Source organism: Capricornis sumatraensis, chromosome 15 (genome assembly GCF_032405125.1).
Source record: "Capricornis sumatraensis isolate serow.1 chromosome 15, serow.2, whole genome shotgun sequence".
Classification (NCBI taxonomy): domain Eukaryota; kingdom Metazoa; phylum Chordata; class Mammalia; order Artiodactyla; family Bovidae; genus Capricornis; species Capricornis sumatraensis.
Genome location: NC_091083.1, coordinates 28,877,234 through 28,949,322, shown reverse-complemented (window position 1 = coordinate 28,949,322; position 72,089 = coordinate 28,877,234). Strand labels below are relative to the sequence as shown.

At 38.3% G+C, this 72,089-nt stretch overlaps 2 protein-coding genes across 2 annotated transcripts; one reads left to right on the top strand and one right to left on the bottom strand.

Moving 5' to 3' along the window:
- Positions 1-6,726: 6,726 nt before the first annotated feature.
- THNSL1 (threonine synthase like 1) lies at positions 6,727-8,958 on the bottom strand. The gene has a single exon (XM_068987855.1). It carries the CDS (start codon positions 8,956-8,958, stop codon positions 6,727-6,729), a length of 2,232 nt encoding a protein of 743 aa, XP_068843956.1.
- Positions 8,959-17,174: 8,216 nt separating this feature from the next.
- On the top strand, positions 17,175-49,068 carry ENKUR (enkurin, TRPC channel interacting protein). Its single transcript, XM_068987785.1, has 5 exons — positions 17,175-17,260; positions 25,987-26,132; positions 33,968-34,191; positions 39,480-39,626; positions 48,821-49,068. The coding sequence occupies exons 1-5, from the start codon at positions 17,175-17,177 to the stop codon at positions 48,995-48,997; spliced, it is 780 nt and encodes a 259-aa protein (XP_068843886.1). The 3' UTR covers positions 48,998-49,068.
- Positions 49,069-72,089: the final 23,021 nt, after the last annotated feature.

The following is a 72,089-nucleotide window of genomic DNA, read 5'->3' as shown; positions in this document are numbered from 1 at the left end:
CATACACACAGGAATATTACGGGAAGAGAAGATAGTGTTTCTCAATACCATTGGCTCTTAGGATTACTGCAACAAGCTTCTAGGAATTAGAAGGTGAGAAGACCCAAGAATATGCTTGAATAGCAACAAGCTTTTAGGAATTAGCAGGTGAGAAGACCCAAGAATATGCTTGAATAGCAATAAAGGGTTTCTAAACTGCCTTTCAAAGAGGATGAGTTTGGTTAGTTTCCATGTTTTTGTTTTGCTAGTAAGGTTTGTCCATGAGGTCGCAGAGTTGGATACAACTGAGCAACTTTCACTCACTTCTCTTTGCCAGAGCTGAGCTGCTTAGGACAGCACAGGAGACCTCTGCCAGAAGGTGTCCCTCTCTGTCCTTCCCCACAGTGTGCTTGTGGTGTGGGGGTTTGTGAGAAAACTGTAGTCATGTTCCAAAAGAAAAGTGCAACACATACTTCAGTTCAGTTCAGTTCAGTCGCTCAGTTGTGTCTGACTCTTTGCAACCCCATGAATCGCAGCACGCCAGGCCTCCCTGTCCATCAGCAACTCTCGGAGTTCACTGACTCACATCCATCGAGTCAGTGATGCCATCCAGCCATCTCATCCTCTGTCGTCCCCTTCTCCTCCTGCCACCAATCCCTTCCAGCATCAGTCTTTTCCAATGAGTTAACTCTTCGCATGAGGTGGCCAAAGTACTGGAGTTTCAGCTTCAGCAACACATACTTAGAGAACATCAATTTGAATGGGAACCAAATATCTAACCAAATATCTTAGCTTTCTCAGGGTACACCATGTTTCTGTCTGGTCCTGATGATTGTATTTACTGTATGCTCTGGTAGTAAGTTGAATTACTTACCTTAGTTCCCCATAAGCTTCTCAGGGATTGAGACTCTGAATTTTTTGCTTTGTAACAAATCTGAAAAAAGTGCATATTCACCCAAAGTGTGTGATCTTGCAGAGTAATGATCCAAAGATCAAAGTTGGCAGTATATATTAGCACTGTTCAGAGAAGAATCACCTTGAGTCAAACAGGGAAGAATATTGTTTACTCAAGAGGTATTCTATGTTGTTGAACAAATCAGATAATTGTGAGTGAAATATCCCTGAAAACTATCCTTCTCTCTGTGGTTTGACTTCATATTTGCCAAATGAACTACAGTCTCCTAGATATCTTCATGTAAGGGATGAAGAATCTTGGGTAGAAAAGACCAAATCTGTGGTCACCGGAAAAACGTATCAACAATTATAAATCAAAAAATGTACATTTTAGTTTATATTAACTCATATGTGTGATTAGCAGAAAATAAAATCTCTAAATCTGTGCAACTTTGTGTACATGAACAAAACTTAATTTCTGGACCTCTCCCTCTGGAGACCACATCTAGGCACTCTCTCCCTTTCTGAGGCCTTGGGAAAAATCAAACAATTTGTAATCATTTTACAAATTACAAAGCTCCTACATGTGATTTTTCCCTCTTTGACAAGAATGACCTGCATATTTCAAAGGATATTTTAGCTTTGTTTTCTCCCTAAAATTTTGTTTCATTTCAGTATGACTTTTTTTTTTGGTATCACTTTTCGCCAGTAGAAATTTTATGCTCTTGACCCAATTTAAACTAATATTTTCTTTCTTTCTGCTGCCAGTAAAATAGTTATACTATTAATAGTTAACTTTTAGTTAACTTTTCTCAAGAGAAAGATGTTCAGTATTTCTTCACAGTAGGCTACAACACTGAAGGAAGAGGGGGTACCTTTTGACCTGATGACTCTTTTTCTGGAAAATATACAGAATACTGTGAATAAATATGCTATTCAGATCTTTTAAGATTAAGTTACATGACTTTAATAGAGAAGAACCCTACACAGATGTGAAATTTACAAGAAATGATGTATTTCCTGGTAATGACCCATGTTGATTTGGCAGTTAAGTATTATGTCAGTCAGTTCCGTCAGTCAGTTGTGTCTGACTCTTTGCGACTCCATGAACCGCAGCACGCCAGGCCTCCCTGTCCATCACCAACTCTCGGAGTTCACTGACTCACGTCCATAGTCAGTGATGCCATCCAGCCATCTCATCCTCTGTTGTCCCCTTCTCCTCCCGCCCTCAATCTTTCCCAGCATCAGGGTCTTTTCAAATGAGTCAGTTCTTCACATTAGGTGGCCAAAGTATTGGAGTTTCAGCTTCAACATCAGTCCTTCCAATGAACACCCAGGACTGATCTCCTTTAGGATGGACTGGCTGGATCTCCTTGCAGTCCAAGGGACACTCAAGTCTTCTCCAGCACCACAGTTCAAAAGCATCAATTCTTCAGCACTCAGCTTTCTTTATAGTCCCACTCTCACAACCATACATGACTACTGGAAAAACCATAGCCTTGACTAGATGGACCTTTGTTGACAAAGTAATGTCTCCGCTTTTTAATATGCTGTCTAGGTTGGTCATAGCTTTCCTTCCAAGGAGTAAGCGTCTTTTAATTTCATGGCTGCAATCACCATCTGCAGTGATTTTGGAGCCCCCAAAAATAAAGTCAGCCACTGTTTCCCCATCTATTTCCCATGAAGTGATGGGACTGGATGCCATGATCTTAGTTTTCTGAATGTTGAGCTTTAAGCCAAATTTTTCACTCTCCTCTTCCACTTTCATCAAGAGGCTCTTTAATTCTTCTTCACTTTCTGCTATAAGGGTGGTGTCATCTGCACATCTGAGGTTCTTGATATTTCTCCTGGCAATCTTGATTCCAGCTTGTGCTTCTTCCAGCCCAGAGTTTTTCGTGACATACTCTGCATATAAGTTAATAAGGAGGGTGACAATATACAGCCTTGACATACTCCTTTTCCTAATATTATGTCAGCCAATTATATTTAAAATCTCAAAAAGATTGGAGAGAGTTCCAGAAAAAAAGGTAGCATCAAGAGCAAGTAAAATTATTTTCTGAAAACTTCAGCTATTTGATTTGAGCCTTAGAAATAAAATTCAAAACAAATAACTTCAGGGCTCCATCACCAAATTTAAGAATTGATTTAAGATAGCCCCTTGTGGATTTAAGTAATTTAAAATTACAAACCCTCCTAATATTTGTAAGTGAAACTAAACCTGCCATTAGCAACCCTGCATTGTATAGGCCATTACAATCCCAATAAAGTCTATGATAATAACTGAACAAGTAGCGCCACAGCTGAACATGGAACCTCAGCTCAAGACAATTGTTACCACCACTGAAATAAAGAAAGACCCAAGAACTTATACAGCAATAAAGAGTTTAGATAGAAAAATAGCTGAACTGAGAAATACACCTTCTGTAGGAAGCAAACAACTTTTTGATACAGGCCTCTGGTCTAAATCTTGCCAACTGAGCAAGAGAACTGCTGTACATGATGTTGGTTTGATTTCCTGTGTTTCATAGGTCCCTTCTCCATGACACTGACAATTTGCTTGGCTTTGCTTTCTTTGAACCAGAGGAGCTTATTCTACCTCTGATTTTAAAGGCTATTTGTTTTTAAAGTTTCAAAGAGTGGCTGGAGTACACAGACAGGGCCCACACCAATAACTATTTCATACACAGGCTTTAATCATCAGGCTTTAATCATCTTTCTGCACAAAACTCTATTATTTATGTTCCCATGAGTTTGAGGCTTATGTGAAAACAGCTACTTTTCTTTCTTAATGCTTTAAGTAGTTTGACTTAGAACATGTTTTAAATGATTTAATGGATTGAGAGAAACAGTATTTGCCATGATTGTTTTGGGAAGTGAATTGCTATTAAAATCTAACAAAAACTTCTAACAGAACAATTTATTACCTTCTAAACTCTATTTTGATGAAAAACTATTTTACTATTTTCATTGATATCCAATTAAAAATCTCATCTTTTTTCTAAAAAATCTTACAAATTCACCATATTTTTGACACTGTAAAATAATTTCAAAGATTGGAGAAGGAAGAAATTACAACCATTGCTCAAGAACTGATAATTTTTCATATTATAAACAAACCACACATTTTAATACAACTAAGATATGAAATATATTTTTATATACCATTAGAAAGAATCACAGATGTTTAGAAGTTCATTTTCACTAGCTTTCAATACAAATTTTATGAAACAGTATACCTACTGGATACAAGTACAGATAAATATTAGACCATTTAAATGTCCACTAACATAAATGGATAAATTGTGGCATTCATTCTATAGAATATTATACAGTAATTAAAATTAATGAACTCTGCCTTCTGTCTGTCATCTGCATGGTTAAAATTTTAAATTATTGAATAAAACAAAGTCATGGAAAAATATGTATAGTATGATTCCATTTACATAAAATTTAAAAAGAGGCAAAACTGCACATATAAATAAGGAAATGATAAAGAGAAAATTTAGGATAGTGGTTACTTCTAAGGGAGAGAAGCGAATGTAATCAAACAGGAGCCACAACAGGTGTCAAACACGAGGCATGTTCTACTCTGAAAGCAAAGCGGAGAGCAGCACGTGTGTTTCTGTTTTATTATTCCTCCCCGAACAGTACCCGTACTTTACACATTCTGGAGAACATGAGAGGCAAGAAAGTGGAGACCACACACGTAGACAACTGTTTTCGAAGCGGCTTGGTCTTGAATGGAACATAAATAAGAGTAGACGGTGGGGGAATGTGGATGTTGACTTGTTCTGCTCTTATACTTTTCAAGATGTGAAAAGAGAGCATCTGAATGGTATAGAAAGGCAGGTCCCGTCAGAAGGGAGAAGCTGAAGCAGCACTAGAGGAGAGAGCAGATGAAGCAAGTGACAGGAGTATTCCGACAGGAACAGAAGCCGAGGCACACCTGGAGTATCACCCAATCCGATCCAGGGGGAGCAGGTGAGGAGAAAACAGTACAGCAGATTTAGACACTTGGTGACACCAAGCCATGTCTTCACTGATGGCTTATTTCCTCTTGACTGAGGCAAGGTCATTAGCTGAGAGGGAAGGGCTAGACTTGGTATTGAGAAAAAGTGAAAGCATGAAATAAGAGAACAAACAAACTGGAGATAAAGGAATGTGCTCTCTTGAACAACTCACTGTACCTATTTCCCTTGTCGACCTAGAATGTACTTCCCCTTCCTTTTCACCTAGAAAATCTTGCCATCCTTCAGGACTCCCAGCAGCTTCTGTGTCTTCTGTGACACCTTTTCTAATTGGGCCATGGTAATCCGACAGCTCTTGACCGTATCCTTTACTTTTTACTTACTCATGAACTGTCTTGCAGTAACTCTTCTGTGTTGAACCTGATTCAATTTTACACGTTGTCTCCTTCACTATAGTCTCGTGGGCATAACTCATGTCTTTTAAAAACAAACAAAACTGTCCCTCCCACTTTCAGAAAAATAGTGCATTCTCATACACACAGGAAAATTTACATGTATTTTCTAAACATACTGGTTACTGAAACACTTATCCTTAAAAGCAAATGATAAAATAACTAAGACATACATGAGTAAGTGAACTTTGAATCCTCCATTATTTTCTGTTTCTTGGTTTTCAAATTTTGGTTTTAGAATGTACTTTTTAGAAGCTGGAGATCCAAAGTTACCATAGTTTAATTTTTTAAATTTTTAAACAAATCATTTCTGCTCATTAAACTTTTACAATTTTTTTCTTGACAACCTGCAATATGTTTCTTTATGGAGGGAGTTCTCCCAGAAAATGAAGCAGAGTATTATCACCAAAGACAAATTATGTTAGGAATGCCATCTTGTGGTTGAGAGTAGTCCATTACACTAACAGGTCCTTTCAGTGACAAATCTTTTAATTCAGAAATAAAACATCCAAGAAATTCACAAATGTAAACCATGATTATAATGCATTGTTACTACAAAGAAGGAAACACTAAATATGTGAATCAATTGCATGTGGTTTTAGCTGCCCAAAAAGACAATGTTCACTGAGAAAAGAGACAATAGACAAATTATATAGGAATGAAGTCCAAATAATACAAGAAAACTACTATAACTATAACCATACTTAAGACTATTCAAATACTCTGAATTTTGGAAAGCTTTTCTCTTGAAACAGATGTGATTTTATTTCTGTATCTACTACTAGGTAGTTCTGTTGATGTTCACATCCTAGATTTAAATCTTGTGTCTTGATTTTCAAACTACATCACCTTAACTATACACATCCCAAGGGAAGTGAAGGCTGGAACACGTATCTAATCCGGATGGTATAGGATCCACTTAATTAATTATAGTCCAAAATGGAATTTGAAGAGAGTCAAAAATGCCAGCCGTTTCTTAATAGACGAGCTTACTACTTCTAAAAAAGTTAACCATTAGGGTGTAAATTATCTTTCTAGTCAATAAACAACTAATAATGGTTACAGATATACTATGTAACAACTATGCTGAAATATTTTAAGTGTCAGATAGAGTACCAGACATTTTGGTCCATTTAAAAGTGGGGATGAGGGAAGAGAAACCAATATATCCCGCATGGGTACAGAACACAGCCCAAAGGTCCATGCATTATGCTACTTTCTGTCACTTCTAGATTAAGGATCCAAGAAGCATGTGTAGGGACAATGGACAGACCTAGAGATGAGGCTATTGAAATTCCAAAAGATAACAGATCTATATACAGACAGACATATTTGCATAAAAAACAAAATGTTACTTGTACTCAAAATCAACTTTTGTGATTTATTACTGCATGCTTTTCACCAGAATTTTTTTTCTTTTACTCAGAAAGCTTTCATATGAATTGATTTTGTGCAAGTTTTTCCACGTAATTCTTCAGGACATTCACGTCAGCTGCACATACCTGGTGCTCCATCTTCTCTTGCTGTTTTGTTCTCTCTAATAAAGCCTCATGCGGTGGAGGTAAGGCATTGTATGAACTTAGTAAGTAAACTTGACTTGATGAAGTCTGGTTGATTTCTCTGATCTTTAAAGCCTGCATGATAGCAGGTGCAAACTTGGAGTAATGAGCTGTAGAGGATACAATCACTGGGCAAGTTTTGTCTTGCATTCTGTCTGCAACTACTTTCGCAACAGCAGTATGTGGGTCCAAAATGTACCCCGAAGTGTTGTAGGTGGAGTGAATAGCTGCCAGGCACTCTCCCTCGGAGCACCAGTCAGCCACGAAATCCTGCTGAAGTTTCTCAACTAGGATCTTCTCTATCTGGAAGTGATGCTCCTCTTCTAATTGATTAAACAGTCTTCTCATTAACTGTCCATCTTTATTAGCCATCAGGTGTAAATGTCGTTCCAGGTTTGAAGATTTGAGGATATCGATTGCTGGTGAAAAGGTCTTTGCTAGTTTTCTTTCCCTTATATCATAATGTCCTGTTTTTATAAAATCAGTCAAAACATGGTTCTGATTAGAAGCACAGATAAATTTTCGAATAGGGACTCCCATGGTTTTGGCATACACTGCTGCTAAAATGTTACCAAAGTTTCCTGTGGGAATACACACATCAACTGGGCTTCCAAAAGAAATAAATCCTTGGCTAACGAGATCAAGGTATGCAGAAGCATGATAAACTACTTGGGGAAGCAATCGGCCCCAGTTTATGGAGTTAGCTGAACTTAAGACGGTTCCGTATTCCACAGCAAGAAAGCCAGTAAAATCAGAATCTTGAAAAATTCTTTTTATAGATGTCTGGCAGAAATCAAAATCTGACTTGACACCTACTGCCCATCCATTTTCATTCTGACTGCCAATTATTTGTGCTTTTTGAAAATCACTGACTCCGTCTTCAGGAAAAAATGTGGCCACGGCTATTCTCTGCTTGTCATTCTTATTAAGACGACTAAAGCCATTTAAGACTGCACTTCCAGTGTCTCCTGAGGTGGCTACAAGTATCATAAAATTGCAACTTGGTGGAATACAGTGTGCAAAAAGATGGGGCATGAGCTGTAAAGACAGATCTTTAAATGATCCTGTTGGTCCATGAAACAACTCCAGGATGAACTGGTTGCCTGACAGGTGCCTGACAGGGGCGATTTTTGAGCAGGCAAAGTTTTCCCCATAAGCAGTTTCAATCATCTCTCCCAGCCTGGCAGCAGGTATGTCAGCAGGATGTATACATTTTTCCAGAAGTATCTGTGCTCTTTCTATGTATGTTGCTCCTACCAGGCTTTTCCACTCCCCACAGTTTAACTTTGGAAACTCCTTCTCAGGAACAAAAAGTCCACCGTCAGAAGCTAACCCCTCAATCACAGCTTCACTAAAGAATTTTGTTGGAACTTTCTGTTCACAGTCTTTAGGCCGAATGTGTCTTGTGGAAATGAATGTTTCTGAATCCACATCTTGGTATCTTTTAACTGCGCTCAGCACTTTGTTGGCTACCTCCTCCGGGGAAGCCCCACTTTCACAAAAAACACGAGTATCGTACCACTTCTTATAGTACTGTCTTCTAAATTTAAGTAAGTCTTTCATAGAAGTTCCAGAATTCTGACCTACAATCCTATCTGTTTTCATTAATTTTAGACGACTGACTATATCTAGTAGAGGCACATCCAGATAAACAATTATTCCATTTTTCTTTAGATGCCACATGCTAGCATCATGCATTGGGTTGGACCCAGTAAGGGAAATCACACTTCCAGATGCAGAGAAGTTTAACACGGCTTTTCCTTCCTCTTCTAAAAATTGCTCATTACCAACATCCTGCAATTTTTCAGACACACTCATATTCCAGGTTTTTTCAAGGATATCATCATCCACATCGATGACACAACAACCCAGTTTCTGGCCTATTATTCTGCCTACTGTTGTTTTCCCAGCACCGGGAGGTCCCATCAGGATAATATTTTTGTCTCCAACAAGAGAGTAGATGGAATGCCATGATTTCCTTAATTCCGCAAGTGCAAAGGTTCTTGAAAGAAATAGCTGTGGATGTTTATCTGTTTTCACATGGATGCGAGACAAGCATTTCTGAGTTATCTGTTTCAGATGCTGACATCGCTTAAAGTGGAGCATTCTCTTTTCACTTTGCTGCCCAAGCCAACAGAAAAACTGGCTTTGGCCCTTTTCAAAACATAAAGACAAAGAAAGACATTTGGTTACTAATTTCAGTGGGCTTAACATACCAATAGGATTAAGTAGAATCATGCCCACAGTACATAAACTTAAAATTCTTCTGAATTTTATATGGCATTAAAAAAGTATCCAAACCTAAATTCTCATATATTATATATTATCTTTTTAGTAATCTTTTCAAGTCTCAAGACAGTGAGTAATCAAAACTTTAACAATTTGTAACTATGAGCAAAAGAAACTTTATTTCGAGAATGTTGTATCATAGATATTTTAAGAAAGATACTAAATCAAATTACTATTTCTTTTCCTATAATGAAAATTGTCTCATGGTTTGTAACCCAAGTAAATAAGGATTACTTGGAGTTGGGATGCTATATACTTGCAATTCAAAAAGCTGAATAGTCTCTATATTTCTCATTAGTTATATGAACATGTTGATAGACTATCATGTTACTCATAAATTTCTTAGTCAAAGAATTCACAACAAGAAACCAGAATAAAATATCTGCTTATTCAATGCTAAAGAATTTTCCAAACCATAGATCAAAGGTATGACCTTTTCTTTCTTACATGCTTTTTACATGCATACTGTTAAAAATCATGCTTACGTTTTTCACTAGCTTTAAAAAAAGTTAGTGAAAGATATAACATTATGTAAATGTTTAAGAAAAATGGATAATTGACAGCAAACTCAAAGGCTACAGATCTATAACTTTCTCTGACTCGGACCATCACTTTCATTTCTAACTATAAACATCACCACTGGAGACACAACTCAAATCCAAGACTCCAGAGTGACAGCAAAAAAACCCTCAGAAATGTTTCCATTGATAAGAGGACAAACTCATGCTGCCATCTGGAGAAGCTCTGTAATTCCCCCTACTGATCAGACCCCTGTCTTTGGAAATACACTCACCATTAAAACACCAGATGTGTGCCAGACAGGTGAGACGTTTAGTCATATGTAAAGTAGAATTTAATAACTGCTACGATATTTATTTAAAGTGATTAGAGTAACTTTACAGGCATGTAGTGAGACTTTTCATATATTCTGTGGTACAACCAATAGGCAACTATTAAAATGTTAGATGGTGTGTTTAGACATGTTCTGAAAACTTTCCGTTATTTACTACTCCGATCATCCATGCTACTCCAGCTGTGTTCTCTGATAAAACACTTAAACCATTTTCAGCTTACACTGAATTTAACTTACAAGTTAACTTAGAACTGCTGGGAGAAGGGATGCATTTCCTTATTTGGCTTTTCAGCTGGTATATGCTTAACTCCCACTGAATTGCAAACGGAAAACACACAGGAACCAATGTGAGGTGAAGAGTTTGTGGATGCTGAGGCAAACTCAGTCTTTGCAAAAAGTGGAGTCTATAAAGGAAAAAATTTGAAGTTAATCATAACTGTATACCGTATCATAAAATTCCATATATAGTCTATTGTTAAAATGTCCAATTGGAATTTTTTAAGTACAGAAAAATAAACTGACCATGGTTCCCTAAAGCTATTATTGAAAGATTAAGATACTATTTTCCAATATGTGTATCTTACGATAAGATTTTACTAAACAGTACTGAATTTCTGCCATCAAGCAATATACAAGATACTATAACAAAATGATAAATGTAAGTTTACACAATGACACTTAAAATTTTAATGATTTAACTGTACATTCAGTGATCAGATGGAAAGAAATCAGTGGACTGAAAAGTATGAAATAAGTATCTGAATTATTCTTTTAGATTGTTTATCCATCTGAATCATGATTTGGATGTAATATCGACTATAAAAAGTACAAATAAAGTATCTGCCACACATGAGTACCTCTTGGCTATTTAAATGATTTATAATAAATTCAAAGCATATAGCATGGTGATAGGCACATAAGAATATTCATTTATATAATAATATTAACCACTGTCACTCAGTGATAAAAGACTAAAAACATATAAATTGAATCAGAATATCTAGACGCAAAACTAGGCTTTTTTTTTTCCCATAGTTTGGTTTGTTTATAAACCTTCAGAGAAAATAAGGGGCTAGTGTTAGTCTGTGTTAAGTCACTCAGTTGTGTCTGGCTTTTTGCAACTCTATGGACTGTAGCCCACCAGGCTCCTCTGTCCATGGAATTCTTCAGGGAAGAATATTAGAGTGGGTAGCCGTTCCCTTCTCCAGGGGAATTTCCTGACCCAGGGATTGAACCCAGGTCTCTTGCATTGGAGGTGGATTCTTTACCATCTGAGCCACCAGGGAAGCCCTTGTTTATAAACCTTCAGAGAAAACAAGGGGCACTCATCAATGTTGCTGCTGCTAAGTCACTTTAGTCGTGTCCAGCTCTGTGTGACCCCATAGATGGCAGCCCACCAGGCTCCCCCGTCCCTGGGATTCTCCAGGCAAGAACACTGGAGTGGGTTGCCATTTCCTCCTCCAATGCATGAAAGTGAAAAGTGAAAGTGAAGTCGCTCAGTCGTGTCCAGCTCTTCGAGACCCCCTGGACCGCAGCCTACCAGGCTCCTCTGTCCATGGAATTTTCCAGGCAAGAGTACTGGAATGGGGTGCCATCACCTTGGGCACAGGTTAATCCTTTCCCTGAAGTAAACAAAGGGTCAGAGAACTGTACACTTGAACCCCATCAGCAATTTCTTTTATTAAACTACTTTTATTCTGGTCCTATTCTTTAACACTAATTATTTTGAGGACACGATATTAAGCAGCCTGCTTAACCTCCTATTCAGATAGCTTTTACTTATAATACCACAGAGTATCATCATTTTTAGTTCCCAATGCAGAAATTTCTGATATCTGTATTGGTAATAATTGTGTATTACCTGAGTAGCTGGTTTGTTTTTATAGACACTAAACTTTTTACCTGATCTTTTCCATTTTAGGTTGGTTGCTACAATGCTTAACGCCGACTCCATTAAAAGCAAAAGACTAACAAGCGTTAATGCATGTTAACTTCACCTTATCCTTTGTAACCTTACTCTTCTTTGTTTTATACGAATTCAAAGTAGAAAATTGTGACAGTTCAATTTATCAATTCAGTATCAATATTATTTCACCATAAAAATCTTCCTGACACTAGCTTATAAAGTGCTCTAACATGTAACAAATATTATCATTTTAAAGAAAATTAAAGAAGTTACATACTAAATTTTGTTTTGCAACATTCAGCCACAAACTAATTTTAGGGTTTCAACATCCACTGTAGGCCAACCAAACAGCAAGAGAACATGGAATAATGCCCATGGCATATAACTTTTATCTGGAAACTGAATTTTTACTTAAGAGGTAATAGAGTCAGTTCTCATTATTCATGGTAGTTAAGTCTATGAAGTCACCATGAATACGAATTAGTGAACACTGAACCACTGCTTCTGGGGAAACACTGTTCCTAGGTTCTTGTGAGCCTCTGGTTGCAATATTTTTGCCAACTGATCAATACATAATGTTTTATGTGTGTTTCTGCCTAAAGGCATCTTATTTAATATATACATAATGATTCATTACCGCTGAACTCAGACTTTAACACATGCCTGAAGAAAACTTATCTAACGCACACATTTTTTCTGTAAGGCACATGGTGGCCTCACTGCCTTAGGAACACAAGGAAGCACTTCAGCCCTCTGCTTGGGGGCCATTTTAAACAAAACCAGCTACCGGAAGCACAAAAATGCAAAAAATGTGGCCCTTAGTAGGAGCTGAAACAAGAAGGCAGAGCATCACCTTACTTGACCCCAACTTGAAACATGCATGTCTCATGACTGAAATTTTTCACCACTGTGCATGTGGCCATGAGTGACTGCAGAAGTGTTGTAAGCATTAGTTTGGGGTTATAAATACATTTTAGCAAGTAGAATTCACAAATAGAGAACTTGTGAAAAGTGAGGACCGACTGCAAATCATGTTCCTTTATGATTCAAAGCCATATTATAAGGTGTTTTTCATTTACTTATTTTTTAATATGTTTTTCAGTAAAGGGGGTCATGAATAGGCAATTTTTCTTCAGCCAAAGAACAGAACTATTTCAAATTACAATGAGAGTCAATCACATAAGAGTCAAGAAACAAAACCAGTACTTAAAGACCAAATCTCTTGACCTTGAAGTACTCAGGTTTTACTGAATCATTGATGTTTGCAAATAATTGGTGTAGAGCCAAGTTCTACACAGAATTATTTTAGTAAACTCTCTAATTCCTCAGGGGATGGAAGATGTATACCACTCCATTACACATTAATAATTTTTAAACAGGTTTTCTTACTGGTCGCTTATAGTGTAGTTTTTTGATCCACTAGTTCCAGTAGATACTTCCTGGACATAAAAGACCTTGTCAGAGACAAATGAAAAGGTAGTGACGTGTCAGTGTCACAATAAGAACTTTAAAAAACAGAAACAGAATGTCCACATGTCCATATTAAATACTGTGTGACCTCGAGGTATTAATTTTAACAATTTTACTATGGCAAGCTGATCAAAACTGAATATAGACTTCAAGGGAAAGAAAGTACAGAAACCACTTTTAACACATTTTTAAATTATTTTCTAAGAATGCTAACAAAGTTACATTTTTAAACCAGAAATACATATTACCTTTTACCAAGTATTGACAGTGATATTTTCCTATGCTTATCCTAGATGATTACTAATCGAAATTATAAGTGCATCAATTTTTACTTCCAAAATAGTCCAGAAAATTCCAATTCCATTATAAAATTACCTAGTTTTCAATACTTCTGGTAAACTTTCAAAATCTATTTAGTGAAAATGATTTAGCATTTGTCACCCATTTAAAATATTTGCTTTCACTATAAGAACTGGCTACAGTTCAATGAACTTTCGAAAATATTTGTGCAATGATTATACTTGTCATCCTGTCATCCTGTTTTAATACAATTTCTATTTAAATTTCTAAGAATGACTAAACCTAGTCCACTATTTTATGAAGAAAGATATTCTAAGGTTTTAAATTATTCTTAAAAATTGCTGCATTTTTACAGCAATGTTGTTTTCCCATAAGTAATAAGAAAAAATGCAAATATAGTAGGATATAAACTAACCAGCACAAGGTTAGAAGGTTTGCTTTTAATATGTAAAAATCCTCTAAACAAGCCCTCCAGTTACTTAGCTGACTGAAACAGCACAGTGGAGGGCCCACACTTCAGCACCACGTGGTAATCACAGGGCAAATCAAAGCATTTTTCAAATTCACCACTCTTCTTTGCCTTTATCTTAGAATCAAAGCCAACTAAGCCTTTTCTGTTGTTAGTTTTTTGCTATTAAATATTCTCTTAAAGGTCTTGAATATCTAATTCAAATGATTAAGTACTCTTTGTAATTCTATAACTTAGAAAAATATTGTGAAGACTATGTCTTTAGAAAGGGTTTATTTTCCTCCCAGTTGTCCTATTTCTACTCCCACCTCTGACCATTTTACTCATCTAAGTAGACTGAAAAAATCCTTAGTAAAAAAAAAAACAAACAACTAATTTGTATGCACAACCATTCATATAAGGTGTCTATGCAAACTATAACCCCCAGGCCAAATGTAGCTCACCCTTGTTTTTGTAAATTACCTTTCACAGGGAAAAAAACTTTGTTCATTCATTTCTTTTTTCCCCATTTCTTAAGTATTGTCTTTGGTTGTTTTGCAGCTATAATGGTAGTTTCAAAAGAATACATCTGGCCTGCCAAGCCCTAAAATATTTATTATCTAGCCGTTTACAGAAAAGGTTCACTACCTCTGATGGCACACCAACACTAATTCTCTGTGGACATACTGAACATAGCATTTCCTTGAACAGAACTGCCATTTTGAGTGAATTATAAAAATCAGGAACGTATTCTTTGTAAACATGCTTTCAGAAGCCAAGAATTACAGACCAATACCTAAAGGGGAAAAAAGTTCCTTTCCAAATGATTTAACGACTTCCCTAAGACTGTATACTAAATACACTACAGTGAGACTTTAAATTCTGTTCAGTATTTTTTAAACCATAATAAATATACTGACATCAGTGAAATTACTGTATTCAGTAACAACAGAAAGTCAAGACTAGCTGAGGCCAGTGGGTACTTACTACCTAGAGAAATCATACTTTGCCCTTATTGACTCTTTCAGGAACTGATAAAGAGTCCTTAAGTGTTCCTTCTAATTAGAAATGTTATAAACTTTGGCCAACGACTGTCCATTTGGCTAACTATTATCATTTCAAGTCCTCGGTTCAAATCTTAGCACATATAGAGAACAGAATTATTCTCTACACAAGCTAAGCAAAAATTACCAAAACCATGAAATACTCAAAGTGGAAAGGAAAAGGGCAAAGTGGCATATACATACAAATATTTTGGAAACAGAAAATCTGATGTGAAGAACAGAACCATCAACCCCAAGGCGCCATTCATCTGAAATAAAAATGTTTGTTAAACGCCTGGGATTAAAAAAATAGAAACCTGACCGACTGGATAAGAAAGCACTAAGTTTATTCTTATCTACTGAAATTCACCAAGAGCCCAAGATGAGAAACACCTACACATTCGGCAAACTTTGTTGTAAGTAAGAACTGGATTTATTTAGTGAGAAACAAAACTCCACAGACAGAGCACGGACCATCTCAGAAGGCAGAGCCAATAAACTTTTAAGTCAACCAAGCTACCATGCTGCTTTGTCCCCACCACCGGGCACCCTGGCAGTGACAGGCCTAAACCTGGCCTCTTATCGTCAAGCATCCTTATTCCCTTTGGGCAGACTGGCTTCTGTAAGGTTGGTCAGAACCATATTGCCAAAATGTCTTTCAGAGCCTCTGGATGGCAAAGGCTGCTAAATGAGAGTCTTACAGCAGTCAATATGGGAATCAATGGGTTCACGGAAGACCACACGGATCAAACGGAATAAAACCGCTCCCAAGACTATTTTCAAAAAGGGACGCCAGGAAAAAAAAAAAAGGGAGGAGCACAAAATTCAAAGGCCCGTTTAAAAGGGTTCTCCTGGTTTAGGCTGCTTGCTTAGAAAACAAAGTCAACCCCTAAGAGGAGGGGCCCGATAAAGAGGTAAACGGGGAGAAGCAGCGAGGCGCGAGAGTAAGGGAGACAGGTCGCCGAGGGGAGCGGTCCTGAGAGCTCGCACCGGTGGCCGCACGGCTGAGCGCGGGACGCAAGCGGCCGGGAAGGCGGGAGCGGACAGATTGCTGGGATCACCGCCCAGCAGCGCACAGGGGAAGACACGGACCGGAAAAGGGCATGCGATGGGAACGGACTGATTCTACAGTTTCCCTTTCTCCTCAAATAACTCACCAAGGAAATCACACTGAGAAGACGGGGGGAAAAGAAAGGAAATGGGAAAGAGCTTCCGGAGCCGCCAGCGCTGCCTCGGGACACAGTCCCGCACCTCAGACTCCGGCCCCTGATGGCCCACAGCCCAGGTCCCAGGCCTCGTGAAGTCCACCTCGCCCCAACCCGCGCAGCGGCCTCTGCGCCTGCGCAGGGGCTGGCCTCCGCGTTCGCGCGCCACGCCCACCGCCCAGCTGCCCAGTACCTGGTAAGCGACTTGTCCTGCGCCTCACCTACTCGATCCTAGGCCCCTCCCTCCCTCGTCCTGTTCGTCACGTCGGACGTGCGTCAGCGTGGCCTCAGTAGCTCGCCCCGCCCCAGAGGGTTCACGCCTGTGGACGAGAGAATTGTGTGACGCCTGCACAGCGGCAGTTTCCCGTCAGTCTGTGGTAGAATTTATCTTTTTTTCCCAAATACACAGAGGAAAGAGCAACATTTTTTAAGGGGACGCCATTTTCCACCCCTTTACTCCCAAAGGTACATATAAACTGTGGTTTTCACGTTGAGCTTCTCTGACAGAAAAGGAGCCCTTGCGAAAGGAAAGTTTGGAAAACTAGATTGCAACGCCGCCATCCTCGTTGCCTAGTTACTGTTTCCACGGCAGTCGTGCCGTCAACAACGCTAAGCGAGCCCAGAGTCGTAGAAGGGGTGTTTACTTTCTTGCCAAGAGAGGACTCGAAGAGGTCGCGGGGGAATTGCGTGAAAGAAACGTTCGTTCCCTGAGAAGGCAAGAGGGTAGGAGAGGAAAGGACAAGCTGTGAAGAAAGGGATGGAGATATTGCTATAGTGAGAAAAAAGCTAAGTAGTTTTCAGTACTCATATGGTGGCCATGGATCCAACGGGCCCTTCTGAGAGCATTTATAACCTCATACCCAGTGACTGGAAGGAGCCTCCACAGCCTCCTAGGTATGTGGGTAAGCAACGATTATCACTTGAAACAAGAATGGAGAAGAATTGTTCCATTTCAGGATTAAGTAAGCATCGTATGACTTTCAAAACGAGATTACATTATTTTTATCTCAGTGAAGTAGTCTTGGGTGAGAGCTTCTTAAAGAAGTTGCGAAATATAAGTATTTAGCTGCTCATAATTCAGAGAGAGGGTGGTCCAGTGCTGTGAGAGGGCCATTTTCTTATGTCAGCCTCTTGTTCAAACGTGTGTAATTGTTTGTAATTTAATTGTATATGTGTGATGTGGTATGCAGCATAGCCTGAAATATCTTAGAGTTGAAAAAAGAGAAGTCACAATTTTATTATCCTGCGTTAGGATACTTGATATCTTGTTTCAGGAATTCACTGTTTTGTTTCTGACTACACCACTGCTTTCTCTAAAGAAAGATAATACCCATTTCCCCCCAAGAGTATTGTCAAATATAAATTTCTATTTGTTTCTGAGCCTCTCTCTTTTTTTTTTTGATTGATAAAACAAATGCACAAGATAGTGCCTAAGGTCTTCTTTTGAAGAAGAATGGATTGGCAGAGACCCCAAAATATGTGATAGAGTTAAGATTTTTATATAGGTGTTAGGACCCTTTTAGTTCCCCAAATTTTCAAAAAGGTACCACACAGTAAACGTGTCAGTTACTCACCTGGAGACAAAAGAAGGTAAAGAATAGGGAAAATCTCATTCCTTCTAGGATTTTGCAGCTTTACCTTTTTCCTTTCTCTTGTTCCAAGTCAAAACTACACTGAAAGAGCACTGGGCTAAAAACGAAACATTAGGCTGTGAAACTGATTGGTTTTGTGATCTCGAATACATTATTAAAATTTGTTTTCTGATCTGTAAAACAAATTACATGAACTGGATAATCTTTAAGGTCTTTCAGATCTTAATTGTCAATTTTCTTTTTTAGCAATTACTTGGAGTGCCTAACATCTTCAACAAGTAGACAGATCCTTCATTTTTAAGCCTGAGTATCTTTTTTTAACCAGACCAATACCTATTTTGTTTTCCATTAACTTCTCAAAATCTAGTAGAGATTGGAAATGGGAATTCAAAGTATGATTTGGTACAGTTTCAGAGTTTATGAGAAGTGTTCAAGTTAACTATTGCTGAATGGAGTTTTAATCGAAAATTCCTGTGTATTGTACAAGATAAAAGCTCCTCAAAGCTCCTCTGTAACCCACTGGCAGATTATATTTTTCATAGAATCCTGAATTTGAATGTTAAGATAGTTTATTAAATAGGTGTTTTGTTTATTGGTAAATTTAAAAAGCTTTACTGTGTCTAGGTGGCTTTTTCAAGAACTTTTATAGGAAAAATCTTTACTTAGTTGGCAAATGTATAATATCACCCTTGGGTAATGTTGCAGTGACAGCTCAAACTCCTTGGTTTACTCTGAAGAAATAAGTAGGAAAAACTAACTTATGGTGAAAAGAATAGAAGGCATCCAAATGTGATGCCAAAGAACTCTTTGTGTTAGGGTAAAGTCAACCTACACTGCCAGCAACAACCAAGAAGAGTTTTTAATTTGACAAGATGTGCTTGCAAGACACTAATTTATAAAAAACAGAGCATAATAAAACTTTTAACCAATTCTCTCCCTCCACTGTAACACAAATTGCCCTCACAGTAACACAATCACCCTTACCCAATCCACTTAGTAGTAGTAAGAATTCTTGCTAAGAAAGAAATATATTAAGCTATGACTCTTTGCATCACTGAGTTATATACCCACTTTCAAGAAAGTTCACTGCAGCTCTTTGCAAGTCTTGAAGATGATTGTTCAGCTTTCACAAAGAGGCAGATTCCTTGGGGAAACCACAATTGATGGTACCTGATCTCGCTTACCTCAGAGATTCCAGTCTCCTTGGGGAACTGAAAGATAAACATTAAAGTGTTGGTTAACAATAAAACCATACATCGTTGAAAACCCTAATGAGAGATGCAGATGCTAAATGAGAATTTAGAAAATGGATATATGAAATCAAAGTGGGATGAAGGACACCCTCTTCCAGTTAAACTGTGAGCTATGAGCAATCTAAAGTTCTACACGATTAAGAAGTGCTGTAATAATATTGGCCTGAAATTTTAAAACAAACAAGCATATAGCAGTAGTTAATCAGATGTTCATCTAGTCGAGTAGGATAAAAAAAAAACAACAACTCAATGAAACATCATCAGATTGTACCAACTTTTGGTCAATTTCAAATAAATTGCCATGGAAATGTTTATCTAAAGACTTAATATGACCAAATATATCATGACTGTTGGCAAGAAAGTAAGTATGGTATGTTTACTGAATATGACAACTTTAGTTTTAGAAAAATCTATAGCCCACATCTAATAAAAACTAAAAAGTAGCACCAGTTGTCTGAGTCACCCCTAGATCTTTACAATAAAACCATCTAGAAAATGGAATAAAATGCAACTGTTGAAAGTGTAATGGAAACAAGCTCAGTGTTCATCAATAGCTGAATGGATAAAGAAGATGTGTGTATATGTATATACACACATATACATGCAATGGATTGCTACTCATTTATAAAAAAGCATGGAATTTTGCCATTTGCAGCAACATGTATGGATTTGGAGAGCATTATTCTTAAGTCAGAGAAAGACAAATACTGTGACGTCACTTAAATGTAGAGTCTAAAAAATACAACAAACTAGTGAAAACAAAAAAGAAGCAGGTTCACAGATAAAAAGAACAAACTAGTGGTTACCAGTGGGGGGTTGGGGGGGAGGGAGAAGGGGAATACAAGGGTGAGGCAAAAGGGTTGTTATGGAATTATATGAAATGTGGGTGAAACTCATGATTTGAAAATTGTAAAGCACTATAGCATTGAAAAAACCTTTCATTCAAAAAAAAAGTGTAAGCTTTACATATATTAATTGTGAAAAGAAATCACATTATCAAGTTAAAATCAAGTTACAATTCATACATAGAGATATAAAATTTTTTGGAAAATTGAGGTTAAGGGAATCTATTAATAGATCTTTATTGTGTTATTGAGATATAATTGACATATACCATTATATTAGTTTCATCATTTAAAAATTTGTAATTTGGAAAAATAAAGTTATATAGAATAAAATATCTTGTTTTCTATGACATGGTAAGCTTTCAGTTCACATACAAAATAGTGGGAATGAATAACAAGATGCAATGTTTAAAAAGGTGAGTATACACACTCCTTTGTACCTCAAAAAAGGTGATTAGTCAAGAGATCATATATGCTAATTCCAGTTTCCATGGGAATTTGAAGGCACAGGTTTGGATTGAACATTATTTCTTGAAGGTATCTAATGTGCTTATTCATTTTGGACTGTAATTAATTCCTAGCCATTGAGTTCAAGATTGAGGAAGGTCTTCTAAAAGCAAGAAAAAATTTAATGTTTCTCCACACAAACTTATCTACATAGTAAGATGAGAATACAAGTTACTAAAAGTGGTTTAGCTGAATTTCTGCTTCCAGTCAAGAATGGAATTTACCCTCTCACCTTAAGTAACTAAAACACCAGGAAAGTATATGTAAAACAATGGTTTTTTAGACACTGAACAATAGGCAGCACAGAACAGTCATCCCTAAGTGAAGGGAAACAAGGCCTACAATTGTCCCAATATTCTCCCTGGAGAAAACCTCCAGACAAAAGTTCAGGAAAGAGAAATTAAAACAAAATTCAGCAGTTTCACTGAGTTAAAGTGACAGGATTTAGGATTTGAGGGGGTCAAACCATAGTTCATGACACAGAGTACTGTAGAGGAGAGAAGTGCATAGATAGAAAATTATGGAAGTATACAGGAAGATTTTCCTGATGTCTTTGGTTGTCAGTCCACATGTATGATGAAACTACCGAGGCCAGAGAAATAACCAACAGAAAGCAGCAGAGCCAGATAAAGTTTATGTTCCCACCAACCAGAGTGAATCTCCTAAGATACAGGAGATTGAGTGGTATATTCAGAAGTAAGACCAACTTAGAACTGGACTAAAAGTTTCTAGTCCCAGAAATATAATGTATATAACCAAGAGAAAAATCAGTCAATACAAACAGACAAACAATATCAGTGAGAGAATTAGTAGACAAGAACATTAAAACCACTATTTAAAATATTTTCATGTGCTCCAAATGCAGATGAAAACATGAGCAAGACATAGAAGGATTAAAAAAAATCTAAGTTGAATACATAAATAATACCATGTCTATGAAAATAATATACTGAATGGGGATAATAGCTAAGACACTGAAGAAAATATTTTTGGATTTAAAGACATACTAATAAAACAACACAAAATGAATATGAGAGGGAAAATAACTGAAAAGGAAAACAGAATCAGTGAGCTGTTGACCACATCAAGCAAGCTAACACAAGTCTAATTAGGATCCCAGAAGGAGAGTAGAGAGATATAGAAGAAATATTTGAATAGTGGTCAAAATTTTTATAAAATGAATGAGATCTTTAAGTCCACATATCAAAGAATCATTATGAACCCCAAGAAGGAAAAGGAAGAGGAGTAAGAAGAGAAGAGGGAAACCATTCCAAGGGCAATTAACATAAAATTTCCTAAAACCAGTAATAAAGAGAAAAATACTAAAAACAGCCAAGGAAAAAAGAAACATTGTATATAGAGGAAGAAGGAAGGTCAGCAAACATTTCATCAGAAAACACAGGAAGCCAATTTAAAAGTCCATAATACACAAGAAAGTGGTATGAGCTGGGAATTTGGATTTACACAATGACATAAAGATTACATAAAATGGTAAATATGGCTTCCCAGACAGCTCAATGGTAAAAGAATCCACCTGCCAGTGCAGGTGTCGCAGGAGACAAGAATTTGATCCCTGGGTCAGGAAAATTCCCTGTAGGAGAAAATGCCAACCCACTCTAGTATTCTTGCCTGGAGAATTCCATGGACAGAGGAGCCTGGTAGGCTACAGCCCATAGGGTCACAAAGAGTCGGACCCAACTGAGCATACACACAGGCACATAGATGGGTAAATGTTAGGTTTTTTCTTCTTTTTAAATTTCTTTACAATATACTTAGCTTTTTAAGGGGAAAATAACCACAATGAATTACAGATTTTATAACACTCATAGAACCCTAGGATAAAGAAGGGGAAGGGGTAGAAGCAAGTATGCTTTTGTGAGGTTCTTATATCCTGTAGTATAATAATACTTGTAGTATAATAATACTTGAAGGTAGACTGTGATGAGGTAAACATATATATTGTAAACCTTAGAACTTCTACAAAATAAAAACAAAAGATAAGACAGCACAAAATAAGGAAGAACCAGCAGTGGGATATGTAGAAAACAATAGCAAGATGGAAATTTTAAATACAAACACATTTTTAAAAATCACATTAAATGTCAATAGTCCAAACAATTACAAAACTGTTAGAAAGGATAAAAATTCTATGTTCTCCATAAGAAAACCCCCTTAAAAAATAAAGACACAAGAAAAAAGTCAAAGAATAGACAAATACTGTATTATCATAAATTAAAGGAATACTGGATTGGTTATATAAATATCAGAGTAGATTTTAGACTATAGAATTTTAAGAGGGCTAAAGAGTATTACTTTCTAATAATGAAGTGATCAGTTTTTCAAGAAGGTATGCTAATTCTAAAGGCTGTGCACCTACTAATAGAGCTTCAAAATACATGAAGCAAAAGCTGACAGAATTAAATAAATCCACAGTTGTAATCAGAAATTTCAACATCTCTCTTTCAATGATTATTAGAACCCTTGAAAATAATATCCAACCTGTTCGTCCTGTCAGTTATAGAACAGTCCAGCCAACAGTGGCAGTGTACACTTCCTTTTCCAGTGTATATAGAACATTTACCAAGATAGACTGTGCTTTGTGCCATAAAACAAGTGTCAGAAAACTTTAAAGGATTGAAAGTTTACAAGCTATATTTTTTTAACCATGATAGAAATTAATTAGAAATCAGAGAGATATCTGGAAAATCCCCAAGTATTTGGAGATCAAGCATAACACATCTAAACAAACTTCTAACACAAACACATCAGAAGGGGATTTAAAAGGTTTTTGAGCTGAGTGAAAATGGAAGCATATCAAAATTTGCACAATGAAGCTATGAAGCAATGCCTAGAGGGAATTTTTGGCTTCTATTAGATAAGTCATTTCAGTCACTCAGTCCTGTCCAACTCTTGGCAACCCGATAGACTCCAGCACACCAGGCTTCCCTGTCCATCACCAACTCCCAGAGCTTGCTCAAACTCACATCCATCAAGTCAGTGATGCCATCCAACCATCTTTTCCTCTGTCATCCCCTTCTCTTCCCACCTTCAATCTTTCTCACCATCAGGGTCTTTTCCAGTGAGACGGTTCTTCGCATCAGGTGGCCACAGTATTGGAGTTTCCGCTTCAGCATCAGTCCTTCCAATGGATATTCAGGACTGATTTCTTTTAGGATGGAGTGACTGAATCTCCATGCAGTCCAAGGGACTCTCAAAAGTCTTCTCCAACACCACAGTTCAAAAGTATCACTCAGCTTTCTTTATAGTCCAACTCTCACATCCATACATGACTACTAGAAAAACCATAACTTTGACTAGACAGACCTTTGTTGGTGAAATAATGTCTCTGCTTTTTTTTTTAATTTATTGATTTTTTTATTGAAGGATAATTGCTTTACAGAATTTTGTTGTTTTCTGTCAAACCTCAACATGAATCAGCCATAGGTATACATATATCCCCTCCCTTTTGAACCTCCCTCCCATCTCACCCCTCTAGATTGATACAGAGCCCCTGTTTGAGTTTCCTGAGCCATACAGCAAATTCCCGTTGGCTATCTATTTTACATATGGTAATGTAAGTTTCCATGTTACATTTTCCATACATCTCACCCTCTCCTCCCCCTCCCCATGTCTATAAGTCTGTTTTCTATGTCTGTTTCTCCATTGCTGCCCTGTAAATAAATTCTTCAGTACCATTTTTCTAGATTCCATATATATGTATTACAGTACACTATTTATCTCTTTCTGACTTACTTCACTTTGTATAATAGGCTCTAGGTTCATTCACCTCATTAGAACTGACTCAAATGCATTCCTTTCTAATATGCTGTCTAGGTTGTTCATAGCTTTTCTTCCAAGGAGCAAGCGTCTTAATTTCATGGCTGCAGTCACCATCTGCAGTGATTTTGGAGCCCCCCCAAAATAAAGTCTCTCACTGTTTCCATTGTTTCCCCATCTGCTTGCTATGAAGTGATGGGACCAGATGCCATGATTTTTTTAATGTTGAGGGTTTTTTTATATATATAAATTTATTTAATTGGAGGTTAATTACTTTACAATATTGTATTGGTTTTGCCATACATCAACATGTATCCGCCACAGGTATACACGTGTTCCCCATCCTGAACCCCTCTCCCTCCTCCCTCCCTGTACCATCCTGCTGGGTTGTCCCAGTGCACCAGCCCCAAGCATCCAGTATCATGCATTGAACCTGGGCTGGCAACACGTTTCATATATGATATTATACGTTTCAGTGCCATTCTCCCAAATCATCCCACCCTCTCCCTCTCCCACAGAGTCCAAAAGACTGTTCTATACATCTGTGTCTCTTTTGTTGTCTCGCATACAAGCCAGCTTTTTTACTCTTTCACTTTCATTAAGAGGCTCTTTAGTTATTCTTCGCTTTCTGCCATCTGCTTATCTGAGATTATTGATATTTCTCCTGGCAGTCTTGATTCCAGCTTGTGCTTCATCCAGCCCAGCATTTTGCATGATGTACTCTGCATATAAGTTAAATAAACAGAGTGACAATATACAACCTTGACATACTCTTTTCCCAATTTGGAACCAGTCTGTTGTTCCATGTCCGGTTCTAACTGTTGCTTCTTGACCTGGATACAGATTTCTCAGGAAACACGTATAAGTATAAATGTTTAAAGTCAAATAGCTAAAATTGTACCTTAAGAAACTTAAAGAGAAAAAAACCCCAAATAATGAGATATAGTAATGATCAGTGCAGAAATCATCGAAATGGCAAATATGAACATTAGAGAAGACTTATAACCAAAAGAAAAAGAACAAAAGAAAGAGAGAGGCGAGACACACTACCAATATCAGAAATGGGAGAGGTTACATCATTATAAATGCTGCTGCTGTGGCTGCTGCTAAGTCGCTTCAGTCATGTCCGACTCTGTATGACCCCATAGACGGCAGCCCACCAGGCTCCCCCGTCCCTGGGATTCTCCAGGCAAGAACACTGGAGTGGGTTGCCATTTCCTTCTCCAATGCATGAAAGTGAAAAGTGAAAGTGAAGTCACTGAGTCGTGTCCTACTCTCAGAGACCCCATGGACTGCAGCCCACCAGGCTCCTCCATCCATGGGATTTTCCAGGCAAGAGTACTGGAATGGGGTGCCATTGCCTTCTCTGTTATAAATGCTACAGATGGTCAAAGAGTAGTAAGTAAATACTATGATCATCTTTATCCTGGCACTGTTTTATTAGAGTAAAACTTTAATCTAGCTTGCCTAAGCCTGATGGACAGGGCTCAGATAATTATGCTTAATGGCTATCTCCATTGAATATAGATATATATTATAGAATATAGAATATAGCTATATGTAAGTTAGAAATGTATATCTTTTTGAAAACTTTATATGGTTTTTATTAAAGATATAAATGCTACAGCTTTTTTTTTTAATTTTAGGTATGTATCAATTTTTAAAGCAACTGTAAAAGATGACATGCAAAAATTTAAAACTGCAATGAAAACTATGGGACCAGCAAAACTTGAAGTACCTTCTCCAAAGAATTTCCTGAAGAAACATTCAAAGGAAAAAATTCTACCACCCAGTAGGTTTTATCACTTTTTAATTTTAAAAGTGTTAACGGGTAATTTAACTAAAATTATCTGTGAATATTAAATGTTCACAGTAATAACAACATTAGCTCATATTAAACAGAATTTTAGAGGCTAGGAGAAAGCAGAAATCAGGAATATAGTACGTCCACTGTAGTATTCCTAGCAGCATTATTTACCCAAGACATGGAAGCAACCTAAGTGCCCATCAGCAGATTAATGGATAAAGAAGTTGTAGTATATGTATACAATGGAATACTGCTGCTGCTGCTGCCAAGTGGCTTCAGTTGTGTCTGACCCTGTGCGACCCCATAGACGGCAGCCCACTCAACCATAAAAAAAGAATGAACTATTGCCATTTGCAGCAACATGGATGGACTCGGAGGGTATTATACTAAGGGAAATAAGTCAGACAAAGATGTAAACTTTTTGATATGACTTATATATGGAATATAAAAGAAAACAAACTGGTAAATAAAACAAAAAAGAAGCAAACAGAGTAAACTAGTGGTTACCAGTGGGGAGAGCGAAAAGAGAACCAATAAAATAGGGGATTAAGAGGTTCAAATTATTATGTATAAAATAAGATACAATGACAAGTGATATAGTCACATTTTATAGTAATTATAAATGGAGTATAACCTTTAAAAATTCTGAATCACTGTAGTGTACACCTGTTACTTATATAATATTACATATCCACTACAATGAAAAAATGTATTTTAAAAAATTCTCAAAAACCCCACTATGTAGAAGAAGAGAGTAGAGAACGCTAAATTTCCTCCCCCGAAGACTTTCCTTTTGAAGGTGCAAGCATCTTGAACTACATCTTGGACTATATGATAAAGCCCCACCTCAAGCACCACCCACCATCTTCAGATCTAGCCGTATGACATCAATAACAAGCAACAATTACAAGAGTTCTAAACCCCAAATGAGCAAAATTGCTTGGCCTCTAAACCTTATCTAGTCTTTTTTCCAGGAAATGAAAATACAACCATTGCTATCAGTTGTCAAAGCAATGACTAGTCTCATTTTAGCTTTGAGTATGGGGCTTTAAATTTCTCAGATCTCGAAGACCATTAGGACAATGAAAGAATTAGATGTAATGGAAAGAGGCTTCCTGAATGAGAATCAGTTTCTTGGGCATGCTACCTGTGCAGCCACACTGGGCCCCATGCTTCAAAGGACCCCACACTTGGTTTAATGCTCTGCTTTTGTAATCTTGAAATTCCTAATAACTTTTTATCAAGGAGTCCCACATTTTCATCTTGTGCTGGGCCTCACAAATGATGTAGTCAGTTGTGGTCATAGAGCATATGGATATTGGGGAAAGGCCATCAGAAAAGTGGAGAATAGATGAGAAAGAATTTGTGACAAGCGGGCATGAAGCAGCTTCTTCCCATCTTGAGTATGTCTTCCCTGCTGGTTTTGGATAATAAAGACAAGAAGGGCAATGAGTCTATGTCTTTTAAAAAGTTAGCCTCTTCCTATCTTCTTGGATCAAAGAACTAACACAGTACGTCAAGCCCAATGAGGGTATCACCTTTTGACAAAAGTGTAACTCCTTCTCCCTATGGCAATGGTTTGTGTCCCACAATCCTCTCATAATCCATATGCCATGATAAAGGATGAGGGCATTATTAGGAAAGATGGAAGAAGCAAGTATGAAAATACAATATTAACGTTTAAATTCAGGTCTTTGAAAGTCTCGTCTTTTCCTCAAGTGTTATTTTGCAATGCACAACCCCTCGAGAATACTGCTGCTGCTGCTGCTAAGTCGCTTCAGTCGTGTCCGACTCTGTGCGACCCCACGGACAGCAGCCCACCAGGCTCCGCCATCCCTAGAATTCTCCAGGCAAGAACACTGGAGTGGGTTGCCATTTCCTTCTCCAATGCATGAAAGTGAAAAGTGAAAGTGAAGTCACTGAGTCATGTCCAACTCTCAGCGACCCCATGGACTGCAGCCAACCAGGCTCCTCCGTCCATGGGATTTTCCAGGCAAGAGTATTGGAGTGGGGTGCCATTGCCGTCTCTGTGAGAATACTGGAAAATCTTAAAATAGAATTTAATTCCTTAAGTGCCTTAGGACCAGCGATATTACTTGGGTCCTTATGAATATTCACCAAAGTTAAGCATATTACATAGAACAACTACCAAACTGTAAACCCTAAGTTTCAAATAAGAAAAAAGAGATGAAGTCTGTCTCTCCTCTTATAAACATTATAAGGTAGTTCAGTTCAGTTCAGTCGCTCAGTCATGTCCAGCTCTTTGCGAGTCCACGAACTGCAGCACGCCAGGCCTCCCTGTCCATCACCAACTCCCGGAGTTCACCCAAACTCATGTCCATTGAGTCAGTGATGCCATCCACCATCTCATCCTCTGTCGTCCCCTTCTCCTCCTGCCTTCAATCTTTTCCAACATCAGGGTCTTTTCAAATGAGTCAGCTCTTTGCATCAGGTGGCCAAAGTATTGGAGTTTCAGCTTCAACATCAGTCCTTCCAATGAACACCCAGGACTGATCTCCTTTAGGATGGACTGGTTGTATCTCCTTGCAGTCCAAGGGACTCTCAAGAGTCTTCTCCAACACCGCAGTTCAAAAGCATCAATTCTTTGGCGCTCAGCTTTCTTTATAGTCCAACTCTCACATCCATACATGACCACTAGTAAAACCATGACTAGCCTTGACTAGACGGACCTTTGTTGACAAAGTAATGTCTCTGCTTTTTAATATGCTATCTAGGTTGGTCATAACTTGCCTTCCAAGGAGTAAGCGTCTTTTAATTTCACGGCTGTGATCATCAACTGCAGTAATTTTGGAGCCCCAGAAAATAAAGTCAGCCATTGTTGCCACTGTTTCCCCATCTATTTCCCATGAAGTGATGGGACCAGATACCATGATCTTAGTTTTCTGAATTTGAGCTTGAAGCCAACTTTTTCACTCTCCCCTTTCACTTTCATCACTTTCATCAAGAGGCTTTTTAGTTCTTCTCACTTTCTGCCATAAGGGTGGTGTCATCTGCATATCTGAGGTTATTGATATTTCTCTCGGTAATCTTGATTCCAGCTTGTGCTTCTTCCAGCCCAGTGTTTCTCATGATGTACTCTGCATATAATTTAAATAAGCAGGGTGACAATATACTGCCTTGAAGTACTCCTTGTCCTATTTAGAACCAGTCTGTTGTTCCATGTCCAGTTCTAACTGTTGCTTCCTGACCTGCAAATAGGTTTCTCAAGAGGCAGGTCAGGTGGTCTGGTATTCCTATCTCTTTCAGAATTTTCCAGTTTATTGTGGTCCACACAGTCAAAGGCTTTGGCATAGTCAATAAAGCAGAAATAGATGTTTTTCTGGAACTTTCTTGCTTTTTCCATGATCCAGCAGATGTTGGCAATTTGATCTCTGGTTCCTTTGCCTTTTCTAAAACTAGCTTGAACATCTGGAAGTTCATGGTTCACATATTGCTGAAGCCTGGCTTGGAAAATTTTGAGCATTACTTTACTAGCATGTGAGATGAGTGTAATTGAGTGGTTGTCTGAGGATTGTTTGGCATTGCCTTTCTTTGAGATTGGAATGAAAACTGACCTTTTCCAGTCCTGTGGCCACTGCTGAGTTTTCCAGATTTGCTGGCATATTGAATGCAGCACTTTCACAGCATCATCTTTCAGGATTTGAAATAGCTCAACTGGAATTCTATCACCTCCACTAGCTTTGTTCTTAGTGATACTTCCTAAAGCCCACTTGACTTCACATTCCAGGATGTCTGGCTCTAGGTGAGTGATCACACCATCGTGGTTATCAGGGTCATGAAGATCTTTTTTGTATAGTTCTTCTGTGTATTCTTGCCACCTCTTCTTAATATCTTCTGCTTCTGTTTGGTCCATACCATTTCTGTCCTTTATTGAGCCCATCTTTGCATGAAATGTTATGAGGTAAAACAAACACAAAAATTCATTGGCCTTAAGAATAAAAAACTTGGGGTTTTGCGAGAGCTTAAAGGTCCATCAAAATAAGATAAAATAAAAGCCCATGCAGTGAAACAACATTTTAGGTAACATAGGCCAAACAGCTACCAGTCTTTGTGCATATGCTGCCATTTTGAACACAGTAACTTGCTAGACACACTGAAAAATACCTACCAGGTTCTCTGAATTCAAGTAATGGAATATCTGCATGACTACAAGACCCTGTTGATATTGCCATTTTGTTATAGCCTAAAGTGAAAAGTGAAAGTCAAAGTCACTCAATCATGTCTGACTCTTTGCCACCCCATGGACTATACAGTCCCTGGAATTCTCCAGGCCAGAAAACTGGAGTGAGTAGCTATTCCCTTCTCCATGGATCTTCCCACCCCAGGGATCGGATCTCCCACATCGAATCTCAGCGGATTCTTTACCAGCTGAGCTACCAGGGAAGCCCAAGAATACTAGAGTGGGTAGCCTATCCGTTCTCCAGCAGCTCTTCCTGACCCAGGATTTGAACCGGAGTCTCCTGCATTGTAGGTGGATTCTTTACCAGCTGAGCTACCAGGGAAGCCTAGAAAGAAACCAGATCATTTGGTTTTCAGATTTGGCAGTTAATTGTGATCGTAGAGAATATAGGTATCGGGGAATAATTTGTGACTAGACATACTCATCCCTTTTTCCAAACCTGCCCCCATTGTCTGCAAAGAGTCAGACATGCCTGAGCGACTAAGCAGAGCCCCATTGCCATCCTCCACTCTCGGGTTGATAGATAAGATGATGCTTAGGTAGGTACACCATTCAGTAAGATGGGGGTAGGCTTTAGGCTTCATGCAGCGCACAACCACAAAGCAATATTTATAATTTACTTACTCAACTAAGAATGAGTGATCAGTCTTCCTAAACTGTTGCTTTATTTTCTGAGAATTCATTTGTGCCTCTTAAATACATTTATAAAGCTATAGTTAAGGAAGTCATCTGCATGCACTTTCAACTCATAATTAAATTTGGCTTCTAAATATTTCTCATGTGAACTTATAAAAGCCTCTGGTTTTGAATTGAAAGAGACACGTGTACCCCAGTGTTCATCGCAGCACAGTTTACAAGAGCCAGGAGATGGAAGCAACCTAGATGTCCATCGGCAGATGAAGGGATAAGAAATTTGTGGTACATATACACAATGGACTATTACTCAGCTATTAAAAAGAATGTATTTGAATCAGTTCTAATGAAGTGGATGAAACTGGAGCCTATTATACAGAGTAAAGTAAGTCAGAAAGAAAAACACCAATACAGTTTATTAACACATATATGGAATTTAGAAAGATGATAACAATGACCCTATATGTGAGACAGCAAAAGAGACACAGATGTAAAGAACAGATTTTTGGACTCTGGGAGAAGGCAAGGGTGGGATGATTTGAGAGAATAGCATTGAAACATGTATATTATCATATGTGAAAAAGATCCCAGTCCAGGTTCAATGCATGAGACAGGGTGCTCAGGGCTAGTGCACTGGGAAGACCCTGAGGGATGGTATGGGGAGGGAGGTGGGAGGGGGGTTCAGGATGGGGAACACATGTACACCCATGGCTGATTCATGTCAGTGTATGGCAAAAACCACTACAGTATTGTAAAGTAATTAGCCTCCAATTAAAACAAATAAATTAATTTTTTTTAAAAAGCCTCTGGTTTTTAGGCAACCTGGTTATACCATCCTTACTTGGGTATGTTTAGTAGATGGGAAATATTTGGGTTGTAACATGTTTGTTCTCTGCTCCAGGCTTTCTAAGAACTCCACAATTCAATTTCTGACCATGTTCACAACATCTCAGTAGTATGTTAAATAGGAAGAAGATAACTATTTTTGTAGGTCAAGAACAAGAAACAATTTTACATATTGTTCAAGCAAATATATACATCGTAGTCTGCATATTACATTTTTTGCATCCCCCACTGTCATGTAAACTCCATGAGAAAGGGGACTTTGTCTCTTTCGTTCACTGCTGTACCCACAGTTCCTAGAGCACTCCCTGGGAACATAGTAAGTATTCAGCAAAAACATATTGCATGAATTAATGACGAATTGACTATTGAAAACTTCCTTTATAATGTTTGTGGGAGGGTATAGAATTATCAGGGGTATATTGGTTTGCTAGGGCTGCTACCCTAACAAGTATGTACGTGCTAAGTTGCTTCAGTCATGTCCGACTCTTTGAGACCCTATGGACTGTAGCCCTCCAGGCGCCTCTGTGCATGGAACTCTCCAGGCAAGAATACTGGAATGGGCTGCCATTTCCTTCTCCAGGGCATCTTCCCGACCCAGATCGAACATGTGTCTCTTACTGTCTCCGGCACTAGCAGGTGGAGTCTTTACCACTAGTGCCACTTGGAAAGCCCCATGGAGTAGCTTAAGTAGAAATTTATTTTGTCACAATTCTGAGAGCTAGCATCCAAGATCAGGGTGTTTCCTGGAATTATGTGAGAGTCCAGTGGTTAGGACTCTGTGCATCCATTGCAGGGATTATGGGTTCAATCCCTGATCAGAGAAACAAATCCCACATGCCTCAAGGTGCAGCCCAAAAACAAACAAACAAAAACACCATCAGGACATTTCCAGGGTTCATTTCTTCTGAGACCTCTCTTCTTGGCTTATAGATAGCTGTCTTCTCCCTGTGTCTTCACATGGTCTTCCTTCTGTGTTTGTGTCCAAATTTCCTCCTTTTATAAGGAGACCATGTGTATTTGATTAGGGCTCACCCTAATGACTTCATTTTAACTTAAGTCCCTCTTTAAAACTATGTCCAACTACAGTACCATTCTGAAGTACTGGGGTTTAGGGCTTCAGCATATGAATATGGGGGTCAGGACACAATTCAGCCCATAACAAGAGATCAATCCATTTCATAGACCTTTAATAATAAAATGTTGTTTTTTTCTTATGATAAAAGTTATATAAAATGATTTAAAAGTTCAAACAGTACAGAAATGAATAAAGACAAAGTACCTAGTAGTTGTGTGTGGGGTTAAGGTTTGAGTAAGGTTTTGTCAAGATAGTTGTTGCCTTTGGTTCTGGGAAATAAAATGTAATTATTTTACATTTTAGCTTTTTGATAAACCACTTCTATGTGGCTATATCAAAACAGGTGAGTCAGAATGGTCAAGTCAAAGAGACTGTGTAAGAACAGCCAGTTTCATCTGCTGCTAATTAAGAGAATGTGGAATAGAGAAATAAGGTAAACTCTGGATAGTAGTTATTTAAGGAAGTGAAATGTAATCAGTGAGGAGTGAATAGGAAACCTCAACAGTATTGGTAATCTTTATTTCTTAAGCCGCATGTTGGATGCACAGCTATTACATGATTTTTATGCCTTGTAATAATAATCAATGATAATCATTGTAATGATAATCTGCAAAAAATTTCACAGATTCTTGGACTTTCAATACATCAAATTTGATTTCTTTACTTTGTGATTTTATAGTAACTTTCCTCTGAAAATGATTATTCATAATATTGAAAGTACTCAGAAAAACATTTTCATGTTTCTTTGAACTTTTTCAATGGGCAAACTGAATATTTGTTGAAATCTTTATAAGCAAATATTTTCATAATAGCTAATAAAAATGTATTAGCTCACATATGATTTAGGGGGTTTATTTTCTTCCCTTAGATTTTTATATTGTTCTTCAACATATTGATTATTTTACATTTAATATTTTTCATTTATGATTACTGATTTTTAAATATTTGAATATATTTTTAATACAACTCTAATATACTAATGGTAAAATATCTGGATGTTATAAATAGTACTGAGTAGACATGTTTATGGTTTAACATTAACAATGGAAATGTTATGTCTAACAGAAAAAAAGTTTGAATGGAATGACCGCAGAAAGCCACCTGTGCCATTGAGGACTGACCATCCAGTCATGGGAATACAGAGTGAAAAAAATTTTATAAATACAAATGCAGCTGATGTCATTATGGGAGTGGCTAAAAAGCCTAAACCAATTTATGTTGACAAAAGAACTGGAGACAAGCATGACCTTGAAACTTCAGGACTGGTTCCAAAGTACATCAATAAAAAGGTAGCCTTATGATATATTAATAAAATCTGATATGTATAAAATAGATAACTAATGAGAACCTACTGTATAGCACAGAGAACTTGACTTGATGCTCTGTGGTGACCTAATGGGAAGGAAATCCCCAAAAGAGGGGATATATGTAAACATAGCTGATTCACTTTGCTGTATGACAGAAACTAACACAAGATTGCAAAGCAACTATACTCCAATAAAAATTTGTTTTAAAATTAAGTAGTATTGTGGATATCAGCACAGTATTATAAAGCAATTACCTTCTAATAAAAAATTATAAAAATAATAGAGAAAGAAAATAGAAAAAATTTTTTTAATTCAAGGTGAAGATTTGCCATAGATTAATCTATCACTCAACTAGCTAGTTAGCTCTTAAGAGTTAGCTTTTAGCAAGCTGACAGCTAATGTACACGAAAAACAATGAACAAATTCACTAAACTTGGTTATTTATAAGACAATTATCATTTGTTTATATCTTTGTCACATATCCCTATCAATTAAGGTGGCAATTTCATGTATATACTTTACTGACTTTGTCTACAGAGACCCAGACTCAGTATTTCACATAGTGCTGCCTATAATTTAAAGTATTAGCAGTATTTCAAGATGATAATGCTTCTTTTTTTTTAATTTTTATTTTTACTTTATTTTACTTTACAATACTGTATTGGCTTTGCCATACATTGACATGAATCCACCACAGGTGTACATATGATCCCAAACATGAACACCCCTCCCACCTCCCTCCCCACAACATCCTTCTGGGTCATCCCCGTGCACCAGCCCCAGGCATGCTATATCCTGCATCGGACAGAGACTGGTGATTCGATTCTTACATGATAGTATACATGTTTCAATGCCATTCTCCCAAATCATCCCACCCTCTCTCTCTCCCTCTGAGTCCAAAAGTCCGCTATACACATCTGTGTCTTTTTGGCTGTCTTGCATACAGGGTCATCATGATAATGCTTCTTCACATTAAAAACCTCTTCAAGGTTATGGTTCAGTAATTTCACCTTTTTCTCCTATTACTGCAATAGTTCATCTTAGCTTCCAAAAGAGAAGATCTTTCATAGGATGACCAGTTGTCCAATTGTCCGGGACTAAGGTTTCCCCAACATGCAGGGTTTCCAGTGCTAAAACCAGAATGGGGAAAATTTTCAAGTAATAAAGTGTTATATAATTGAGTACCGTAATTTTTAAAAAGACCTGATATTCAAATTATTCATAAAGATTCTATTATTACTAATGGTGCTTTCTGACAAACTAATGGTTACCAGCGGGGAGTGGAAAAGTAGAGGGGATTAAGAGGTACAAATTAGTATGGATAAAATAAATAAGCTACTAGGATATATTAAACAAGTAAGCTACAAGGGAAATATAGCCAACATTTTTAACAGCTTTAAATGGTGTTATAATCTATAATCTATGAAAATTTTGAACCACTATGTTGTATACCTAAAACTGATATACTATTGTAAATCACCTTTACTTCAATTAAAAAACAGTGCTCTCACTGAACAAATTATCTAGATTGTCAATTCTCATTCCCCTGAAGTCTGCGTTTGGTCCAAATTTAGTATGGTGAACGTACAGAGAATTTGGAATGAACAACATGTAGTTTAGTAAAGGAAAACTATAGTTGTTTTCCTTAATTTCAATTATTAGTATACTTAAGAATTATAACAAGCATTCTCTAAAAGATATTCATTTTTGGTGAGGTGGAATTGTCGCTAGAAGCACAGTCATTATTGTAAATCTGGAAAGAATAACCTTTCAGAAGATTCTAGGATTTAGTTATTAGTTTACATTATCTTGGGCCTCCGTGGTGGCTCAGATGGTAAAGAATCTGCCCACAGTGTGGGAGACCTGGAGTCGACCCCTGGGTTAGGAAGATCCCCTGGAGGAGGGCAAGGCAACTCACTCCAGTATTCTTGCCTGGGAAATCCCATGGACTGTATAGTCCATGGGGTCGCAAAGAGTCGGACATGACTGAGTCCGACATGACTGAGTCCGACTTTCACTTTCAGTTTCTTTTACTTTACATGATCTTTGTAACAGAATGAGAGAAATGAAGAGGAAAACAACTTTAGAACTGTCCATCCTATCAGTGTAGTATAAATAATTCACAGTACTATTTCAGTTTGAATATATTCACTTGTGTGTGGAGTAAAACAGACCTTGAAAGTATTGAACAACAATCTAGTCTTTTCAGGACCTTCATTTCTATCTGAAAAGGTGATTATCAGATAAGCATATGATTTCACTGGTGAAAATTATAGAAGCATGGGTTTAGCTGTTTAAATGTAGAAGTTTAAAGCTTAAAAAGCTTATGAAAAATGCCTTACATGAAACCTATTTTATTTTGCATGTTTATGAAACACAAAAATGCTGGAAACACACATAGTATGAGTACAAAATTCTAAAGAATAGTAATGCATAATAATGAGCGTGCTCAGTCACTCAGTCATGTCTAAGTCTTTGTGACTCCATGGACTGTAGCCTGCCAGGCTCCTCTGTCCATGGGATTCTCCAGGGAAGAATACTGGAGTGGGTTGCCATTTCTTTCTCCAGTACATAATATAATGTGTGCGTGCTCAGTTGCTTCAGTAGTGTCCGACTCTTTGTGACCTTGTGGACCATAACCCACCAGCCTCCTCTCTGTCCATGGGATTCTTCAGGCAAGAACACTGGAGTGGGTTGCCATGCCCTCCTTCAGGGGATCTTCCCAAGCCATGGATTGAACCCACATCTCCTGTGGCTCCAGCCTTGTAGGCAGATTCTTTACCTCTGAACTACCGGGGAAGCCTATGCTTAATAACTTGTGGCAAAAAAGAAAGGAAAGGAAGAAGGAAGAGTAAAAAGGAAATTGTAATAGTGATGGTTGAGGGGCTTGCATTAAGTTCATCCAGTGATCCACCATGATGAATCCAATGCCTGTTCACAATCAAAACAGGAGCCTCAAGGCCGTTGTTAGAGAAAAACTGCTTAGTCCCTGAAAAGCCCCTGATGCTCAGTTGGCTAAGACACCTCAGTAGGAGTCTAGGAGTTGGCAGCACATGACAATGAAGATTTCCAGCTTCTCTTTGTTACTTCCTCCTTCTGTGGCCCCTGGAGGCTGCTCAGACTTCCTGTCCCATAGGGTGTGGAAAAGCAGAAATTTCTTTCTCCTGGCTTTTTAAAACCATTTCCACCATCATTTCTCCACCATCTCCCCACACACACAAAACACCCCTTCTCCTTTGATGATCAGGCTCTGTGTCCCCCCTCCTCATGGCTGCATTCTGTGTAAGCTGCCCACTTCGATACATTTTCTGCCTTGAACAGGAAATTGAGTCTCCATCACAGAGACAGAAAAATGCTAGGTTAGTCTACCTGAGCTTGTCTACCAAGCAATGCAGAGTCTCTGCTCCTAGTAATACTCTTGGTGGCTAAGCAGTCAGAGCTCAGGAAGGACTAACTCAACTTACTTTCCACTTATCAGAGTTAAGTTTTAAAATCTTTTATTGTTACGTGAGACAATAGGTCCTTTTTAGGGCGATGCCACTTTTTAAAAACGAGTGAACCTCATGTTTTAGTTCCAAGTAAAGTATTGTGTGCCTCTCTGTGCCATGAGGGCAATTTGTGTTAGCACAGTGAAGCATGGATGTTGGCCTGAGTTATACAGAGATAATAGTAAGACAGCATTTCAAATTCTAACTCTGCCACTTACTTAACTCCATGATTTTTTTTAACAAGTTATTAGATTTATCACAGCATTGTGAGGATTAAATGATATAAAATATGTTAAGCACTTGACACAATACCTGGCACCTAGTAAAAACTCAATGATGAGTGGATATTATAATATAGGCAATTATTAATATTAATAGTATGCATTAGCTCTCAATGATCCAGCACATGAGAATATTTCAGATCACTGCAGCTTTTCCTCATCTGTGAGGTAGTTCTTTTTCTTAAACAGAATATGCCAAATATAATCTCTTGTGATGACACAGAATCATCATTATGAACCTCACTGATTGTACTGAGCCAAAAAGAGGTGTTGCCCTCAGTGTTTCCTGAAGTGGACTGAACTGGTTACCATTGAACTAATTTACCCAAAGTACTAATAACTAAATGCTCAGAGTACTGAGCTCTTAGAGTTTATCAGAATAGTGCTTTGCAACTTTCCAGAGCACATTTATATTAATAGCTAAGGTTTCTATCCCTTGTTCAGTCAGGATTAGGTTGGGTTATGCTGTGGCTAACAAATAACCCCCAAATTTAAGTAACTAAAAGTAACTAAGTTTCAGTGCTTCCTTGTGCTGCATGTACTTTGAGGGTTGCTGGGAGCTCTACTTCTGATCCTCATTCCAAGACCCAGCAACCCAAAGCATACCAGAGAGAAAAAGAACATCATCATACCAGAGAGAAAAAGAACATGGCAAGTCATCCATTAGTTCATAAGATTCAAAAAGGACAGAAGTTACTTGCACTCGCATGGGGTAATGCTGGTCACATGGTTACATCTTAATTGAAAGGGGAGCAGGGAAGTATTGCCTCCAAGGAGAAGAACCAGGATATTTGTGCATAGTTTCAATGACTCATATCTCTCAACAGCAGCTTCCTCAGAGAGATCTTCCCTGACATTTTATCTCAATTAGCTCTTATGACTCTCTTTCTTCTTACTGTATTTATAAATATTATTTTATAATCTCTTTTTGATAAGCTTTTTTCCCCACAGAAAACACATTCTGTGAGGACAGAAATTGCCTTTCTTATTCACTAGTGTAGCTACCACCAAGTACATCCTCAAATAGTATTTTTGGAGAATGAACAGGGAGTAGTTCTGTGTCTCTGCACAGTGGTAGCAACACATTCACTAACTTAAAAGAATCACAGCTGATTGCTTCATTGTCAGTCCTTATAAGCAGCCCAGGAGCCTAAAATTGTATTTTGTATTTCCAAAAACAACCTTAGGGGCCCAAGTCATTTTTTTTCTTAAAGCAGATGTGCCTAGTAGTTTTAAGGGTCTGTTTTTACAATGCATTAGAAGCATTTATCTTTCTTTAAAAAAAAACCACAAAGTTATGCAAAAGAGACCTCAAGATAAAAGCTACTAGTTCCCAATAGGAAAAAAAAATCGCTGACTTGTCAATTTGCAGTGTTTTGAGCAAAAGCTTTAAGTCTGTAACATTTCTTTTGCTCCTAATCTTTGCTTGGTATGTACATGTATATAAGGTAACTTTCAGGATTTTTTTTCTTTTTTTTTTTTTCTGAAAAATCTTTATAAGGATTATGGTGTCACACCTGAATATATATGTAAGCGAAACGAGGAAGTGAAGAAAGCCCAAGAAGAATACGATAACTATATCCAGGAAAACCTCAGGAAAGCAGCTATGAAAAGGCTATCTGATGAAGAAAGGGATGCAGTTCTGCAGGTAAGCGTTCTGTAATTCACATCTGCGTGGAATTCTTTGGAACATTTCTGAAAGGAGGGCCTAACATCAATGATCATTAAGGCCAGCGCTTTGATTTTTGAAATCAGAACACTGTCTTTTGGTTACAGTGACAATTACATGCAGCAAAGCTGTTTCTTTGGGAAGAGCAAAATGTTGTAATATAGGGATTGTTGAATAATAATTCTTTTCTGACTGAGTGAGCTTCTGTTTTTTCCTGAGTAGTGTCATAAGAAAGTTCACCTTCTCCTTCAATAAATATGCATCAGTTCAGTTCAGTTCAGTTCAGCTGCTCAGTCGTGTCTGACTCTTTGTGACCCCATGAATGGCAGCACGCCAGGCCTCCCTGTCCATCACCAACTCCTGGAGTCCACCCAAACCCATGTCCATCGAGTTGATAATGCCATCCAACCATCTCATCCTCTGTCGTCCCCTTCTTCTCCTGCCCTCAATCTTTCCCAGCATCAGGGTCTTTTCAAATGAGTCAGCTCTTTGCATCAGGTGGCCAAAGTACTGGAGTTTCAACTTCAACATCAGTCCTTCAGATGAACACCCAGGACCAATCTCCTTTGGGATGGACTGGTTGGATCTCCTTGCAGTCCAAGGGACTCTCACGAGTCTTCTCCAACACCACAGTTCAAAAGCATCAATTCTTCGGCACTCAGCTTTCTTTATAGTCCAACTCTTACATGAATATGCATAAATAAAGCAAAAAAGCATTTTTATTTCCATTCCCATGGCCCTGAATTTTTCAAAAATAATATTCATAAATAGATATTTTTCACTAGGTGGAGCTGTAGAATAATTGAAACTGTCCTGTCCCTAGATCAACTTTTTTTTTCTTTCTTATAAGCAAATGTCTAGATTTTAAAATAACCAAGTGTTAGGTTTTACCTATGTTTTCTTTATTTTGACTAAAATAGACTTAAAGACACTTATGTTGGAGTTTTTAATGCAAGACTTTTATCTGAAGCATTTAAAATATTTGGGGGATATGAGCACGGTTGCTCAATCATCTTTAGAGAGTATTTAGTAAGCATCTACTTATATTCTTCTAGAGTCATCCTGTCTCTTATAGAGGTAAAAATAGTACTTTAGTCCTTGTTTTGTTACTGTGAAAGCTTTCTACAAAACAATTTCTAGTGACCTTTTCAAAACAGAAAAAAAAAATATTTTTACGTTAATTTCTATTGAAAATGGATTCATATGCTGTTATAAATTCTTAACATTTTATCAGTGTCATCATAATCATCAATAAACATTTATTAAATACCTGTTCTGCATAGAGTATCATGCTAAGCCCCAAGGGTCATAAGATAAAATTTCTGCTCTGAATAATGTTGTGATTTAGTTGATGAGAGGTGCTCTGGATGTGTGTACATACAGAGATGTGTGTCTATGTGCAGATCATGTTTTATAAGGTTCCCAGGCATGAACACCCACTGCGAGATGTAGGTAGGTCTTTAGCTGGGCTTTAAACTGAAGAGTAAGAGAGTATCCCATGTGACAGAAGTGGCCTGAGGGCAGGAACCAAGTCTCTCTGTGGTCAGCAGTCGCTGCATTGTCTAACTTGGTGCCCAGTGTAAACCCGGATGGTTAATAATAGTGCGCTGGAAAGAAGAAGGGAGGACAGGCAGGCAAGAAGCCTGGCAGACGTCGCCGCTGCCTGTCACTTTCAGGAAGAGCCCTGCTCTTACTTCCCTCCCTCCCTCCCCCTCTCTTTCTCTCCTTTCTTCCCTCCTTCTTTCTGACTCTGCCATTCTTAAAACTTATGTGCTTTTGTAAAAGCCATTTTGTATCTAAATAATGCTGAAAGATAGGGAAAGAGAGGAAGAACTTCCCTGGGAAGGAAAAGGCTCTTTGCTCAGGCACCTCCGTAGTAGGTCAGCAATCCTTGGATTCCTAATGTGGTCATGCAATTTCTTTGCATACACTCTGATGGACAGTAGCTGACCCCACCTTGGATGCCTTATTAGCCTGAGTAGTGTAGCTGCCATGGTAACAAAGCCACTGGCTCTGCTTCTCACAAACCTGAACACTGCTCCCTCCCCTGGTTGAGCTGCTTGTAGTTCTGTGACAATATGTTCACATGTCCCCGAGTAGGATTCATTCTGCTTGTTCTTTAGAATTACAGTCAGTCCCATTTTCCAGGAAGGAATCATCTGGCCTAAAGATTCCAAACTTCTCATTTCCCAGGTGAGGATATAAAATGCAAATATATTATGTCGGCTCTTTTGTTCATCCATCCATCCATTCATCTCCTGAACATCTACCATGTTCCAGGCCGTCTACCCAGCCCAGAGGATACTGTTGCGATCCTTACCATCAGGGAGCTTGGAGTTTGGTTTACATTTGCCCTGGTTCACAAAATTAACAACTAGCTAAAGAGGGACAGCTTCCCTGGTGGCTCAGTGGTAAAGAATCCACCTGTCAATGTAGGAGATGCAGGTTTGATCCCTAAGTCGGTAAGATACCCTGGAGGAGGAAATGGCAACCCACTCCAGAAAGCTTGCCTAGAGAATCCCATGGACAGAGGAGCCTGACAGGCTATAGGCCGTGGGGTCACAAAGAGTCGGACAGAACTGAGCAAACTAAACAACAGCAACAAAGAGGGACTAAAACTCACATCAGCCAGTTCCCAGGGAGGTGTTTTCTCACCACATAGCACACACGTGCACAGATGGAAGCTCTATCCACCAGGGATTCAGAAAACATGCTAGACAGGGATTCTGAAGAGAATTTACAAAGAAGCTGTTTACAGAGGTGAAGCAGCGCTAAGGGAACCAGCGAGGAACATTGAGGCACCCAGGACTAGGAACAGTGGGAATCACCACCACCCTAGGCTGGAAAGGCAGGGTCTGGAAACAGCATTACCAGAGCCAGGCGGGAGCCGGAGCTTGGAGAGGGGTCCCTGACGGGCACTGTAGTCACAAATGGAAGGGCCAGTCGTGTCCACGTGACATCGAGGGAGGGGGTAGAAATGCCCCAAGCTCACTTTCCTCCCACCAGTGCCCTCCTTGGCTGAACTCAGGCATTGGCTGGGGACAAACAATGGGGAAAGAGCAGCCCATAGGGATTAATACTCTCACCCTTAACCCCCACCACCTAGTTACAGAGCAGGACTAGAAGGTAAAAAATGGATGGGGGTGGGGTGGCAGCAGAGGAGCCTGGAGCTGAAGACACTTCTTACTATTTTATGACAGCTTCTCCCTGTATGAAGTTTTCCCAAAATTAACAATATTGCTTCAGTATCAGACCAGAAGGAAGAAAAGTTAAGATATAAAAATAAGGGAAAATCAGTATTGCTGCAGTGCATAAAAGATTTTTTTAAATGAAATAACTAAAAAGCAGCAAAGAGGTTATTTCAATATAATCACATTTAGTTCCCATACCTAGCAGTTGACTTTGAACCAAATGTTATTGTACAAACTAGAATATAAAGCAAACTCTCCTTTAAAAAGAAATACTGTGAAACGTATAGCTGCTGTGACCACAAGTAATAGGGAAATATCACGCAAGGAGCTTTGAAAAAAACCTTTCATATTTCAAAGTGTATAAATACATAGATTTCACCTCTGCAGTGGGCACCCCTGTAGAGCACTGTGGAAACACATTTCCCATTTCATAATGAAAGGCTATGGAAAAATAGAACTCTTTTGAAGACTTCTTTTTGGAATACTTCTCAAACACTATTAAGAACTGTGTTAACCCATCTCCCTCTTTTTAAAATTTAAAAGATATTTTTCCTTCTTTTTCCTTGATGTAATCTCTCTCAAGAAATGTTCAACATCTGTAGCCTTTTTTCTCAACAAATCTTCTCTATAAAGTGTGTCCAATCCTGTAGTCATTTTTATCTTAACATGGAAATAAACCATTTTGTCCCCTGGAAGTTTACAAGATTGTACTTTGAGGGCTTATTATGAAGGTATCATTATATAAGACAGTTCTAATTCCCTCATAAATCTAAATGTATAGCCATGCTTTTTAAGGACTACATTTTCTTTCTTTTCTGTAATCAATAATTTTAAATTATGCCACTCTTGATCTCTGGCTCAGCTCAGCTCAGTCACTCAGTTGTGTCCGACTCTTTGCGATCCCATGAATCGCAACACGCCAGGCCTCCCTGTCCATCACCAACTCCTGGAGTTTACTCAAACTCATGTCCATTGAGTCGGTGATGCCATCCAGCCATCACATCCTCTGCCGTCCCCTTCTCCTCCTGCCCTCAATCCATCCCAGCATCGGGGTCTTTTCCAAGGAGTGAACTCTTTACATGAGGTGGCCAAAGTATTGGAGTTTCAGCTTCAGCATCAGTCCTTCCAATGAACAACACCCAGGACTGATTTCCTTTAGAATGGACTGGTTGGATCTCCTTGCAGTCCAAGGGACTCTCAAGAGTCTTCTCCAACACCACAGTTCAAAAGCATCAATTCTTCAGCGCTCAGCTTTCTCCACAGTCCAACTCTCACATCCATTCATGACCACTGGAAAAACCATAGCCTTGACTAGACAGACATTTGTTGGCAAAGTAATGTCTCTGCTTTTCAATATGCTATCTAGGTTGGTCATAACTTTCCTTCCAAGGAGTAAGCGTCTTTTAATTTCATGGCTGCAGTCACCATCTGCAGTGATTTTGAAGCCCCCCAAAATTAAGTCAGCCACTGTTTCCACTGTTTCCCCATCTATTTCCCATGAAGTGATGGGACCGGATGCCATGATCTTCATTTTCTGAATGCTGAGTTTTAAGCCAGCTTTTCACTCTCCTCTTTCACTTTCATCAAGAGACTCTTTAGTTCCTCTTCACTTTCTGCCATAAGGGTGGTGTCATCTGCATATCTGAGGTTATTGATATTTCTCCTGGCAATCTTGATTCCAGCTTGTGCTTCTTCCAGCCCAGCATTTCTCATGATGTACTCTGCATATAAGTTAAATAAGCAGGGTGACAATATACAGCCTTGACGTGCTCCTTTTCCTATTTGGAACCAGTCTGTTGGTCCATGTCCAGTTCTAACTGTTGCTTCCTGACCTGCAAATAGGTTTCTCAAGAGGCAGATCAGGTGGTCTGGTATTCCCATCTCTCTCAGAATTTTCCACAGTTTATTGTGATCCACACAGTCAAAGGCTTTGGCATAGTCAATAAAGCAGAAATAGATGTTTTTCTGGAACTCTCTTGCTTTTTTTGATGATCCAGCAGATGTTGGCAATTTGATCTCTGGTTCCTCTGCCTTTTCTAAAACCAGCCTGGACATCTGGAAGTTCACGGTTCACATATTGTTGAAGCCTGGCTTGGAGAATTTTGAGCATTACTTTACTAGCATGTGAGATGAGTGCAGTTGTGTGGTAGTTTGAGCATTCTTTGGCATTGCCTTTCTTTGGGATTGGAATGAAAACTGACCTTTTCCAGTCCTGTGGCCACTGCTGAGTTTTCCAGATTTGCTGACATATTGAATGCAGCACTTTCACAGCATCATCTTTCAGAATTTGAAATAGCTCAACTGTAATTCCATCACCTCCACTAGCTTTGTTCATGGTGGTGCTTTCTAAGGCCCACTTGACTTCACATTCCAGGATGTCTGGCTCTAGGTGAGTGATCATACCATCGTGATTATCTTGGTTGTGAAGATCTTTTTTGTACAGTTCTTCTACAACTTCTAATACCATGTTAAATAAAAGTGTCAAGAGTGGGCATCTTTGTTTTATTCCTGACCTTAGAAGAAAAACTTTTAGCTTTTAACCATTGAGTATGATGTTAGCTATGGGCTTGTCATATTTGACCTTTATTATGTTGAGGTATGTTTCCTCTATGTGTACCTTGTGGAGAGTTTTTAAATCATAAATGGAAGCTGAATTTTATCATGCTTTCTCTATGTCAGTTGAGGTGCTCATATGATTTTTATCATTTATTTCATTAATGTAGCATATCACATGGACTGATTCGTGGATGTTGCACCCTCAGGATAAATCCCACTTGATTACAGTACCGCATACCTTGTCTTATTGTACTTCGTTTTATTGTGCTTCACAGACATTGAGATTTTTACAAACTGAAAGTTTGTCATAACCCTGCACTATCATATGATGGTTAACATTTTTTAGCAATATAGTATTTTTTTATTCAAGTATTTGTTTTTTAAGACATAATGCTATTGCACACTTAATAGACTATGATATAGTGTGCATGTGGGTGCTCAGTCGTTCAGTCATGTCCAACTCTCTGTGACCCTATCAGGCTCCTCTGTCCATGGAATTCTCCAGGCAAGAATACTGGAATGGGTTGTCATTTCCTCCTCCCTAGATCCCAACCCAGGGTGGGTTTTTTGTTTTATTGAAGTGGTCTGGAACCAAGCCTGATATATCTCCAAAGTATGTTTGTATATGGTTCTTTTAATGTATTGTTAAATTCAGTTTGCTAATATTTTGTTGAGAACTTTTGCATTTATGTTCCAAGGGATATTGGCCTATAATTTTCTTTTTTTGTGGCACCATGGTCTGATGTTGGAACAAGGATCATGCTAGCTTCATAAAATGAGTATGAAAGAGTTCCCTTCTCTTCTGTGTTTTGAAGAGTTTGAGAAGGATTGGTAAAAGTCTTCTTTGAGGGTTTGGTAGAATCCACTGTCTGGTCTTGAACTTTTTATTTGTTAGTAGGTTTTTGGTTACTAATTTAATTTTCTTACTAGTAATTGGTCTATCCAGATTTTCTCTTTCTTCATGATTCAGCCTTGGTACATTGTATGCTTCTGGCAATTTATCTGTTTCTCCTAAGCTGTCCATTATGTTGGCATATAATTGTTCGTAGTAGACAACATGATTCTTTGTATTTCTGTGGTATTGATTATATCTCCACTTTTATTTTTATTTATTTGAGTCCTTTTTTTTCTTGGTGAATCTAGCTAGAGCTGTGTTAAATTTGTTCATCCTTTCAAAGGACCAGTCATTATTTCACTGATCTTTTCTGTTGTCTTTTTAGTCTCTATTTTATTTATTTATGTTCTAATCTTTGTTATTGCCTTCTACTAAATTCGGGCTTTGTTCTTCTTTTTCTGATTCCTAGAGGTGTAATGTTAGGTTGTTTATTTGGGATTGTTCTTGTTTCTTGAGGTAGGCATTTACTACTATGAACTGCCATTTTTTAACTGCCTTTGCTGAATCTTATAAATATTAGTATATTTCCATTTTAGTTTGACTCAAGGTATTTTTAAACTTCTCTTTTGATTTCTTCTTTGACTCATTGATTGTTCAGGATCATGTTGTTTAATCGCCACCTATTCATGAATTTTCTAATTTTTTTCATATGGTTGGTTTCTAGTTTCATACCACTGTGATCAGAAAATATATTTGATATGATTTCAGTCCTCTTAAATTTATTAAGACTTGATTTGTGACCTAATATATAATATATTCTGGAGAATATTCTATGTACACTTGAGAAGAGTGTGCTTTTTTAGTCATTGGATGGAAAATTTTTTACATTTCTGTAAAAATCCATCTGATATAACCTGTCATTTAAAGTCGATGCTTCCTTACTGATTTTCTGTCTGGATGATCTATTCATTAATGGAAGTAGGGTATTACAAGTCCCCTACTATAATCATAGTGCTGTCTTTTTTTTTTGCTTTAAATTTGTAATATTTGCTTTGTATATTATGACGCTCCTATGTTGGGCTTCCCTTGTGGCTCAGCTGGTAAAGAATCTGCCTGCAATGTGGAAAATCTGGGTTCAATCCCTGGGTTGAGAAGATCCCCTGGGGAAGGGAAAGGCTAACCACTCCAGTATTCTGGCCTGGAGAAATCCATGGACAGTATAGTCCGTGGCATCTCAAAGAGTTGGACACAACTGAGTGACTTTCACTTCACTCACTTCACATGTTGGGCACATAAATATTTACAGATGTTATATACTTTTGTTGTATCAACTGCTTTATCATTATGTAATGCCCTTTTTCTCTTATTACAGTCTTACTTTTAAAGTCAGATTTTTCTGACCTAAGTATATCTACCCCAACTTCCTTTTGGTTTACATTTGAATGAGATATCTTTTTCCATCTGTGTGTCAGGGATCATAATTTTGAGGCAATATTCCATTTTGTTTTACTTTCCATTTTTATGTAAATAACATGATTGGTGTACCCATTGTGAACAATAGAAATTATTAATTTATAAAATTTCATTGCATGAGTTCAATTAGTTTGATCATTTTGTCAGTGGGGCTTCTAGTACATTGTGATAAGAAATAATAACTAAGCAGAGATGGAAATAACCATTGTTGTTCCTAAAGAGATTCCTAATTTTGAATTTGTTGTTTGCTGAGAACATTAAACATTAACTGCCTTATTGAATTGGTGGCTCAGGTAGTAAAGAATTTGCCTGCAATGCAGGAGACCTGGGTTCAATCCCAAGTTGGGAAGATCCCCTGGGGGAGGGCATGGCAACCCACTCCAGTATTCTTTCCTGGAGAATCCCCATGAACAGAGTCACCTGGCGGGCTGCAGTCCATGGGGTTGTAAAGAGTTGGGTTTGACTGAGCAACTAAGCGCACACACATACCTTATTGAATTAGCATGACATCTGAGTCATTTGTAGAAGAGATTAATGGAAGTATAGATCTCTTAACTATGTGGAGGAAGAATTCTTCCTGTTATTGAAAACACATAAAAGATCATCTCTTGTTAATTTGAATTTCATTTTATACCATTCCATTTAGTCGGATACAAGAAAACATGTCCATGTATGTCAGAATCTAGTGTTTTGATGATTTCTCTGTTGAACTAAAATTTTTATAAGAAATAATTTCCTGTTCAAAAAAAATTTCTTTTTGCTTGAGGATATCAGTTCTCAGTTGTTTTCACCAAAGCATTTGCTAAAAGCTTAGTTTCATACTACTCATAATTCCACATACATGTATTTGATGGTAAAAACAAGTACAGTAAGATTAAAAACAAAGAAAATAAATACTCCCAATGGGAATTGAGCACACAATCACGGACAGGGTTTGGCCTGTATACAGTCTGCTTCGTTACAATGGCCAAGAACTTGATAAACACATATCATTTTTTAGTTATTTTTGGCAGTTTTCTTTACCTGTTTACATTTTTCCTCCCAGTGCAATTTTCTTTGTGATGTACTCTGCTCCTGTGGTTTGCTTTGGTATATACAGCTTTCTTTACCATTTGCAGGGGCTGAAAAAGAACTGGGAAGAGGTGCATAAGGAGTTTCAGTCCCTCTCGGTCTTCATTGACTCCATACCAAAGAAGATTCGCAAGCAGAAGCTGGAAGAAGAGATGAAGCAGCTGGAGCACGACATTGGTGTCCTTGAAAAGCACAAAGTCATTTACATTGCTAATAAGAAATAGTGGATTTTTAAAAATAAAATCATTTTAGCACATGGGAAAAAACACAGAAAACATAAAAATGAAACCATAAGTTTTTTCAAGGAGGAAAATACTATGAAGAATAGAAAAAGTCTTTACCAAAATGCTTAGGCAGTGTTTAAAGAATAATTGGATTATCTACTTATATAGAGAACAAAAAATTTTTGTTACTAGCATCAGGGTTTCCTCGTAACTTGCTTAAAGTTTGATTTTAGATTTTCCAGTTCTATAGCATAATTCATTATAATTATGTACTTGTTTCAGATAACCATTCATTTCTGGGCCCTGAAAAAGTCAGCACTCAGAACTCCACATTTTTTTCTTCACTGTATTAATGCAAGAAACACAAGGTTAAAAACTGTAAAGTATTTTGAATTAGAAATAACTGTGTATTCTGTGTACTTTTACTACTCTGAAGTGTTTTCGACATATTGTTCCAGAGATCCACAAATTACATGTATTCTCTGGTAGCCTATGTCATTTGCAGCTATTCACACCTATTAATATTTTCAATATCCATAATGTTATATAGGCTGACAGGTTTACATTTGAAGGAAGGAAAATTAAGAAAATAATATAAAATCAAGGAGAAAATTTATAAATTGCATCACTGAGGATTGTTAAAGAGAATCACCTTCTTTCTGACATTTGACTTTCAAAACCTGCTATTCTAGGTGCCTTATATTCCATAATTTACTATATGTGTTTCACTAATACGGAATATTACTTTTACTTTCTGGCTTTCTCTATTTTGTGAATCTAATATTTCTATTTGTAAGGTTACGTAATTTATTAAGCAATAAGTTTATGTAAGTAGAGCTGTCTTCAACTCAAAATAAATGAGCCTATAAGTATCCAAGAAGGAAAAGATTATTTTATGAAATTTTAAATTATAGAAATTTGGTAAACTATATGACATTACAAAATATCAGAGCAATAACAATTTCTACTACTTACACTGATTTTTATTCTACAGACAACACAGTGGGGGGGAAATGACAATTTTTTTCAAGCTTTTTCACAAGCACAGAATTTGAGAGCATTGTAGAAAAGCTTACTTTAGTTAAAAATTTTTATATACAAATATTTTTGAAAACTCACTGTAAATTTTTTGTCACATCTGTGTATAGGCATCATTTCTTTATTCCTATTACCTTAGGACAGATGTTAAAAATATATATAGCTGACCCTTTAACCATACTGGGGCTAGGGGCACTGATCCTCCACCCAGTTGAAAATCTGCATATAACTTATAGACACCTTTTGTCTACTTGGTTCCTCCATGTTCATGGTTTTGTACCCTCAGAGTCAACCAACCACAGATCATGTCGTACCGTAGTGATTACTATTGAAAAGAATCCACATGTAAGTGGACCCACACAGTTCAAACTCGTGTCATTCAAGGGTCAGCTGTATATGATAAATTCTCACTTATCTAGAATTTTCTTCCTTTGTAAAACAATAATACTCCATTGTCTCAGGACTTCCCTGGCCATCCAATGGTTAAGACTCCACGCTTCCTCGGCAGGGGCCATGGGTTCAGTCCCTGGTTGGGGAAGTTCTGCATGCTGTATAGTGCAGCCAAAAAGAAAAAAAAGAGAGAGAGCGAGATCTCCATTGTCTGTATATACCACATTTTGCTTATCTCTCCTTCTGTAGATGGACACTTGATTTGCTTCCATGTTTTAGCTGTTGTAAATAATGCTGCTATGAACACGAGTGTACAAATATCTCTTCAAAACCCTGCTTTCAATTCTTTTGAACGTAAGTCCAAAAGTAGATTTGCTGAATTATATGGTTATCATATTTTTAAGTTTTTGGGGAACTGTCATACTCTTTTCCATTGCTGCTATACCATTTTGTTGTTTTTAGCCGCCCAGTCATGTCCAGCTGTTTGCAACCCCATAAACTGCAGCACACCAGGCCTCCCTGTCCCTCACCATCTCCTGTAGTTTGCCAGAGTTCATGTTCATTGCATCAATGATGCTGTCCAGCCACCTCATCCTCTGATGCCCTCTTCTCCTTCTACCCTCAATCTTTCCCAGCATCAGGGACTTTTCCAATGAGTTGTCTGTTCACATCAGATGACCAAATACTGGAGCTTCAGCATCAGTCCTTCCAGTGAATATTTATTTTACCTTCCCACCAATGCTGTACAAGGGTCCCAATTTTTCCACATTTTTGCCAACACTTGTCTTTTCTGTTTTTTTGGTAGTGGTCATACTACCACTCCCACTAATAGCTGGGAGGTGTTACATCATTTTAGTTTTGATTTGCATTTCTCTACTGATTAGTGATGTTAAGTGTCTTTTCTTGTGCTTATTGTTGTGTGTGTTGTGTGTGTGTGTTCAGTCGTGTGTCTGACTCTTTTGGGACCTCATGGACTATAGCCCACCAGGCTCCTCTGCCCATGGGATTTCCCAGGCAAGAATACTGGAGTAGGTTGCCATTTCTTTCTCCAGGGGATCTTCCTGATCACAGGAATCAAACCTGTGTCTCCTGCCTTGCAGGTGGATTGTTTACTGCTGAGCCATTTGTATATCTTCTGTGGAGAAATGTCTATTCAAGCCCTTTGCCCATTTTGTAAACTGGGTTGTTTGGTTCTCTGTTGTTGAGTTTTATGAGTTTTCTGTATATTCTGGGTATTAATCCTGGATCAGATATAAGATTTGCAAATATTTTCTTCTATGGGTTACCTTTTTACTTTATTGATAGAGACTTTTGATATACAGAAATGTTCAGTTTTCATGAAGTCAAATGTGTCTGTTTTTTCTTTTGTTACCTGTGTGCTTGGTATCATATCCAAGATGGTATCACTGCCAAATCCAAAGTTGTGAACATTTTATCCTACACTTTTTTCTCCCAAGAGTTTTATTGTTTTAGGTCTTACATTTCGGTCTTTGATTCATTTTGAGCTAAGGTTTATATATGATGTTAGATGGGATCCAGCTTCATTCTTCTGTATGTGGATATCCAGTGTTCCTAACACCACTTATTGAAAAGTCTGTCCTTTCCCCATTGAGTGGTCTTGGACCCCTTGTCCAAAACAATATCACCATATATATAATGGTTTATTTCTGGGTTCTCTATTCTATTCCATTGGTCTGTATGTCTGTTTTATATGGTATCACACTATTTTTATTGCTGTAGCTTTGTAGTAAGTTCTTAAAATTGGAAAGTGTTGAATCTTCCAGTTTTGTTCTTTTGTGAGATAGTTTTGGTTAGTCAGAATGCCATGAGATTCCACGTGAATATAGGATAGTTGCTTCTATTTCTGCAAAAAGGTCAAAGGGACTTTGATAGTGATTGAATCTGTACATTATTTTGAGTAGCATTGACTTTTTACTTAAGCCTTCCAATTCATGAACAAGGGATGTGTTTCCATCTATTTAAATTTCTTTCAGCAATATATGTCAGCAATAATTTTCATTGCACAAGCCTTTCACCTCCTTGGTTAAGTTCATTCCTAAATCTATTGTATGCTATTACAAATGGAATTGTTTTTGTAATTTCCTTTTCAGATTGTTCATTGTTGGTCCACAGAAATACAACTCACTTTTTTGTGTTGATCTTATATTTTGTTGATTTGCTGAGTGCATTTATTAATTATAATAGTTTTTTCTTCTGTGTATTGAATCTTTAGAGTTTTCTACATGGACTATCAAATAATCTGCAGATAATTTTACTTTTTCCTTTCCAATTTGGATGCCTTTATGTCTTTTTCTTGCCTAATTACTCTGATTAGAACTTCCTGGGCTTTCCTGGTGGCTCAGTGGTAAAAAATTCACCTGCAGTGCAGGAGATGCAGGAAACGCAGGTTAGATCCCTGGGTCAGGAAGATCCCCTGGAGTAGGAAATGGCAACCCACTCCAGTATTCTTGCCTGGGAAATCCCATGGACAGAGGAGCCTGGCAGGCTACAGCTCATAGTGTCGCGAAAGAGTCGGTTATGGCGAATAAACAACAGAACTTCCTAATTCTAGTCAAACATCCCTACCTGATTCTGGATCTTGAGGGAAAAGCTTTCAGGTTTTCATGATGATGTTTACTGTGTGTGCTAAGTCACTTCAGACTCTTTGTTACCCTATGGACCGTAGCCCACCAGGCTCCTCTGTCCATGGGATTCTCCAGGCAAGAATACTGGAGTGGGTTGCCATGCTCTCCTCCAGAGCATCTTCCCGACTCAGGGATCAAACCCTTACCTCTTCATCTCCTGCATTGGCAGGCGGGTTCTTTACCACTAGCAGCACCTGGGAAACCCTGTTTTTAGTATACAGCTTCCATTATGTTGAGACAAGTTCCTTCTACTCCTAGTTTGTGTGTGTGTGTGTGTGTGTGTGTGTGTGTGTGTATGTTTATCCTGAAAAGGTGTTGTGAAGATCACTTTTTAAACTAAGAGATATCTCTCAAATGATCAGTGCATTCTATCCTAGTTACAAGCTATGTGGGAAGAGAAATCACAATCAAAAAGATATCTTGGCTAGAACAGAGCAAAAAAAAAAAATACAAAAATCTCTTCAGTTAACAAAGGTCATTCGTTCTCATTCAACAAATACTGTCTGCTACAAATCAGAAACTGTTCTGGTTGCTGGGTAGAAAAGTGAACAAAATGACTATGTTGAAAGACTATAAATATAAATGCATTTATTTATATTGAAATTGAAACTAATTGAAAGAAAAAAATAACAGGAGGCTATTTTGCAAGGGAATAAAAAAGGGGCCCTAAATCAGATTTTGTAGTTAAAGAGGATGCACTTCTGAGGATCTGACATTAAAAAATAAAGAATGAGTAAAAGTTGGGAGAGATGGGGAAGAGAAATATTATGGAGGGAAAAAGAATGCACATGGAGAGAATAACATGTGTAAAGGATCTTAGATAGGAAACCTTCAACCCATAGGAGGAAGGCAGTCATTAGGGCTGGAGTGTACTTAGAGAAGGGAGAAAAATTTGGGAATTTTCTTTTGGTACCTTTTTTTTGGTTGTGCCTCTAGATCCCCTGGAGAAGGGAAAGGCTACCCATTCCAGTATTCTGGCCTAGAGAATAGTCCATGGGGTCCCAAAGAGTCAGACACGACTGAGCAACTTTCACTTTCACTCAGCATGTGGGATCTTAGTGCCCCAACCAGGGGCCTGTGCCTCCTGCATTGGAAGCACAGTTTTAATCACTGTACCACCAGGAAAGTCCTGAGAAGGGAGGAATGTGCAAGGTGAAGATGAAGAGACAGACAGAGGCCACCGATGTGTTTTAAGTAGGGCAGTGGCACAATGCAAAAAGTATTTTTCAATGATCACTTGCTACGTGGATTGAAGTGGAAGAATGAATGAATCTGGGGAGACTATCACAGTCTTCCAAGTAAGAAAGATGCTGACATAGATCAAGACTTGAGTAGTGAAGACAAAGAGTAATTGTTGGCTTCCAGAAATACTGGGTTTCCCTGGTGGCTCATACAGCAAAGAGTCTACCTGCAATGCAGGAGACCCAGGTTTGACCCCTGGGTCAGGAAGATCCCCTGGAGAAGGGAAATATTTACAAAATATTTTAAAAAATATGTAACCTGATAACAGATTCAAAGAGGAAGAAGAGAGCAGTTTTAAGAATGACAGTCACATTTCTGATTTGAGCAACTGGGCAGTGAGGGTGCCACTTTCTGAGTTGGAAAAATCTAGAGGAGCAGTAGATTGGAGGATGCTATGATAAGGAATCAAGAATAATCTTTACTATTGTTGCTTTCATTTCTTTTTCATTTATTTCTGCTTGGATCTTTATGATTTCTTTTACTAATTTTGGGTTTGTTTTGTTTTTTTTTTGGTTGTTGTTCTTTTTCCAGTTGTTTTAGGTGTAAGGTTAGGTTGTCTATTCGATATTTTTCCTGTTTCTTGAGGTAGGACTGTATTGCTATAAACTTCCCTCTTAGAACTGCTTTTGCTGCATCCTATAGGTTTTGAGTTGTCGTGTGTTTATTGTTATTTGTTTCTAGAAATTTTTTGATTTCCCTTTTGATTTCTTCAGTAACCTATTGGTTATTTAGAATAAAAATAAAAGCTGGTTCTTTGAGAAGATAAACAAAATTGACAAACCTTTAGCCAGATTCATCGAGAAATAAATAGATAAAATCAACAAATCAACAAAATTAGGAATGAAAAAGGAGAGGTTACAACAGACAATGCAGAAATACACAGGACTGTAAGAGACTATTATGAACAACTATATGGCAATAAACTGGACAACCTGGAAGAAATGGACAGATTCTTAGAAAAGCTCAATCTTCCAAGACTGAACCAGGAAGAGATAGAAATTATGAACAACCCAATTACAAGCGCTGAAATTGAAGCTGTGATGAAAAATCTCCCAAGAAGCAAAAGCCCAAGACCAGATGGCGTCACAGGAGAATTCTATCAAACATTTAGAGAACTATTGCCTATCCTTCTTAAACTCTTTAAAAAAAATTGCAGAGGAAGGAATACTTCCAACCTCATTCTATGACACCAAAACCAGACAAAGACACATACACAAAAAAAAGAATATAATTTTTGACATGTATTTTTGATAACCTTGTAACATCTAGTTAGAAGTTGAGACAGATATTTGAGTCAGAAAAGAGATCTGGGGTAGAATCATAAATCTGGAAGTTTAACAGCATGTATGAGATCACACTGGGACAAAGTAGTGAATGTGCTCTCAGCAACTCTTGCATTTAGAAGTCAGATGGGAGAACAGGAAGACACAAGGGCCACTAAGTGGCCCGAGAGGTCAGAAGAAGGAAGGAAGCCAAAAAAAAAAAAGTACCCTTCCCCCCAAAAAGAATCTTGTTGTCATAATAAAAACATACTGAGTGAGGTCATTTTTTCTTCACATGTAATGTGTTTGATGACAAAGAACTGAAATTAGCCACAGACTAAGTTAATGCTAATTATCCCTGAAAATTAAAAATACTGCTTCACAAGATCGGTGTAAAAAGGCCATGCATATATTAATTTTTAAATAGTACATGCAGATATGGCCTTCAGATGCAGACTTTTTATTCTAAAGCATGCTGCATTTATAGGAAATGAGACTAGATGGGAGTGTTGGTTTTTTTTAAATCTGCCTTCACTTAGGCAATCAGATGAGTGTTGCCTGTGAAGCAAGAATATACACATATCTAAATGATCCTGCTGATGTGGAAAACACGTGTGGAATTTTTTTGTTATAAAATGCATTCCTCTCACTAGTCTAGGCTCGATACAGAATACAGGATGCTTGGGGCTGGTGCACTGGGATGACCCAGGGAGATGAAATGGGGAGGGTGATGGGAGCGGGGTTCAGGGTTGGGAACTCATGTACACCTGTGGTAGATTCATGTCAATGTATGGCAAAACCAATACAGTATTGTAAAGTAAAAAAATAAAATTAAAAAAAAATAAAACACATTCCTCTCACCCCTGAACCTCTACCACCAACTTCTTTGCTGAGACATCCAGTGCTTTCAATTTTTTATGTTCCTTTTCAGAAATATTTTATGAAAGCAAATGAATATATGTATGTATATATGAATGGATATATACCAATGTGTGTATATATGCAATGTACATACATATATGATATAAATGTATATATGTATATCATACAATATACACCTAATTTTATATAGTATATATACATATATCTTTCTCTCACGTTTTAAAAACTCAAATAAGAGCACCAATAACGCTTGCCTTTTTCAGTTAATAAGCTCATTTTTATCAACATAACGTTCTTCATGGGGCTTCCCTGGTGGCTCAGTGGTAAAGAATCTACCTGCCAAGAAGGAGAGGTGGGTTTGATTCCTGGGTCAGGAAAATCCCCTGGAGAAGGAAATGGCAACACGTTCCCATATTCTTGCCTGGAAAAACCCATGGATAGAGGAACCTGGCAGGCTACCGTCCATGGGGTCGCAAAAGAGTCAGACATGACTTAGCAACTAAACAACAACAAAAACAAAGTCTTCATTCTTTTTGTAAATATATGGCATTAAATTGCACGATTGTATATATTTTTATCAGCACCATTTTGATGCATATTTAAGTTTTTTTCACTTGAGTTGTTTTCAATATTTCCTATTAAAAGCAACGCCTAAGTAGCTGACCATGCACATACACCATTTTATACATTTGGCTATACTTACAGAAAATCATTCCCAGGAGTGAAACAATTAGGTTAAAAGGTAATAAAAGAAATTATTTTTAATTTTGCTGTGTGTTTGTGTGAGAGAGAAAATAGGTGATGTATACATGTATGATGTATACATGTATGCATATATGATGTATACATGTATACATGGTCCAAAATTCAAAATTCATAACTACCCAAAGGTGTGTAGCCAAGGATTAAGTCCTCCTTCATGCCCCATTCCTACAGCCTCTGAATCCCCTCCTCAGGAGCAACCACTATAACTAGATTCTTATGTGCTTTTCAAATAGTATTCTAGGCATATGTGTATAAAATGAAAGCAACGATATATGTATCTATAGGAGAATTAGTCCAATTTGACAGATACGTGTTGTTGTTTTTTTTTCTATCAAGTCGATGGGGATCAGAAGACTCTTGCCAGGACTTCCCTGGTGGTCCAGTGGCTAAGACTCATTCCCAATGCATGGGGCCTGGGTTCCATCCCTTATCAAGAAACTAGATCCCACAAGCTGCAACTAAAGATATCTCCGCAGGCTGAAACGAAGATTAAAGATGGCATTTGCTGCAACTAAGACCTGGTGCAGCCAAATAATCAAATAAAATTTTAAAAAAGGAATTCCCTGCTGGTACAGTGGGTATGAATCCACCTGCCAGTGCAGGGGACATGGGTTCGACCCCTGGTCCAGGAATATCCCACATGCCACAGAGCGACTGAACCTGTGCACCACCGCTATCAAGGCCAAGTGCTGCAACCACCGAGTCCGCGCACCTAGAGCGTGTGCTCCCCGACAAGAGAAGCCACTGCAGTGAGAAGCCCGTCCGCCAGAATGAACAGTAGCCTCAGCTCTTTGCAACTAGACAAAGCCCAACAAAGCAGTGAAGACCCAGCGCAGCCAGAAGTGAATTTTTTTTAAAAAATAAACTCTTTCCAAGAGAGATATCACATAGTCAGTGCAAACACTTTGTAAGTAAGGACTAGCTTTTTTATTCTCCCGTCCTTCATTACCAGCCACATGCCAACAATACTGTAGATTCCATCAAGAAAACAGAGGTTTTATTGACTTTTATTGTGTGTTCATTTTGAATGGAAGAGAGGCCACAGGCATAGGAACTTGTCCTGTCCTCAGCCACACCGTGCTGAATTCCCAATCTCGATTCGTTGCAACCACCTGACATTTGCGTTCATCTTCCTATTGGTGGGGGTTTGTGTTGTCTACTGACTCCTGTTTTTTCTTTTTCTTAGAAAAACACTGGAAGCCCACACATTTATAACTTTAGATTCCAAGCCATGTTTGGAGAACCTTCCTTAACACGATTCACTCCCATCTTTCTGTGCAAACTGTACTCCCCTGGCCTGAGCTCTTCTCTCTCCTAGTATCTTTGTTAAAAGCAACAAGGAACAGTCAGCCCACCAAAATATTCTAAGATTTTACAAGCAGTCCCCCTTCAGAATGTAGCTATGTCATGTGGTTTCTCTTCTGTGACAAGAGACAATGTTACCGATATTTTCCCATGGGATAATGAGGGTAAACAGCTTCCCAGCCTGCCAGAGAAATTTCTTCTGGCATCACTATGCCACCTCGTTCATGACTATTAGAAGGAATTGGGCCTTTCTAGGGCTCAGAAACCTGTCAAGTCTTACCTTTCACAGGATTCTCTTCTAATAATGACTTGTATCTTTTAAGTGGACATAATAACCAGATACCACTCTAATGGCAGAAAACAAAGAGGAATTAAAGAGCCTCTTGATGAGGGTGAAAGAGGACAGTGAAAAAGCCAGCTTAAAACTAATTACTCAATGGCATCCAGTCCCATCATTTCATGGCAAATAGAAGGGAAAATGTGGAAGTAACTTTCCTCTTCTTGGGCTCTAAAATCACTGCGGATGGTGACTGCAGCCATGAAATTAGTGATTGCTTCTTGGAAGGAAAGCTATGACAAACAGAGACAGTGTATTAAAAAGCAATGACATCACTTTGCTGATAAACGTTCATATAGTCAAGGCTATGGTCTTTCCAGTAGTCATGTTCGGATGTGAGAGTTGGACCATAAAGAAGGCAGTGCCCTGAAGAATTGATGGTTTTGAATTGTGGTGCTGAAGAGTCGGGAGTCCCTTGGGCAGCAAGGAGATCAAATCTGTCAATCCTAAAGGAAATCAATCTTGAATACTTCTTGGAAGGACTGATGCTGAAGCTGAAGCTCTAATATTTTGGTCACCTGATGTGAAGAGCCAAGTCATTGGAAAAGACCGTGATGCTGGGCAAGATTGAAGGCAGGAGGAGAAGAGGGTGACAGAGGATGAGATGGTTGGACAGCATCACAGATTCAATGGACATGAACTTGGGCAAACTCTGGGAGGTGGGGAGGAACAGGGAGGCCTGGCGTTCTGCAGACCATGGGTTTGCAAAGAGCTGGATACAACTTGTGACTCAAGGCCCCTATTCACCAAGAGTTCAAAGTTTCTTTCTGGCAAGAGAAACAACAGAACAGAGGGACCCAGAAGCTATCTACTTTCCTTTCTGTCTCCTGGCCTTTCTGAGGAACCTACAAAGGATGAACCTTAATCTTGTGCAATTCCCACATGTATGAGCTGTGCTTTTTGGACTCGTACAGGTTTCTTTTATCTTTATTGGCTTTGAGGAGACAAATTTTCTCCTGGGTAAGCTCTATGGCTGTACACAGCCAAGAGGCTAGGCTTCAGGCCCAGAGCACCCTGGAGGTCACATGTGGTTCCATCTGGACAAACGCTTTACAACAAATTCCCTGGCTTCTCTTCAGAATTATTGAGATGACAGGCAACTTGCCACCCACGTGGGAAGATGAAGTCCAGCACCAACACAAAAGCCTTATAGGATATGGGTGGTAGAAAGAGTGAGACTGGTGATTTAGGCTTCAAATTATAACTTTATCTTTTAGAATTTGGAACACTTTCTTACTATATCATTAAACTGCTGTAGTTGTTTTGTAATGCACACCAAAGCCTTTCCAGAAATCACTGTGACACACCCTTTGGGGATTTAAAATACAGTAGTAAAGCTTAAAAGAGTCTCTTTCTTCTAAGGGTATTTTATAACATAAAAAATGAAGAATGTGCCAAGGTTCCAAGTTTTCAAAATTTCTAGTTATTTCGATATTAGCCAAACAAGTTGATGACAATTGACCCATTACTTTTAAAAGTTGAATAAAATGGAAGCTTTTCATACAGTAAAAAATCTAAGCCAAGGGCCTTAAAGTGAATAATCCTTTTTGTGAAAAATGCATTCATCTTATGTTTCTAGTAGTATGTCATAAGTTTATTTTAAGCAATTATTTGGCAGAGATTCATCACATGACACTTTCGGTATTTTTTAAGACTGAGGTATTTTTCATATAAAAGGAATTTAATTATATTAAATGTTCCAGTTGATATTATTATAATCCCTTTAACAAATATTGAGGTTAACTGTCTTAAAATAGTTTAAATGCTTAGATACACACTATTGATACTATGTGTAAAATAGATAACTAATGAGAACATACTGTATAGAACCCAGAACTCTACTCAATTCTCTGTGGTGACCTAAATGGGAAGGAAATTTAAAAAGGGAGGATATATGTATAATTTTGTGTACCACTAAGGAAGGAAACAGAGAAGGCAATGGCACCCCACTCCAGTGCTCTTGCCTGGAAAATCCCATGGATGCAGGAGCCTGGTGGGCTGCAGTCCCTGGGGTCACTAAGAGTTGGACACAACTGAGCAACTTCACATTCACTCTTCACTTTCATGCATTGGAGAAGGAAATGGCAACCCACTCCAGTGTTCTTGCCTTGAGAATCCCAGGAACGGGGGAGCCTGGTGGGCTGCTGTCTATGGGGTCGCACAGAGTTGGACACGACTGAAGCGACTTAGCAGCAGCAGCAGCAAGGAAGGAAAAAACCCTAACAATTAAACTGTCACAATGCTTTTTTATCACTTAGAATTTTTATTTCACACTTGGTAAAATAGCTCTTTTCACCTCAAGATGGAATTTTTTTCCTATGTATTCACATATGACATAAAAAGACTAAGGTTAAGGATTTTTACCATTTTCTGTGCTGTCAGTAGTGTTGGTGATACATTCCATACGAGAGGACCCCAACACTGTCTTTGAGATTTTATTTCAAGCTACTGACCCTTCTTCCGCAAGTTTTGATGATAATGGTCTTTCCTCCAATGGCAAGCATGTCCTTCAACTAATATCAAAATTTGCCACTCTGCTATTCCCATGCCTTTCTGCATACACAAAGCTTTTCATGTCCAGGATGAACAGTAGTATCAGTTCAGTTCAGTCGCTCAATCATGTCCGACTTTTTGTGACCTCATGAACTGCTGTATGCCAGGCCTCCCTGTCCATCACCAACTCCCAGAGTTCACCCAAACTCATGTCCATTGAGTCAGTGATGTGATCCAACCATCTCATCCTCTGTTGTCCCCTTCTCCTCCTGCCCCTCAATCCCTTCCAGCATCAGAGTCTTTCAAATGAGTCAGCTCTTTGCATCAGGTGGCCAAAGTATTGGAGTTTCAGCTTCAACATCAGTCCTTCCAATGAACACCCAGGACTGATCTTTAGGATGGACTGGTTGGATCTCCTTGAAGGCAAGGGACTCTCAAGAGTCTTCTTCAACACCACAGTTCAAAAGCATCAATTCTTCTGTGCTCAGCCTTCCTTATAGTCCAACTCTCACAACCATATATGACTACTGGAAAAACCATAGCCGTGACTAGACGGACCTTTGTTGACAAAGTAATGTCTCTGCTTTTTAATATGCTGTCTAGGTTGGTCATAACTTTCCTTCCAAGGAGTAAGCGTCTTTTAATTTCATGGCTGCAATCACCATCTGCAGTGATTTTGGAGCGCCAAAATTAAAGTCAGCCACTGTTTCCCCATCTATTTCCCATGAAGTGATGGGACCAGATGCCATGATCTTCATTTTCTGAATGCTGAGTTTTAAGCCAACTTTTTCACTCTCCTCTTTCACTTTCATTAAGAGGTTCTTTAGTTCCTCTTCACTTTCTGCCATAAGGGTGGTGTCATCTGCATATCTGAGGCTATTGATATTTCTCCTGGCAATCTTGATTCCAGCTTATGCTTCATCCAGCCAGGGGTTGATGTACTCTGCATATAAGTTAAATAAGCAGGGTGACAATATACAGCCTTGACGTACTCCTTTTCCTATTTGGAACCAGTCTGTTGGTCCATGTCCAGTTCTAACTGTTGCTTCCTGACCTGCATAAAGGTATCTCAAGAGGCAGGTCAGGTAGTCTGGTATTCCCATATCTTTCAGAATTTTCCACAGTTTATTGTGATCCACACAGTCAAAGGCTTTGGCATAGTCAATAAAGCAGAAATAGATGTTTTTCTAGAACTCTCTTGCTTTTTTTGATGATCCAGCAGATGTTGGCAATTTGATCTCTGGTTCCTCTGCCTTTTCTAAAACCAGCTTGAACATCTTTTTCATGGTTCACATATTGTTGAAGCCTGGCTTGGAGAATTTTGAGCATTACTTTACTAGCGTGTGAGATGAGTGCAATTGTGCAATTGTAAACATCAGTTAAACTCAACAAATATACAGTCAACAACGGACAGAACTCAGGTGAAGTAATGACCAAGTTTGCTTATGTGTGTATAATGAAACGTTAGAACCGCACCTGGTTGACAGTGACTGAGATAGCATGAGTTCTAAGGCAGCCTCATTTCAGAGATGTTCAGATGTGAAAACTATGCATCTTATTATTATTATTATTATTATTATTTTACTTTTTGGCTGCACCGTGCAACATGTGATATCTTCATTCCCTGACCAGGGATTGAACCCACATCCCCTGCATTGGAAGTGTGGAGTCTTAACTACTGGACTGCCAGGGAAGTCTTGAAAATATATATCTTAAAATAGATGTATATAGTAGTAGTCCTTCTACTAAAGCATCCCCCATTTCCTAGATGTTACCTTTCTTTTAAAACCTGCCTCAAATCCACCTCATTGTAGAGGCATCCACAAATATTATACCACTCAACACATCACATTGCTCACAGAACCCTATGTATCCACTTACACAGTGGTATATCACATTTGCTCTCTTTTTCAAAATAAACTCTTAGGAACCAGGCTGTAAGAATCCTCTCTGATATTGCTTAGCATGGCTTTCAGCTAAGACCTGGGGTGATGCCCTCCTGGGAAATTCAAGGAGCATAAAAAAGCAGTGGACATAAAAGTGCCCACTTTGATGGTTAGTTTAGCAAACTTACAGTTTGATCATTGAATGTGCAAACATTTTCCCTTATATTATAGCTCTTATCCTCACCCTGTAACACCTAGCTATTAAATCCACAATTTGTTGGGTCTGACTTCCAACCAATGCTTAATTTGTGTAGCTTAGATATTTCTGTGGAAATTTCCTACCATGATTACTCTACCATCTAACAAAGAAAGAGTTCTGTTCCTATGGTAACTGTTGTAGAACAGTGCATACTTACTATACCTCTAAAATATGCAGCCATCCTTATGGGAATACACATCATCTTGAAAGGATTTTTCCCCTGCAATAAACATTGATTCCTGCCCCCCACACATACATTTTCACCTGATTTCAAAATAAAACTTCATAAGAATTGCTAAGGAATAGTTTGAGATGAGAATGAGTTGGGCCCCTGCAGCTGTCATGGGAGAGCAACACAGTCCTCCAGTGGGTTCTGGGAACATGTACCCAGTCCCTCAAAGGCTGTATTTCTCCTAGACTCTGTTTTCCATGTATCATCATGTTTTCTGTGTTTGAGACGTTGCTATGCAAAATGATATAAAAGAGTGGTTTGTTTTTTTTCTAAGGCAATCAAGCTCAGCAAATGCAAGTTTAGAATGATGCAAAAGTTTCTCAGAAAAAGTTTAGAATTCCTTGAGGAATGATCTAAGAATGTTCATGATAAGAAAGAATAAATGTTGATAATGGCCTGAAATGTCATTCCACATAGTAGTTAATCAGTTCCAGGGTTTCTGAAACTCTTGGTATTGCTTAAACCACAATTTTAAGGTTTTTCATTTGCATTTTTGCAAGCAGGAGACTTTCTCCATCTTTTTTCTTCAAATTCATTAGCCTTAAGACTTCCCTGGTGGGCCAGTGGTAAAGAATCCACTCTTCCACTGCAGGGGGTGCAGGTTCAATCCCTGGACGGAGAACTAAGATCCTGCATGGCTCACGATGGAGCCAAAAAAAGAAAAATTAATTAGCCTCTCTGCTACAGGGACTTCCCTGGTGGTCCAATGGCTAAGACTCCCCATTCCCAATGTAGGGGCCCAACTGAAGGAGTTAGAAGGCACCTAAGTTGGTAGGGCAGCATAGGGCACTGATAAAAAAAAGGTGGATGGGCAGTTACACCATTCACAGCAGGTCCAGGGGGAGCCTGGACAGCAGAGGAGTTTATGAAGGATCTTAGCTGCTTGATGAGTGAGGAGGTGTCAGCATCTGTGTGAAGAGGTTGGCAGAGGACATAGAAGGTGTTTCCTGCTTCTGAGTTTGCCATGCTAGCTCTCAAACCCTCGTTTTTGTGCCATCTCAGATCTCATGGACAGGAACACCTCAGAAAACCCCATTTTATGCTTTGTTTTCCTTGTTCATCAGCCCCGGCCAGAAAAGGATCATTGTCAGAGAGAAAGAAAACAAGAGTTCTTCTTCTTCATGGACCTGGGAAAACCTTGCTCCCTATATCTGGATAAGAAGGAAGAAGGAATGGGAGCCTGAGATCTTAAGAGCATATTGATTTAAAAATCTACCAGGAAACATTTTCCACCAATATTTTCCACGCTTTTGGTGTCCAGTGATGATGTAACTGATGACCAGAAATACCAGAAGCCAGGTCTCTGGTTAAAATATTTTTTTAAAATTACTTTATCACTTATATATATATAAGAAAGTGTATCCCTTTACATTTTCTTATATATATATTTAATCAATCAGTTAATTTATTTGGCTGTGTTGTGTCTTAGCTGCCACACACAGGATCTTCATTGCATCATGCAGGGTCTTTCCTTTTGGTGCACAGACTCTCCTGTTACGGTGCTCAAACTCCAAAGTGTGGGCTAAGTAGTTGTGGCACACAGCTTAGTTGCTCCATGGCATGTGGGATCTTAGTTCCCTGACCAGGGATCAAACCTGGGTCCTCTGCATTGCAAGGAGGGTTCTTAACTACTGGACCACCAGGGAAGTCCCTCTCATATTTTTAGGGTGCAGCTAATTTATTTCAGTCTTGGGCATGTGAAGCCATGATTATTTGGTCAACTGGGAGGTGTGTGTGTATATATATATATATATATATATATATATATACACACACACATATACATATACATATATATATACACATACATATATATATATAAACATCTATTTCTATCTCTCTATATATATCTTTATATATATTAACTATATCTATGTGTATATATATAGAGATATATGTATATATATATATATAACATATATATACACATCTATAAAAATAGATATTTCACACAAAAGTGTATATATAGATGTCACAACTATCCAAATAAAGGCATAAAGGAGGGTCAGGATCATAGTGAGACTGAGAAAATTCTCTTGTAAAATTTTTGTTCAACAATCTAAATGTAGAATTAAGCAAAGAGCAACACAATGAGAAATACTAGGGCTAACCAAAAGAAAGAAAAGACAGAATTCATGATCTTTCATGCCTTACCTCCATGGTGAGTATTCAGCTCATTTGGAGGTTGATTCCCCTTTGTAAGAGCCAAAGTCTTTCATCATTTCTGGGCATAGCAACCCTCAGAGGCAGACCAGGTGGTACCAGCTGCACATGATGAAAGAAGCCACATGCTTTCATTGTGTAGAGTAATGACAGAGGAATGGGCAGTCCAGACCAGCTGGATCCACTTCACTCTTTCAAGTGTGCATGCACACACACACACACACACAGAGCAGAAAAAGAAGACTCTGGATTTGCAGAGGCAGGTATTGAACCTGCTACCCAAAGGTCTAATATCTTCTGGGTCTGTTATGGTGAGCAAAGCAGCAGGTTTGCTCATAGTAAAGAGTAAATTTGTTTATAAAATTAGCCCCCCAAAAAGCTAAATTATTACTTTTAAAAAAATTATAATAAAAAGTTATTAATAAAAATTATTTTTCCTCCTCCATGAGGAGGGATAAAAAAAGAGGTATTGCCACATTTTCTTCTCTAAAATAGAAGTAATATAAGCATATATATATATATATAGCAGTTACTAGGGTGTGCATTGTTCTAAGTGCTTAATGTAAATAAACTCACTTCATGTTCATAATGGTAAAGAATCCACCTGCAATGCAGGAGACCCAGGTTTGATCCCTGGGTAGGAAAGATCCCCTGGAGAAGGGAATGGCAACCCATTCCAGTATTCTTGCCTGCGAATTCCATGGACAGAGGAGCCTGGTGGGCTACAGTCTACGGGGTTGCAGAATCAGACATGACTGAATAACTAACACACACACTCACACACAATGCTCATAAAAATCTTTTGATTATAGCTCAGTATAATTTTCCTCCTTTTCTAGAAATAGGGAAATTGAGGCACAGAAAGTTTAGATAATTGTCCAAGATCTCACCGCTACTGACTGGCAGCAGAAGAGTTAACAAGGGACAGTGTGGATGTCATAAAGAGAGGCATACACTCAGACACCTGAAAAGTAAATGATGTACACCTCACCAAGATTTCACTTAATCTTTAGCATCTTTCTTGTCCCACAGTCCATCCACTTTCAGTTCAGTTCAGTTGCTCAGTCACGTCTGCCTCTCTGCGACTCCATGGACTGCAGCACACCAGGCTTCCCTGTCCATCACCAATTCCCAGAGCTTGCTCAAACTCATGTCCATTGAGTCGGTGATGCCATCCAACCATCTCATTCTCTGTCGTCCCCTTCTCCTCCCGCCTTCAATCTTTTCCAGCATCAGGGTCTTTTCCAGTAAGTCAGTTTTTCACATCAGGGGACCACAGTATTGGAGTTTCAGCTTCTGCATCAGTCCTTCCAGTGAATATTCAGGAGTGATTTCCTTTAGGATGGACTGGTTGGATCTCCTTGAAGTCCAAGTGACTCTCAAAGGGTCTTCTTCACCACCACAGTTCAAAAGCATTAATTCTTTAGTGCTCAGCTTTCTTTATAGTCTAACTCTCACATTCATACATGACTACTGGAAAAACCATAGCTTTGACTAGATGGACCTTTGTTGGCAAAATAATGTCTCTGCTTTTTAATATGCTGTCTAGGTTGGTCATAGCTTTTCATAGCTTTTTCCATCCACTTTAGTGCCTGTGTAAGTGAAGTGGCACATTCTAACAGAATGTTACAGGCTGCATCATGGAAAAGGCACTGGGAAACCAGGCTGGCCGAACAGGCTGCTCAGTGGATGCCGGAAAGTGTCCTCAGAAAGTGGTGTCCAGAATAGCACCAAGGCACTGAGAGAAAAGATGGAAGGAAACTGGAGGGCGTTATCATCTTTGAGAAAGCTGACACAGCCTTCTAAGTTAGTAAGCTGCACATACCACATGCAATGGGGTCTCTCCTTTATCAGCCACTTCAGTACTAAGGATTTTGCATGTTTGGCTTGTTTTCCTTTACAAAGGTAGTATAAGTGCCAAGATGCAAACCGTGTAAGAGCCACGATCAAGTTTCTTATGCTATTTTCTGGACGTAGGATGGAGTTTCCAACTCATACCCCTCATGGGAGTGTGTTTGACACAATTTTTCTGGAGGAAAGCTGTGAATCTGAATGTACTCTGGGCAAAGTATTCTTACATGCCTGTAACAAGTCAGTATCCGAGTGCCACTGCAGTCAAAAACAAATGCAACTCATTTTCTCTGCCAGTTAACTCTCTTATTCTGAAGTTTTGATGAGCAGACTCAATGAAACTTTTTATCTGAAGATCCCGATCTTTGGAAGTTCTGCAGTCTTCCAAGTTACACTGCTCAGCTGCTAAGTCGCTTCAGTCGTGTTTGACTCTGTGTGACTCTGTGTGACCCCGTAGACGGCAGCCCACCAGGCTCCCCAGTCCCTGGGATTCTCCAGGTAAGAACACTGGAGTGGGTTGCCATTTCCTTCTCCAATGCATGAAAGTGAAAAGTGAAAGTGAAGTCGCTCAGTCGTGTCCAACTCTTAGCGACCCCATGGACTGCAGCCTACCAGGCTCCTCTGTCCATGGGATTTTCCAGGCAAGAGTACTGCAGCACTCACTAAATGCAAGGTGTAGAATGCTTCAGGTGGCTGTGTGCCTATAGAATTAGTTTACTTGCTTTGTATTTGATACATTCACATATCAAGTCTTTAAATGTAGTAAAAGTATAGACCCATACAGTTGATGGTTATATGGCTCATTAGTGGATGAAGATGATGCAATCAGTGTTGTTCCAGAAGAAAACCCAAAAGGGACAGGTTCAGGCAAGATCAGAACTTTCCAGTAATTGGAACTCAAAAATGAGATGAGGTGCCTGCGAAGGGCTGAGTAACTGTTAGTAAAAGGAATCTGACTATAGGTCAGGAGTCCTTCCTGGACCAAACGACTTCTAATATTCCTCCCGTCCCAGTGCTAAGACTGGTGATTATTGTCACAGAGAACTTGATTTTTTTTTTAATGTTCATAGACATCTAAGCATTTGGAAATTTAACAGAATCATTTTTAGTAGTAAGAAATTGAAAGGCAGAGCTCTTAGTTAATTTTATGAATCATGCAATCTTAGTTTTCTAAATACTCTGGATAAGTCGGCAAACCCTCTGCAGTGCTGGGACTCAGAATCATGGCTGAACAAGTGTGTGAGAGTTGTGGCCCATGAGGATCTTGGCATGTGCAAGGAATAGATACACTGGAGAGGAAGGAAGGGGAAGGAGGAAAAGGGGAAGGAGGAAAAGTGGGAGAACACAAGTGACAGTAATCCTGATACCAAAGCAATCATCAGAATAACCTTATCAAAGAATCGTGACGATTCTCATTTTTTACTTGGAGGAACTGAATCTCAAGGTCATGAGCTCCAAGGCCATCAGTAAGTGGCAGAGTCGGGGCACAGACTGCACTGCTGTGACTCCTGATTTAGTTTGCCCCTATGTAAGGTGGGCTCACTTGTGCAGCAGCTTGCTCAGTTTAGCATGGGTGGCTCTGTATTAAAGATGGGTCTAAGAAGAGAAGTTCATTTCTGAACCCTGCCATAAGTCTCATGAATTTAAAATATCAGTACTTTGGCAAGTATATTGCTCAGCCTTGACTGAAACTCACCTTTCTTTATATGATATGGAAATAATATTAATGAGTCCTATAATTATTTTTTTTGCCATACTACATAGCTTGTTAGATCTTAGTCCCCCAACCAGGGACTGAACCTGGGCCATAGCAGTGAAAGTGCAGAGTCCTAACCACTAGACAGCCAAGGAATTCCCTGTATCTATTAATATTATAGACTCAAACTCCCATTTTGAAAGACTAAGAGAAAATAGAAACAATTGAATCCATAATAAAAAGAAAGTATAGAAATCAAGCTTTAATTTTGCTTTTTGACTCAAGCTTTGATATATGTTTCTCTATGTTCAAAACATAATCAATGTTTTCTTTGTGTTTGGTTATGTTTCTCTATTATAGAAAGCATGAAATAAAGAAAACTCTCTCACAAACTTTTCTCACGTTATTCCATACAGAGAGGGCTACAGACTAATTAAATTTGGGTGTACTGGCTATCAGACAAACCTTTTCCTTTCTCTCTTCAAAACAGAGTAGAAACATTTGAGACCAGCATAAGATCTGTTACTCTAGGACACTAATTCCTAACTGGAAATGATTCTGCCCCTTCCTCCACTCCAGGAGGACATCTGACACTTTCTAGAGATATTTTTATTGCCACAGCTGGGAATGATACTGGCTTCTAGCAGGTAAAAGTCAAGGATGCAGCTAAACTTCCTACAATCCACTGACCAGCCCAGTGACAAATACTTATTTGGCCCAAATTGTCAGTATTGCTAGGGCTGAGAAACCCTGGTCTAAGGCCTGGTAAAATGCTTGGGAGTTTACATACCTGGGCACCCCCATTTGCAAAATCTTCTAACCCTCCAAACCTAGGGACTCTCAACACAGCAGAGCTGCCTAGAGCTCTGTGGAAAGAGAACATCTTGCCTGTATTCTCCATTAATTTTTACAAGTTCATAAACTGGGCTTAGATAATTATTTCCACTGTCTTCTTTCTCTATTTTTTTCTCATTATGCAAAGGCCAGCCGTATTTTGAGAATTTTTGCTTATCTGTTGCTTTACATGATTTTTCATGGTTTGATTTTTAGGCCAGACTTTTACTTTTTACTGAATTTTATTTTTTTACAAGAAGAAAATGTGGAAGAAGATTTGGAAAAAAAAAAAAAAACCTCTTAAAATGTCTAATCTCTCTAAGAATAAGAACAATTATTGGAAACTTATGTCTCAGGTTTTCCAAATTAACACAAAATGGTTTCTGAACAACTACTCAAATGACTATTTCAGTAACATTCTCAGTATTTATTATTTTTAAAAGTTTGGTATTTTAAAAAATTCAATCTTATTGATTCAAGAACTGGACTGAATCCAAGAAGTATGCCAAAACAAGAGCTTGGTAACATAAAGTAGTTTTAAGACTTAAAAAAGAAATGTTGAAAAAGAGTGCAAAAAGGTCACAGATAACAACAACAAAAAAATCATAAAAGGTGATAGAACTTGACTAACTAGGTGAAAAGGTAATGAGTATAAAGTCCAGGTATGACATTTATGATTTTTGAGACAGTCTGTCTCTATCACTTAAGCTTTGGCAAAATCCCCAGACCCACAGAGAAGCCTGAGTCATCTCTCATTCCTTTATTCTCTGTAAAAGGTGACCTGGGTGTATATTCTGTGACTGACTATGCTGAACACGCTGAAAAATCTGAGAGTAAAAAGCCAATGACATCAACCCTAGAGTGAGAAACATATTATTTCCTGGTAATGCATTCAGCCTTATCATACAAACTCGATTCTTCTGGTCTTATGTTCCTTCAAATGTTCTAAACTTAGAGATGTGTTGAAAATTTCTCATCTGTGCAACTTTTAGCGTTGTTTGCTCTATGTGGGTTTGGTATGAATCAACGAGAATCTGAAGGTTATTTGTCAAGCCAAGAGACAAAGTCAGATAATCACAAAGTTGGCCTGAGCTTTGAGTTCAAAAGGATCATGATAGTTTTGCTGAACTAAGAAGTAGTAGGGAATTTAAGGTAATGTGAGTGCTAATGCAAGAAAACCGCTGACCACAGTAACAAAATATCATCTCAAATGGTCTATAGAAACAGAGGAGGGCTTCACTCAGATCCTCATGCAATGCCCACTCCTTCACTGAGGGACAACTTTCGACTAAAAGACTTTCCCTGGGACTTCCTGGTGGTCCAGCACTTAGGACTCTGCACTTCCAAAGCAGGGGCCATGGGTTGGATCACTGGTCAGGGGACGAGATCCCATATGCCATGGAGAGCTTTCAAAAAAACAAAAAAGACTTTCCCCAACTGCTCCTTACAGAGACACTTAGAAAAATGCTAAGTGACTTTTAGTTTGATCCAGTCATTCTGTTCCTTAGCTGTAAGTTATAAATGCATTTATGTTTGACGGAAATCTGTCGGAAGAATATTCATTAATCTTGAAGTTAACTTATGTTATTGTCCTTCATATTCTAAACATGAAGAGCATTAAATCAAGCTAATTTTTTCTAACATAAAAAAAATATAGCAGTAAATAAAAAATGGATCTCCATTACTATTAGAATCTATCAATATTTGTATTGATTTTACAGAGGCTTTTCTTACAGCTTACTTTTGTTAAATTTATATGTAAATTTTATGATATAAATTATATATATATATATATCTTCACAGATGGTGCTA

What these genes read in the sequence shown, in the direction of transcription:
- THNSL1 (XM_068987855.1), bottom strand. Translation starts at nt 8,958, where the DNA reads ATGCTCCACTTTAAGCGATGTCAGCATCTGAAACAGATAACTCAGAAA.
- ENKUR (XM_068987785.1), top strand. Translation starts at nt 17,175, where the DNA reads ATGGTGGCCATGGATCCAACGGGCCCTTCTGAGAGCATTTATAACCTC. An exon ending in GGAAAAAATTCTACCACCCA is followed by an intron (nt 26,133 to 33,967) that starts GTAGGTTTTATC and finishes TATGTCTAACAG; the next exon opens with AAAAAAAGTTTGAATGGAAT. An exon ending in CAAAGTACATCAATAAAAAG is followed by an intron (nt 34,192 to 39,479) that starts GTAGCCTTATGA and finishes AATCTTTATAAG; the next exon opens with GATTATGGTGTCACACCTGA.